At 40.0% G+C, this 72,089-nt stretch overlaps 1 long non-coding RNA gene and 1 other non-coding gene across 2 annotated transcripts; one reads left to right on the top strand and one right to left on the bottom strand.

Moving 5' to 3' along the window:
* Window positions 1-28,905: 28,905 nt before the first annotated feature.
* On the bottom strand, window positions 28,906-29,010 carry LOC114809335. The gene has a single exon (XR_003757122.1). It is a non-coding gene; the product is annotated as a U6 spliceosomal RNA (small nuclear RNA).
* A 5,923-nt stretch (window positions 29,011-34,933) lies between these two features.
* On the top strand, window positions 34,934-53,342 carry LOC114809250. The gene is made up of 2 exons (XR_003757026.2): window positions 34,934-35,191; window positions 53,061-53,342. It is a non-coding gene; the product is annotated as an uncharacterized LOC114809250 (long non-coding RNA).
* The last annotated feature ends 18,747 nt before the right edge of the window (window positions 53,343-72,089 follow it).

Genomic DNA, 72,089 nt, shown 5'->3' on the forward strand with positions numbered 1-72,089 from the left:
AAACCCTATAAGCCCTAAAAGCCCTATGTGCATGTCTTTGCACTCTACCAATTCCCCTGTGATTCATTTTTAGTCTGTCTCCCCCTGTAAACTTTAATCTCCTTGTGGGCAGTGAAAATATCTACTAACTCTATTTTACTGTGCTTTCCCTAGTTACCTAGAATAAGATTACTTAAAACAATGATCTGAACACAGTAAGCATTCAATATATCCCACTGATTGGTTAATTGAATAATGAAACATTTTTAAAGTTGTGAGAATGCTTGCAGATGTATAAGAACAAAATGGAGTTTTTTTTGGATCAAGAACAATTAGAAATAACTTGTGGTGAAAAAAGATGTTTATCTTTTTATGGTATTTATTCATTCTTCAATCATATTCATTGAGTGCTTACTGTGTGCAGAGCACTTACTAAGTGCCAGGCACTATTCTAAGCTCTGAGGTAGGCGTAAGTTAATCATGTTGGACACAGTTCAAAGCTGGACATTGAAAAAACAGGATAGGAAGAACATCAATTCTTTTGAAATGTGGTGTTGGAGAAGGCTTTTGCAAATACCACAGACTGCCTGAAAAATAAACAAATGGATTTTAGAGCAAATTAAGCTAAAATGGTCTTTGGAAGGCCAAATAGCTTGACTTAGATTAGCATATTTTGAACACAATCAGGAGGACTAAATCTCTGGAGAAGACACTAATGCTTGAAAAAGTCCAAGGAAAATGAGGAAGAGGAAGAGATGGAAGAACAGTTAGAAAGGTTGTGTATTATGGCGAGAACAGGATGTTCTGGAGAAAGTTTATCCAAGGAGTGGCTATGAATCAGAAACAACTTTATGGCATATAATAATAATAAAATATCATTCAAATGCATCAAGCTAAATGACAGGAGAAAGCTTGATTTATGTTAAGAAATGAATTGGCACCTTAAAGACTAAGCATGATCTCAACCTTTTATAGAAACTGTTGAGAGCATTCTCAAGGTTTCACTTGAGGTATTCATTATTGTCATCAGAGAGCACTATATGAAAATCAAGATATTATAAAGAGCAGCAGTGACATATTGCTACTGTTTGTGGATCACTGTAATAAGTAATAAAAATTTTAAAAATGGATACAAATGGGATGAATAAAAGTAGCAATCAATACATAAACAGATATATGCAAGAGGGCCAGGAGATAAATGGGATGACTTGACCAGATGCAGAATAATTAGAGAATGCTTCTTAGAGGAATGGGGATTTTAGGATGGCTTTGAAGTTGGTGAGGTACATTTTTTTGACAGGGAAAAAGGCATTAATAATGCATTTAATTATTAGAGTCACTAATGAGGTCCAGCTATAATGTTAGCTTGGAAGCAGTGTAGAGTGCAAACTGGGATGGAGTAAGTTAAGAGTAAGGATAGATAAGAAGAAGATCACTGGAGGTGAGCCTTTAAATCCAATGTTTACGAGTTTGTGTATGCTAAGGAAAGAACTGGATTCATTCATTCAACCACATTTATTGAGCACTTACTGTGTTCAGAGAACTGTATTACTAAGCACTTGGAAAGTACAATTTGGCAGCAGATAGAGACAATCCCTACCCAACAATGGGCTCGCAGTTTAGAAGGGGGAGACAGACAACAAAACAAGTCGACAGGCATCAATACCATCAAAATAGATAAATACAATTATAGATATATACACATCATTAATAAAATTCATAGAATAATGAATATGTACAAATATACACAAGTGCTGTGGGGCAGGGAAGTGGGTAGAGCAGAGGAAGGGAGTAGGAGCAATGGGAAGGGGAGAAGGAGCAATGGAAAAGGGGGGCTCAGTCTGGGAAGGCCTCCTGGAGGAGGTGAGCTCTCAGTAGGGCTTTGAAGCGGGGAAGAGAGCTAGTTTGGCAGATGTCAGGAGGGTTGGAATTCCAAGCCAGAGGTAGGACGTGGGCCAGGGGTCGACGGCGGGACAGGCGAGAATGAGGCACAGTGAGGAGGTTAGCAGCCGAGGAGTGGAGTGTGTGGGCTGGGTTGTAGAAGGAGAGAAGGGAGGTGAGGTAGGAGGGGGCAAGCTGATGGAGAGTTTGAAGCCGATAGTGAGAAGTTTTTGCTTCATGCGAAGGTTGATAGGCAACCATTGGAGACTTTTGAGCAGAGGGGTGACATGCCCAGAACGTTTATGTAGAAAGATAATCCAGGCAGCAGAGTGGAGTATAGACTGAAGTGGGGAGAGACAGGAGGTTGGGAGATCAGAAAGAATGCTGATGCAGTAATCCAGTTCCCATTGGAGATTTTAGAGGAGGGAAATGGGATATGATATATTTGAATAGCATGATCTGGGCAACTCCATGTAGGAGAGCTCTAAGAAGGCAGATCTAGTATACAACAATGGGTGCTGAGTATTTGAAATAGAGTAGTGGCCATAAGGGTAGAGAGAGAGACTTTTTTATGGTATTTGTTAAGTGCTTACATAAATGTGCCAGGCACCGTACTAAGCCCTGGGATGTATACAAGCTAATCAGGTTGGTCACAGTCCCTGTTCCAGGTGTTGCTTACAGACTTAATCCCCATTTTTCAGATGAGGCACATGAGAAGTTAAGTGACTTACCCAAGGTCATACAATGGGCAAGTGACAGATCTGGTGTTAGATTCCAGGTCTTTCTGAAACCAGGCCTGTGCTCTATCCATTAGGCCATGCTCCTTCTCTCCTATCTGTGGAGTATTGTAGAAGATATTTGTGTTTGTGTCTGTGTGTGTGTGAGATAGAGAGAGAGGGAGAGAGAAAGTGGAAACGTTAGTTTGGAGAAGTGAGTATGAGTGGATCCTAGATGAAAAAATTGGTATATGGGGAGGAATCCATTCTTTCATGCAGGGTCTTGAGCCTGAAGTCTCAATCTCCAAAGCCTGGCTACATTGACTCTTGAGAAATCACCACAGCTATCCATCTATATCCGAATGTTCCCCCAACATCTCAAACTAAATATGCCCAAAACAGAACTCCTAATCTTCCAAAGCAAACTCTGCCCCCCTTTTTCTTTCCCATATTTGTAGACAATACCAGTATTCTCCCTGTCTCACAAGCTCATAACTCTGGCATTATCCTCGAGTCATCTTTCTCATTCAACCCACATATTCAATCTGTCACCAAATCTTGTTGGTTCTATCTTCACTAGATCACTAAAATCAACCTTTCCTCTCCATCCAAACTGCTGATCCAAATACTTATTCTGTTCCATCTTGACTACTGAATCTGCCTCTTTGCTGACCACCCTACTTCCTGTCTCTCCTCATTTCAGTTCATACTTTATTTTGTTGACAGATCATTTTTTCAAAACTTGCACAGTCTTTCTCCCACATCCTTAAGAATTTGCAGTGGTTGCCCATCCATCTCCATATCACCTATCACTATTGGCTTTAAAGTCCTCAATCAACTCATCCCTTCCTATGTTAACTCACTGACCTACTAGAGCCCAGGCTGCACACTCTGCTCCTCTAGTGCCAGCTTATTCACTGTGCTCTGATGTCTGTATCTCCTCTCTAACCCTTTTCCCACATCCTCCCTCTAGCCTGGAACTTTCTCCTACTCTATGTATGTCAGACCATCACTCTTCCCACCTTCAAAGAGTCAGGGATGATCTACTTTGTTTCTTGTTCAAACTTCCAATAATGCCCCTCCAAGAATCCACTCACACACACTTACTTCTCCATACTAATGCTTCCCCCCACCCCCACAACCCCACCTCCACGCACCACAGTCAAGTCATCCTTTTAGAAGAGAGGAGAGCATCAGCGGCAGCAGCCGAAGTAGGCGATAAAATAAAATAATTCCTACAGAAAGCCCAGGGCAAGGTATTCAATTTTGACTTGCTCCTGCTGGTGTTTGTTGTTTGAGAACTCCTCTGAGTTCCTATTATCAGTTCCCATTATTTGCCATACAGACTGCTTCTCTTATAGAACTCTGAAGTGCCCCTCAGGGACTTGCATAGCCCCAGGTAAAGACCACTTTTATAGAGAACAGAGAATGTGTGACTGACATTTCCTTCCAAATTATTTTCAAGGAAAGATAGATGCTTACTGTGCTGAAGAGTTGGGCCTTTCTATGTCCTGTCTCTGTTAGTGAGTCTTTCTCTTTGATCAAAATGGGCACATCTTCCTCTGATTGTTACCCTCCAGGGTGATCTGTAAGCTGTGGTGATTTCCCAACAGTCAATATAGCCAGGCTTTGGACTGTGAGACTTCAGGCTCAAGACCCTGCATGAAAGAATAAATTACAGTGATAGTGGTTTGCATGTCATCACTTGAATTATCTGGTCCTAATCAGTTATATATCTTTAGCCTAAAATGCAATGAGTATGTAGGTGGGCATGGGTGAGACACTTTATGGAGTCCACACAATTTTTTGTTTTAATGCACAGAACCAATTTACAGTTCATCTATGGTCATTTAAACTCCTTGAGCTTTCATTTCCTCAACTGTGAAATGGTGATAGGACACTTGCGCTACTCCTATCTTAGCTTGTGAGCTTTCTGTGGGACAGACTACATAGAAGAGCTGACCAACACGCATCTAACCTGCAATTGGCACATACAAAGTGTTTAATAGATACCATAAATATTATGTAGCTTGCTGATACCATGGTTATGTGAGTAATTTGTTCATATTAATATGTTTTATTTGTATTGATATCTGTTTTTTTCATAGTAATGTCTGTCTCTCCCTCTAGGCTGTAAGCATCTTATGACCAGGGCCTGTGCCTGCTAATTCTATTGCATTATATTCCCAAGCTCTTAGTACAGTGCTCTGCACATAATAAGTTCAATAAATATGATTGAGTCTGAAGCCAGGTGCTGCTTCTGCTAAAAGTTCTTCCTGAATTTATAGGAAAGATCTAAATGGAACAATTCATTTGAAAATATATATTAAAAATATAAGGTTATCACTATACTGTTATATTTTTTGAGTGTGGAAACTTATGTATGTTTGTATTCAGAGCAGGTAGAAATGGAATGGAAGTCAAGAACTGCTTTCTATCCAGAATATATCTGTTCAGTGATAAATCTGAATACTTTTCTCCCATTCTATTTTATTTACTTGTAGTTTATTTTCCCTAACAAACATCAGCTTAATGTGAACAGATGGGTTGATGTTTTAGATCAATCATTTAGCCACTAGCTATTTTGCATTTGGATACGGTTTGGAACAATTTACCATATCCTTCTATTGTCTATGAAGGAAATTGCCCATTTAAATCATTGGGATTCTCTACACAAAAATCTATAATGGGGGCCATTCTGAAAAATGGGAAGGAACTTAATAAACTAAATTGCAATGTCCATATTATAATGATTTAGCCACCATAACTTTTTTAACTTAAATAATAACTGTGGTATTTGTTAATCACTATGTGCCAGGAACTGTACTAAGGACTGGGGTAGATACAAGATAGTCAGGTTGGACATATTCCCTGTCTCACATGGAGCTCACAGTCTTAATCCTCATTTTACAAATGAGGAATCTGAGGCACAGAAAAGTAAAGTGACTTGCCCAAGGTCATACAGCAGACAAGTGGCCGAGTAGGGATTAGAACTCAGGTTCTCTGACTCCCTGGCCCATGCCCTTTCCACTAAGCCATTCTGCATCTCAGAAGAGTTTCAACTTCTTGTTTCTTTATTCAACCTTCTCCAAATAGGCCCAATAAACTCCATTTCAAATGCCTTTCTGATGGAAGCTGTTGGCTGGCCTGATGTAGTCCAATCATCATCATCATCATCATCATCCACTGAGTATCTGCTATGTCAGACACCTGCAGGAAATAACTTTTGTGTAGAACCTGCAGCTGTAGCAAACATAGTAGCAGCACATTTAGCCATCACTAAGGGAAACTGTCCCCAAAAGCACTTTAGAATGACATTGAACACTATACTTAAATCAATTAATCAATGGGTATTTATGGAGCTATTACTATGCGCAGAGCACTGTACTAAGTGCTTGGGATAGTAGACATGTTCCCTGAGCACAATGAGCTTATTGCTTAAGGTATTTGTTAAACACATACTATGTGCCAGACACTATACTATGCACTGGGTTACATACAACATAATCATATTGGACACAGTCATGTCCCACATAAGGCCCATGGTATTAATCTCCATTTTACAGATGAAGTAACTGAGGCACAGAAAAGTTGAGTGACTTGTGCAAGGTCAAACAGACAAGTGGTGAAGCCAGAATTAAAACCCAGGTCCTTCTGACTCCCAATTCTATGCTCTATCTAGTGGATAGTGGACTAGGCCATGCAGCTTAAATATAGAGGAGGAGACAGACATCAATATATATAAACAAATTATGGATATAATACATAAGCACTGTAGGCCTAAAGAAGAAGTGAATAAATGGTGCAGGTATCAGTGCAAGAACGATGCAGAAGGGAGTGGAAGAAGAGAAAATAAGGACCTATTGAGGGAAGGCCTCTTGGAGGAGATGTGATTTTAATAAGGTTTAGAAAATAGGGAAAGTGATTCTTTGTACGATATGAAGAAGGAGGACATTCCATGTCAGAAGCAGGATGTGGGTGAGAATTGGTGCCGTGATGGATGAGATCGACATACAGTAAATAGAGAAGCTAAGTTTTTTATCTGGGTTGTAGTAGGAAAGCCACGAGGTAAGGAAGGAGGGGGCAAAGTGATTGAGTGCTTTAAAGCCAATGATAAGGAGTTTTTGTTTGATGAGGAAGTGGTGGGGAAGCCACTGGAGATTCTTGACAAATCGGGAAACATGGACTGAAAGGTTTGGAAAAAAAATGATCAGAGAAGCAGAGTGAAGTATGGACTGGTGTGGGGAGAGTCAGTCAATTATATTTCTTCAGTGCTTTCTGTATGCAGAGCACTGTACTGCTAGGGAGAGTACAATAAACAATATAAAAAACATATTTCCTGCCCACAGTGACCTTACAGTCTAGAGGGGGAGAGAGACATTAATATAAATGAATAAAATTATATGCACATAAGTGCTGTGGGTTTGGGAGAAGGGATGCATAAAAAGAACAGTTAAGGCAATGGGTGGGAGTAGAGGAAAAAATCATTTAGTCAGAAAAGATCCCATGGAGGAGATGTGCCTTCAGTAAGCTTTAAAGCTGGGGAGAGTAATTGTCTGATATAAAGAGGGAGATTGTTCCAGAACAGAGGCAGGATGTGGGTGAGAAGCTGGCTGTGTGAAAGACAGGTACAGTGAGAAGGTTGGCATCGGAGGAGTAAAGTGCACATGTGGGTTGTAGTAGGAGAGTAAAAAGGTCAGATAGGAGGGGACAAGGTGATTGAGTACTTTAAAGCTGATGGTAAGGAATTTCTGTTAGATGCAGAGGTGGTTGGGCAACTACTGGAGGTTCTTGAGGAGTGGGGAAACATGACCTGAACATTTTCAAAGAAAGATGATCTGTGTAGCAGAGTCAAGTATGGACTGGAGTCGGGAGAGACAGCAAGCAGGGAAGTCATTGGATTAACAAGGTAGCAGTTTGGATGGTGAGGAAAGAGATGAAGTGGTGGAGATACAGGAGGCAGTGAGGTTAGCAAGGAAGATGATGCAGTAATTAAAGTGGAGTAGTATAAATCCTTGGTTTAACATGGTAGTTTGGATATAAAGAAAGGGCAGTTTTTATTCGTTCATTCAATAGTATTTATTGAGCGCTTACTCTGTGCAGAGCACTATACTAAGTGTTTGGGAGAGTACAATACAACAATAAACAGTCACATTTCCTACCCCCAACAAGCTTTTAATGAAGTTGTGAAGGTTGAAATGACAGGATTTGTTAACAATGAATTTGTGGGTTGAATGAAAGAGATGAGTCAAGAATAAAACCATGGTTATGGGCTTGTGAGATAGGGAGGATGGTGGCACTTTCTACAGTGATGGGAAAGTTGGAAGGAGAAATGGAATTTGAGTGGGAAGATAAGGAGTTCTGTTTTGGACATGTTAAGGCCACTGAGAAGTGCAAGGGGGCTTTACCTTCTCCACAGAAATGAAGGGAATCTTGTTGAGATAGCACTGATAGTTCTACTATGATCTCTGGAAAACATTTTCTACCATCAAAGTTAGGTCCTGACAAAGTGTAGAAAATCATATCTTCTGAGAGTCATAGAGCTAGTCAAAGCTATGAAAAGTGATGAAGCGTATGCATCTAATAGCATTCCTACAGGAGTCTATTTGGATTAAATATAATCAGAAGAGCACCATTTATCACAATGCACTAAGGAACCCTAAACACAAATATTTTCATTGCTAATGAACAACTATCATATTCCCCTAACAGATAGTTCTGTAGCTATCTGAGTTCAAAGGTGATGCTACTGTGGAGATAGTTTATCAGGGTGGGTGGATGTGGGCCAAAGGGTAAATGTATGACATACATTTCCTTCCATGAGCTCATTGTGGGCAGGGATTGTCTCTCTTTGTTGCTGTATTGTACTTTCCCAAGCACTTAGTACAGTGCTCTGCTCACAGTAAGCACTCAATAAATATGATTGAATGAGGGACAGGGACTATGTAGAAGTTCCATCTGTGTATTTAGTAGAGTGCTCTGCAAACAAGCACTTAATAAATACTTTAATAAATAAGGATAATTATGGTATCTGTTAAGGGCTTACTATGTGTCAAGCACTGTTCTAATTGCTGGAGATTCAATGCTTAGATACAAGTTAATCAGGTGGAACACAGTTCTTCATTCATTCAATCTTATTTATTGAGAGCTTACTGTGTGCAAAGCACTATACTAAGCACTTGGAATGTACAATTCTTGTTCAACACAGGACTCCCAGTCTAAGTAGGAGTGAGGTCAGGTACTGGATCCCCATTTTACAGAAACTGAGACACAGGTTAGTTAAGCGACTTACACAAGATCATAGAACAGGCAATTGGTGAAGCCAGAATTAAAACCCAGGTTCCCTGTTCTTCAGGCCCATGCTCTTTCCTTTAGGCCCTGCTGTTCTCTTCTTATTACTACTTCTAAGATTGCTCCCCAGTTCACTGTTCCATTTGTCCCTCATTGGTGGTGGTCTTATTTCTCTTTCTTTCTATTGCACTTTTCCTAAACCCTCTACTCTAAGACAGGGGTTGTTGTTGTTGTCTTATGCTGTTAAGTCGTGTCCGACCCATAGCGACGCCACAGACACATCCCTTCCAGAATTCCCCATTTCCATCTGAGTCTCTTCCATATCAAAGACTCCTTACAATTGGCTTTAAAGCACTCCATCACCTTACCCTCCCCTACCTCACCTTGCTTCTCTCCTTCTACAACCTACCCTACATACTTCACTCCTCTAGGGCTAACCTCCTCCCTGTGCCTTGATCTCACCTATCTCACTGCCCACTCCTAGCCCATGTCCTGCCTGTGGCCTCGAATGCCCTCCTTCCTTTAATCTGACAGACAACCACTCTCCCTGCTTCAAAGCCTTATTGCAGGCACATCTCCATTCATTCATTCAATAGTATTTATTGAGCGCTTACTATGTGCAGAGCACTATACTAAGTGCTTTGAATGTACAATTCAGCAACAGATAGAGACAATCGCTGCCCAATAACGGGCTCACAGGCCTTCCCAGACTAAGCCCCACTTTTCCTCATTGCCCCTTCCTTCTGTGTCACTCTGACTTGCTTCCTTTGCTCTTACCCCCAAGAACCCCAAAGCACTTATGTATGTTTGTATATATCTATAATTCTATTTATTTATATTGATGCCTGTTTACTTGTATTGCTGTCTGTCTACCCCCACTACTGCTCCCCCCCGCCCCAGACTGTAAGCCTGTTGTGGGCAGGGATTGTCTCTCTTTATTGCTAGATCGTACTTTCCAAGCACTTAGTATAGTACCCTGCACACAGTAAGTGCTCAATAAATATGGTTGAATGAATGAATGAATGAATATATTATGTCAGAGCTGCCAAGCCTTCTGAACTGAAGAAGCAACAAACCAACAACATAATATGGCCAGGAGCCACAGACAGAAATAATATCTTTAGCCAGATCAAGTAGATGTTTTTGGTGTGTGGAGAGAGTGGTAAGTGGCAGAAAGTAGGGGACCTCAGAGAAAAGGGGGACAATTGAATGGATGGATACAAAAGGGTCAGCTGGGGAAAGCAGCGTGGCTCAGTGGAAAGAGCACGGGCTTTGGAGTCAGTGGTCATGAGTTCGAATACCAGCTCTGCCATTTGGCAGCTGTGTGACTGTGGGCAAGTCACTTCACTTCTCTGTGCCTCAGTTACCTCATCTGTAAAATGGGGATTAAGACTGTGAATCTTAATCACGTGGGACAACCTGATTCCCCTGTGTCTACCCCAGTGCTTAGAACAGTGCTCTGCACATAGTAAGCGCTTAACAAATACAAACATTAAGAAAAGGGCTGGTGAAGGTTGACTGGGCACTGCACCAAACACCCCAGCCCACCTCTCAGTGGGCAGGGGCTCTGCCACTGCTAATGAAAGGGATGGATGAACATTGCACGCTAATGCTCACCATCACCTATGTTATTGAGCTTACTGTTGAATAACCAAAGGAAGAAATGTCACATGTGGCTTTTCAGCCACAATTTGACCACGATCAATTTGAGATGATCTATGACAAAATAGCAGACATAGTACTGTAAGCTGCAAAACAGTGCACAAAGAAATAGAAGACATATACAAAGATGTCCATGTGTTCTTTTGGAGATTGACATAATTTGGCAACAGAATATCAAAGTACATACAACTTGAGGGTGGTGTCCAATTGTCTACAATCAAGTAATCAATCAATTGTATTTATTGAAAATTTATGTATGTAGATCATTAAACTATGCTTGGGAGAGTACAAGATAATAAATATAAGATAATAATAGATACCCTATTGGCCCCTCAAGAAGCTGATAGCCTACTAGGGGAGACAGACATTAAAATAAATTACAGATAGGGGAAAGGGCAGAGTATAAGGATATTTACAGCTGTGAGGCTGGGGTTGGATGAGTATCAAAATGAGAAACAGGTACAGACTCAAGTGCATAGGCAACACAGATGGAAGGATGGTGGGGATATAAAAGAAAGGTTGGGGATATAAAAGCCTAGTCATGAAAGCCTACTTGAAGATATGATTTTAGTAGAGAAACAGTGTGGTCTAGTGCATAGAGCACGGGACTTGGAGTCAGAAGAACCTGAGTTCTAATTCTCTCTCCCCAACTTGTCTGCTGTGTGACCTTGGGCAAGTCACTTAACTACTTTATGCCTCGGTTACTTCAACTGTAAAATGAAGATTAAGATGGTGAATCCCATGGAGGACATGGACTATGTCCAACTTGATTAGCTTGTATCTACACCAACATTTAGTACAGTGCCTGGCACATATTAAGCACTTGACAAATATCATAAAAAACCAATCTTTGGCATTTACTGAGTGCTTACCAGGTGCAGAGTACTGTACTAAGTGTTTCAGAACTGGCTGTGGCTCTTGTTTAGAGTAGCAAGCTGATCAGTCTATAGGTCACTCATTCAAAGAGCAATCCTCAGTTGTCCTTAGAGTCTCAGAGTTCCAAGCACTGAGTACTCTATTTTTTGTGGTATTTATGAAGCACTTTCTATATACAAGTCACTCTTCTAAGTGCTAAGGTAGATACTAGGTAATCAAGTTGAACACAGTCTCTGTCCCACACAGGGCTAACAGTCTTAATCCCATTTTGCAGATGAGGTAACTGAAGTACAGAGAACTGAAATGACTTTGTCCAAGTTAACACAGCAAACAAGTGGAAGAGCCAGGATTAGGGCCAAGGTCCTCTGACTCCCAGGCCCGTGTTCTTTCCACTCTGCAATGCTGCTTCACTATTAAGTCTGGTTCAGGGAGGGAGTGAAGATAATGGCCCCAAATGGAAAACCAACTACATTACTACATCCAACTGTGAGCTTGGTGGCTTGACTTCTCTACTGACCCTTTCAGCACTATAGCAGGTACATTCTCTGTCCAGGGTACAGATGTTGGATGCTTAAGCTCGCATACTTTAAACAGTGTGCCTAGTGGATAGAGCATGGGGCTCAGAGTCAGAAGGATCTGGGTTCTAAACCCAGCTCTACCACTTTGCTGTGTGACCTTGGGCAAGTGACTTCACTTCTCTCGGCTTCAGTTGCCTCATCTGTAAAAGGGGGATTAAAACTGTGAGCCCCATGTGGGACAGAGACTGTGTTCAATCTGATTAGTTTGTATCTACACCAGCACTTAGAATAGTGCTCAACACATAGTGAATGCTTAACCATTATCATCAGCAGCAGCACGCAGTGCCTGGCACATAGTTAGTGCTTAACAAATTCCATTAAAAAAAATTATAGCTTTGAAGGTAGCAACAGTGGTGGGCTGTCAGATAATAAGGGAGTTTTAGGCAGGAGGGAGGACACGAGGAAGGTGTTGACTGCAATAGAGACAAGATCGGGGTATACAGTAAGTATGTTGGTGTTAGAGAACAAAGTGTGCAGGCTGGATTGTAGTGGCAGAAGAATGGAGTAAGGGACGAGGTGGATAGCAGATTGAATATCTTAAAGTCATTGGTAAGGAGCTTCTCTATGATGCAGAATTGGATGAAAAGCCACTGGAAGTTTAGAGGACTCGGTGGAAAGAGCACGGGTTTTGGAGTCAGGGCTCATGAGTTCGAATCCCAGCTCTGCCACTTGTCGGCTGTGTGACTGTGGGCAAGTCACTTAACTTCTCTGTGCCTCAGTTCCCTCATCTGTAAAATGGGGATTAAGACTGTGAGCCCCACGTGGGACAACCTGATTCCCCTATGTCTACCCCAGTGCTTAGAACAGTGCTCGGCACATAGTAAGCGCTTAACAAATACCAACATTATTATTATTAGGAGAGGGGAAGTACCAAAATTATTTTTTAGAAAAATAATCGAGTAGCAGAGTGAAGTATGGACCGCACTGAGGATAGACTGGAAGTAGAGAGGTCACTAAGCATGCTGAGATGATAGTCGACATGGGATATGACAAACACTTGGGCCAATGTGGTATCAGTTTGGATGGAGACAAAGGGCAGAATCTAAAGGTGCTGTAAATGTGGTAAAAACACTAGAATTTGGTGACAGACTGAATACTGGTTGAATTAAACAAATGACTGGAAGACAATACCAAGATAACAGGCTTGTAATAGAGAGAGGATTGTAGTGTTGTCTATAGTGAGGGGAAAGTTGGGGAGGAGTAAAGGGTTTGGGTGGGAAGACAAGGAGTTCATTTTAGAACATGTTAAATGTTAGGTGTCAGAGAGATATCCAAGTACATTTGTCCTGAAGGCAGAAGGAGGAAATGTGAGACTACAAAGTAGAGAAGTCTGGGCTGGAGAGGTAGATTTGGAAGTCATCTAAGTAGAGATGGGAGTAAATTGTTTCTCCAAGAGAGTGATGGTTTATGGAGAATAGAGGGGAACCCGGAACTAAGTCTTGAAGGACTTCTACACTATGGGAGTAGGAGGCAGAGGAGGAGCCAGCAAAGGAGACTGAATAGTAGTAGCCAGAAAGAGGAAAACCAGGAGCATCATCCCAAGTGTTTAGTACAGAATTCTGCACATAGGAAGCACTCAATAAATATAACTTTTTGTTTCATTGACGATGTCAGTGAAGCCCTGGTTAGATAGTGTTTATAGGAGAAGAAGGCGGTCCACAGTGTTGAACAGATCTAGGAGGATTTAGGATGTAGTTAAGTCCTTTGGATTTGTAAAGAAGGAGGTAGTGGTGACCTTGGAAAGGGCAGTTTCTGTGGTGTGCAGGGGTTGTGATCCAAATTGCAGAAGGTAAAGGAGGAAAGAAAGTGTAAGTAGTGGGTGCAAATAACTCCCTAGAGGGTTTTGTAAAGGAATGTAGATGGGAGATGGGGTGATAACTGGAGGGTTTGAAAGCGGTGGGGAAGGTGTAATTGGAGAGTGAGTAGTTGAAGATGTCAGTTAGGGAAGGAAGAAAGGTCTCACACTTGGTCAAAATACAATTTCATCAAAGTACAGGTCATACTCAAACTCAAATACTAATCCTTTATCATCCAATCCTGTATCATCAAGAGTAAGGTTTTGAATGCAGTCAGATCATTAGCATTAGTCCATTGTACTAATGCCTACTTTACAAAATCATTTATAAATATCTACATTTTATATGTTCCTCAAGATCACAATCACCTACCTGCACAGAGCAGTTCCTAAACACTCAGACATTCATCTGTTCACAGTTTATTGAGATGAAGAGTTTGCCCGTGAACTAGAAGTACATTCTGAACCAATTTTCATGTTGTCTGTCACATTCTCTATCTTGGAAGCATATTATGTATGTGTGCAAGGTTCAACTTGCCATATAGCACTGTTAATGTTGATGGGCAAGAGCCAAAAAAGAACAACTTAAATTTTAACCTAACCGGCCCTACTAGTGTGGAATTTAATGAATTTCTCAGGATAGTCTAATTTGTTCCCTGGACATGCAGAATTAATTGGAAGATAGAAAGTTTTGCAAGCAGCTGCTGTTAGTGAACTGAAATGGGACTAAAGAAATACAGAACAAATGTTTAAAAAATAAGAAAATACACTCTAAATTATTGTGGCAAATAAGGCAGACTGTTGGGAGACAGTTACAGCAGAGAAATCAGCTGCAGGGCACAATGGTAGCTCCTTCAACAAAACATCTGGGAAAATCAGGAAACCAAAGGGCAGATTTATAAAGAGTGACAGTCATGGCAAGCAGTTAATGCATTCACTTAGCAAAGGACAACTTTTACATTCACAGTTATGGTGTGAAGCCACATCCACAAGCATTAATGGACCTTCATCATTAAAAACATCATCTAAAGAGGACAACCTATCTGAAGGATCATCCTTTTATTTCTCATATATGAAATAGCCAAATAAATAAATATACTAACATCATGCAGAAAGGCAGGTCTCTTCTGTATGTATTATAAAACACATTTGGCTGTCTGCATAACAAAACATTATGTAGGATTCTTCAGTGCTACATCAGCTCATTTAAATGTCATCAAAAATCAATCAATGGCATTTATTGAGCACTTATTTTAAATGCTCTGAAAGGGTAACCAGATCAATCATATAAAGCAGATCAATGTAGACAGCACTAATATGAATCCATAGGGATGTGAGACACCAAGAAGATATGAACTTTGCTGATGATATTGTGCTGCTGAAGTACTGTCCCTAAAGCTATAGGAAAAGAGAATCACTTTGATTAAAATTCCAGAATTATTACAAAATAGGAATGATAGTACTCAAAAGCCTCAATTTCTGATGATGAAATGGAGAAAGTTCTAACTAAAAATGGGTAGAGACTGAAATTTCCCATTCCAACAAATTAAATTTTCTTTCAACAGATGAAAACTTGGAGCCAACTCTGTCAGAATGGTGTTGCATCTGGGTATTATATGAAACTTAAGTGCTTCATTTTGTCACCCTTCTTTTTCTCATACCCACTGTTCACCCTCTACCCCAATTCCTCTCCATCCTTCTCTATGTCACTCTAGATTTCACTCTATTTTCTGAAGTTTGGGTATGCAGGTAATTAAACTTTGCTAGTAACAACTTTGCTAGTAACAATATCCTCCTCTCAGGAGTAACTCAAATATTAAACCAAATGAAATCTGTTTTTTGTTGTCCTTATTCTACTTCATAAGTTACTACTTGTCTTGGGTAAGAGGTCATTTACAAGACCTTTGTATTGCATTCCTAGGTCAACAGACCCATTTAATCCCAGGATAAAATGATAAAAATATTTTAAATTTATTCTGGTTTAAATGGGTTAGGTGGCACTGAGCTGGGGCTTGGTTGCTGTTTGAGCTTCTATGCCTGATTTATCCTGTGATTTTGGACAAGATGTAATTTTTCTATTTATCATATTCTTTAACTCTAAAATGGGGATACAGAAGATTTTAGAATTTATAAGTCTTGGGACCTCACACATTCTGGCCTGGTAGCTGGCCTCAGCTGAGCAGCCCAGTCACTAAACTTCCTATGGCAGCCAAAACCCAAGCTCTAGAAATTGTCTCAAGTCTCTGAGGCATAAACCAATGCAAATGCACTTAGAGATCTTTCAGGTCTTCCAGCTTCCATTTTAAGAACTTGTGCAAATCAGGTAACTCGAAACCGCACATACACAATTTCCTCTTTAGTACTCCACTGGGAGTCATAGTCATGCAGTCAACAATGCAGGAGACAGAAGAGTACTTCATCAATTTGCATAAAGCTTCAGCCTCAGTGTGTCCATCTGCCTCACTAAAAACACAATTTCCCCAGGTTAGCTCTCAAACTCGACAGGAATATACTTTGGGAAACAGGAGCCTTCCAGCTCTTTGGCATGGTAGTAGCCTCAGGCCTCCAAATCTATGATGCTATAAATTCTGGGGGTTCAAAATGTACAGAAACTTCATATTGCCTGGCAATATTCCTTCAAGTATTCTTTCAAGGCCTGAGGATATTAGCACCTGATCAATACCTTTCTCATTTTTAGTCTGTAACGTTTCTACCTTGCAATGTAGTGATGACTTTCATTCAGTTTCATCACAACCACATAAAACCAAAACTCATACTACTGGCTTTAAAGCACTCAGTCAAGCTACATAGCCTAGTGAAAAGAGCACAGGACTGGGAATCAGAAGAATGTGGATTCTAATCCCAGCTCTACTGCTTATCTGCCGTGTGACCTTGGGCAAGTCACTTCACTTATCTGTACCTCAATTCCCTCATCTGAAAAATGGGGATTAAGTCTGAGTCCTATGTGGCAGGGATTATGTCCAACCTGGTTATCTTGTATCTACCCCAGAGCTTAGGACAGTGTCTGATGTATAATAACTGCTTAACAAGCACCTAAATTATTATTATTGTTATTATCATTATTATCCCCTTCTATCACACCTCACTAATCTACTAAAGCCAGCCTCACTCTTTGCTACTCTAGTGCCAGCTTACTCAATGTGCCCCAATCTTGTTTATCTTGCTGCTGACCCATTTCCCAGCTCCTCCCATATTGCCATTGTTCTTGTCTGCCTGTCTCCCCCGATTAGACTGTAAGCCCATCAAACGACAGGGACTGTCTCTATCCATTGCCGACTTGTACATTCCAAGCGCTTAGTACAGTGCTCTGCACATAGTAAGCGCTCAATAAATACTATTGAATGAATGAATGCAACTCCCTCCCCCTCCATATATTCATTCAATTGTATTTATTGAACACTTTCTATGTGCAGAACATTATATAAAGCACTTGGGAGAGTACAGTACAACAATAAACAGACACATTCCATGCCCACAATGATATTATGGTCTAGAGGTGGGAAGACAGAGATTAAAATTAATAAAATTAATAAGTAACTAACAGATATGTACATAAATGCTGTGGGGCTGGGAAGGGGAAGAACAAAGGGAGCAAGTCAGGGTGATGCAGAAGGGTCTGGGAAGACCTCTTGGAGGAGATGTGCCTTCAATAGGCTTTGAAGAGGGGGAGAGCAATTGTCAGATCTGAGGAGGGATGGTGTTCCAACCAGAGGCTGGACATGGGTGAGGGGTCGGCGGTGAGATGGGGTGAGAGCAAGGCACAGTGAAAAGGTTAGCATTAGAGGAGCAAAGTGTGCAGGCTGGGTTGTAGAAGGAGAGTAGTGAGGTGAGGTAGGAGGGGACAAGGTTATGGAGTGCTTTAAAGCTAATGGTGAGGAATTTTTGTCTGATGCAAAGGTGAATGGGCAATTAGTGAAGTTTTTGAGGAGTGGAATGACATGTCTTGAATGTTTTTTGTAGAAAAATGTTCCAGGAGCAGAATGAAGTATGAACTGGAGTGGGGAGAAGCAGGGGACTGGGAGGTCAGCAAGGAGCTGATGCAGTAATCCAGGTAGGTTAGGATGAGTGATTGCATTAACATGGTAGCAGTATAGATGGAGAAGAAAGCAGATTTTAGTGATGTTGTGAAAGTGGGTCCCAGTGATGGATTTAATCATTCATTTAATCATTCATTCACTGTACTAAGTGCTTAATGTCAAACAGTGACATCTCCTGCCCACCACCAGTTCACAGTCTAGGTCTAGAGCTGGGGAGTCAGACATCAATACAAATAAATAAAATTATGGATATGTACATAGTGTTTTGGGGCTGGGAGGGGTAAAGAGAAAAAGAGAATTAAAATTACAGATATGTACTTAAAATTACAGATATGATAGAATATGTGGATTGAATGAGAGGGAGGAGTCAAGGTTAACACTAAGGTTACAGGCTTGTGATACAGTCTATACATATGCCAGACCACCACCACTCTCCCCACCTTCAAATCTTTATTAAGGTCCTCCAAGAAGCCTTCCCGATTAAGCCCTGTTTTCCCAGGATCACTCTTCCTCCTGGGTCATCTGTGTACCTGGGTCTGCTACCTTTGGACATTTGATATTCCCCACTCAACCCCACAAAACCTAGGCACATGTCTTTTAAATTACATATCATAAATTATTTATTTATATTAATCTGTGTTCCCCCTAGACTGTAAGTGCTAACTCTGTTGTATTGTACTCTCCCAAACCCTTTGTACGGTGCTCTTCACATATTAAGTGTTCAATAAATGCCACTGATTGACTGATTGATCCAGGTCTACCCTCTCTCTCTGAGTACATAACTTCCATGATGTTCTTCATTCTCTACAAAATCAAAGAAATTTTTACTGGGTATTTTAATAACATGACTTGCATTTATTCATTTCCTCTGAGTACTTTGCTGTTTGTGTCATCATTTTCACTGGATAGGAAGGAAAATTATTTCTATATGGCTGGATGTTGGTACAGATCAATAGCTTCTGAACAAAGGCAACACACAAAATACTTAAGACCAAAGGATACTTTTAAGAATGTGAAATTGAAGAAACAAACTTTGGATGATGTTAGGCCAGTAACATTTCTGCTGAAGTGAATGATAAACATTATTGACCAGAATGATATACACAGTACAGTGTTATGCACACAGTAAGTTTTCAATAAATACCACTCATAGATTGACTAAATCTCAGGGTTCCAAATCATAATGCTCACTGGGCAGCAAAACAAGCTCAGTGTCATGCTATTGGCACATTCTAATGACATGAAATATATCCAGGTATAAACAAACATTTTTGCAATGCTATTGGACTGATTATGTTCCAAGGCCTCCACTGTAAATCAAATATGAAACACAGGTGACCCCAAGGAAACTGATTGAAAAATAGATATTATAGCTTCTCTATGGACTTTTGCCAAATCTTGAGGTCAAACTGATAGTTCAGGCATTCTCCCAAATGACATATTATCCTTTACACTGGTACCTCAAACTTAACATGCCAGAAGTGCATTAATAATAACAGTGATGTTATTTGTAAAGTGTTTACTATGTATAACGCATTGATCTAAGCTCTAGGATAAAGATACAAGAAATCAGGTTGGACACAGTTCCTTTCCCACATGGAGTCTTATTCCCCATTTTACATATGAGGTAACAGGAACAGAGAAGTTAAGTGACTTTCCCAAGGTCACACAGCAGACAAATGGCAGAGCCAGAATTATAACTCAGGTCCTTCTGACCCCTAGACTGTGCTCTACCCATTAAGCCATGCTTCTTCCCATAGGCCATGCATTGCTCTGCCCAAATCCACTACTCGACCTTATTTTCTTATTAGTTGACAATACTTACTATCTCTCCCCATCTCCCAAGTGAATAATGTTGGTATTATCCATGTCTCCTCTATCTTTTTCAACTCACAATTTCAGTCTGTCAGCAAATCCAGTCTATTTTCCTTCTACAACATTATCAGAATCTACCTCTTCCTCTTCACCCAAACTGCCTCCAGCCTCCTGCTTCTTGCTCCTCCAGTCCATTTTTTTACTCTAGTCAGATCACATTTCTAAAACTTCTTTCTGCACGTGTACCTCTCCTCACTCTTAAAATACCTCCAGTGGATTCTTGGTCCTCTCCACATCAAGCAGAATCTCCTAATCACTGGCTTTAAGATACTCAATCACCTCTTTCCCTCTTTATTTACTCTCACATCTCTCCCACTTCACCCTGGATCGTATTCTTCATTCTTCCAATGTCAACCTACCAGCTGTATCTTGTCTCATAGCCAACCTCTTGTTTACACACTACCTTCACATTCTAATCCTCCCCTTTTTTCCCCGTCTTCAAGATCCCTGAAATCACATGACCTCCACAAGAATTTAACTGATTAATCACCCATCTTCCCACCCTTTTTCCTCCAAATGACATTTCAGGACTTTATCACAAACACTCAGGTTTTCATTCCCTTCCATTATACTTACATACAGATCTTTATACTATATTGCTTCTTCCTACCAGTAACTTATTTTAATATCTGACTTACCCACTAGTTGTAAGCTTCCTGAAGACAGAGATCATGTCGAACTAATTCCAAGAATTTAGTACAATGCTCAGTACAGAGTCAGCATGCAATAAATGCTACTGCTTGATTATATTATCTACCTCTATCTGCTTAGGAAGCAGCATGTGACAACATATGGGAAGCAGCATGGACTAGTGGAAAGAACACAAGCCTAGAAGTAAGAGGACCCAAGTTCTATTCCTGGCATTGTCGCTTGCTGTGTGACTTTGGACAAGATACCTAATTTCTCAGTGTCTCAGTTCCTCATCGGCAAAATGGAATGAAATATCAGTTCTCTCTACTCACCTTAAATTGTGAGCTTCATATGTAATAGGGACTGTGTCCTACCCGATTAAGTTGTATCTAGTCAACTTTTAGTATGATGCTTAGAGTGTAGTAAACTCTTACTATATTATTTTTACTATCTTAGGCAACTGAAAGTCAGTATGTGGATGTAGAATTGACTTGTATGGTAGAATTTTCCACATGCAAGCTGATATATAAGCCAAGTTTCTTAAAGCTAATTGGTAATGTCAATTTAGATATATCACAAATACCCCAATTACAAATTAGATCAATTTTTAATTCTGTAGGATAAAAATGCTATTAAATGGACAAAGGTCTCCTAAACAATATAGGTAATGATTGCATGAAATAGACTGAAATACATTAAATAGGATTTAAGCTGATGCTTATATCTGACTCAACAACAGGCAAAATATGATGAAATCTAGGTACATTATCACCCTACCTATGGAAATTAGCATGTGACTGTTTAAAGGAAATTTTAAAATGTTCTTCTCTTTAATCTATTGTTATATTTTCCTTGGAATGCATAGGTTGGTGTGAACTTTAATTTTATCTGGCACATCCTTCCTGTTTAGTTCTGTGGTTTGTCAGGGTCTGAGTGGGTTGTTAGCCATGGTCAGAGTCAGGATCTGAGTCTAACAGTTCCAACACCTCTGGGGAATGGTCCTAGAAGGAGACAGCTATCTCACTTTAACCAGGATATGCAGGGAACAAACAGCATGGATCTGTTTTGCCACTGGCTAACTTCAACCTTAGTTAGATTTTCATTGTAAAAGAATGTGTGCTTGGCCTCAGGCTAACTTTAATAATTGGACAATGAGGAAGGTGTGTAAGGTGGGGCATATGAGAGTTGAAGAAAATCTCTAGAGCGTGAAAGCTATCCTCCCAGTCCTGTTCAAAGCATAGATGTGTGGGTGAGAACAGTGAAATTTGGGACTCAGAATTATAGGTAAAGAAATTAATTGAGTTTACAAAGTGAATTTACCGCACATACACACCCCATTTTTTGTCCTGTTGTGCTTGTTGCTTAGCCACACTGCTGCTGGTTTTTTAATTTTTATTTTTTTTTAATCTTTACATCCTTTTAAGGCTTCTGCCCAAAAAGAACACACCTTTCTTGATTCCAATGCTCTATGCTGATAGGTCTTAAGTAGGGCTGCATAGGCAATTCTGCCTTTTTCCTGAGTATCCTGAACAATCTCATATATGTAAAGTCTGTCCTAGTAGAAGTTGTAATAGTAGTGCTAAAAATGGTAATAATAGTAGTATTTATTACATGCTTATTGTGTGCAGAGCACTGTACTAAGTTCTGGGAGAGAATATACAGTCAGGACTACACTCCATTAATCAATCAATCCATGGTATTTACAGAGTGCTTACTGTGCTCTTAATACAGTACAGAGTACATTCAAAACAGTACTAAGAGCCTGGGAGAATACAATACTAGAGTTAGCAGACATGTACCCTGCTCAATGTTCCCTGCTCACAGTGAGATTAGTCTAGAGGAGGAGACTGACATAAAGAAGTTTATTTGTAATATGTAATTTAAGAATGAATTCATTAGTAATTATTTTCTTTTTTTCTGCTATAAAAGACAACTTCATACATGTATACATATATATGGAAAAAATAATAGCAAATTTGGGGTTTCATCCTTTAATTATGAATGCAATAAGTGAAAGGTATGACTTTGGGAGCAAATACCCCTATGAGATTTGTATCTTCTCCTGCCTACTTCTCTCCCTCCAGGAATTCATTCTCGATATTGATTTGGAGCAGTATATAAAATTTTAGTTACATGTAGACATATGAACTTTTCATTTTTCAAAAAGAAAACATAAAATACAATTGGAAAGCAGAGAAATTGATTAAAAGGTGACATTTCAGCTTCTCCCTGGTGGTGATAAGGGAATATCTTTATTCTTTAGCAGCATAGGAATCTTTGAAGCTACATTTTAACAGGCATGGAACTCTCCATCACTGTAACAAGGTAAAATAGGTCAGGCCTGCATGGGTCCAAACTCAAAGAAACCAATTTTCTAAATAGTTTCCCTTCCTGGAGAACAGGCTAAGGAAAAACTAGCTTTCTGTAAAAGTTGAAATAGGCTGTAATAGAGCTAGGCAAAGAATGGAATGGGAAGGCATAGTTTGTAAAATGGGGAAGTATTTTTTTTTAACATGGGTCTCACTAGGTGCAGCAGTTTGGTTGGAAGCCAAAAAGTGTCTAACAACTGCCTTGGTATTGTGGAAATTATACATTTTTGACCAAGAGTCAGACTATAAGAGAAAACTGATCCAAGCTGCCATAACAGGGATCAATCTAGATCCACTTTCTTATCATCTGCATAGGTGGTCACAGATGCAGTGATTCAGTCACCTAATGTTGAATATTCTTGAGATTCTGCAAACAGAGCAAAAAACACCTATGGCTTTTCTGGTCTACATCTCTAATAGCATCAAAAAGTCATGCCAACAAACCTTATCACTGGCATTTGGAAGATAACAAATGGGAGACTCCATTAACAGCATTATCATTATCATCCTCATCAATGATATTTGTTGAGCACTTAAGTTCAGAGCACTATACTGAATGCTCAGGAGAGTACACTACAGAGTTGTAGACATGTTCCCTGCCCACTATGAGCTTACAGTCATCACCACCACTTTCTTCATATAGTGGTGAATGGGGTTTTGGATGGTTGTGGTGGCAGGATTGGGTGAGACTCCTCATCAGCCTTTGATAAGTACTACTGATCACTGATAAGGAGGAAAGTTTATATTCATAGATTTACACTCACTGCAATAGTAGTGTGTGGAACAGAGAAGAGGATAAGGAGGGTTTGAGATATTTGGCAAGTTTGATGCAGAGAAAACATTGTTTCATGCCTAAACACCCAGGCTCTTGGCTACAAGATGCTGGTTTTTGCCCCTCCAATTTGTTTCTTCCTCCAATTCGTTTCTTAGTGCACACAGTCAAAGCCCTGTTCCTGCTATTACAGAGAGGGACAGAGGGACATTTAGCCCTGGTTCCCACCATCTTTGAGGAGGTATGAATCAATGCCATCAGACTGCTAACTCCTTATGGGAGGAATGAACTCTACCAACTCTGTTGTATTGTAATTTCCCATGTATTCAGTACAGCTCTCTGCATATAGTAAATGCTTAAATAATACCACTGATGATGATAATTATAATGATAATTATAATGGGGCCTTCCATTTGCTCTTCCAAATGCCAGTGATAAGGTTTTTTGGCATTTTTTTTTATCTGGACCAGAAAGGCCACAGGTGTTTTTCTGCTCTGTTTGCAACACTGCTATTCTCTCCTTTGGTGTCCAATCTCCCAGCACCTGCAAACACCTTGTAAATTATAAAGAGTCCTTTCCCATAGGTGAACAAGGAGTTGAAAAGGCAGAATTTTTTGTTTTTGTGGGCATGGTCTCTCTTGCAGGCTCAAATATACTTTGGTTTCAGCCTCACTGTAGTGGCCTGGCTGGTTTCTTTCCCTTCAACTCCTACCACTGTCCACATCTTCAGCTCTGTGAAATTGCATTGCCAAAGAGAGGGGAGAATTAAGACAGAAGATAAGGAAATCAGCAATTGCTTGATGCCTAAATTTTGAAGGAAAGTAGAACAAACAAACCTGATGTCATAGAAGTTTCTATATCGGGGGCTGGATGAAAGGAAAAGGAAAAAAAGTGCTTGCTATGCCCACAGAATGTCAGAGGGAATAGGTCAGCAGGAACTCTGACTCTGTGCTGGTCAGATGCCATTGTTAATGTCCCAAACAGCCACACCTTGAGTGGGTCAGGAGGCATGAGGCTACTCCATTTTCCAGGTAACCCTAGTTAGTAGAGATAATAATCTTGATTAGTCCTTTAGAAAAGGGTGAATTTACATACTTGTAAAGGAACATTACAAGGTTCTTAGAGTTTTATCACAATCATATTTTGAGTGCTTTGCACTCAGTATATGCTCAATAAATACCACTGAATTGATTGAATGCAATTTTTAAGTGTGCTATTTATTTTTTTAAACCAAATCAATTTTGATTCACTTATGTTCTATTTAACTTAATTGTTAGATGGCACCTGACATTAAAGGAGTGTTTTTAAACTTTCTGAAAAAGGGAATTTAAGATAAAGACAAGAACAACTGCCTTGTGGGGATGGGTGGGGGCAGGGCTGATAAAAGTAGAGTGGGCATCCATCCATCAATGAACAAGACTAAGAGTAAGTAACTCAAATTTAATGCAATTGGAAATGTAATCCATCAGATTAACAGATTAGTACCATCCTTTTCCAGCATGTTTCTATGTTCTCAGTATAACACTGGTGTTGGGAAGATTAATGAAGTTTTCATGGATCAGCAAAGTGTTTAAATGGTATCCCATTGACCAATGTATCAGAATGCATGCTATCTCCTTCTTAGGAACTGGAAAAGAAATGCTAGTCATTAAAATCATGAATATTAAAATTTGCTTCCAAGTCTTTAAAATTCTACATTTGATACACTATAATCCTCTGATTTTATTATACTGTTCTGTATCACGGGCCTTGTCATTTAAAAGATTGTAACAGAGATCAAGCTGTGCTAAGTAGCACTTGAAAGATAATGAATGGAAAGTTCCACTTAAGTGTACTACATACCAGTGTTAAACTGATTTACGGGGAATGATTTAAGAATAGAATTATGTGGTGCATCCCAAGCACTAAGAGTGCTCTGCACACATTAGGCACTCAAATGATTGATCCTGGATAATCAAAAATTTATTTAGGTATTTGGAAAACATCCATTGAGTGCAATGCACTGTGATAACCATTAGGGAAAATAGAGCAGATGAACAAGATATGACATTCTCTCTGAAGTATATTTCTGAGAGAATAGTTATGGGGGGAGACTGACTTCTCTAGGTCTACCTAGAATAGGATATTTTAGAATACTTTCTAAATAGGCTGCAAAAGTATGTCACAATTTTTCTGTACTCAGTTTAATGTATTATTTTCCCTGAAGTCAAAGGTTTTGTGTCTTTACATATTCTTGGGGTTTTCTGACTCTGCTCTTCTGCTCTGGTCCCCATTACATGGAATTTGATACCCATTCTTTGCCACTGAAGAATATATGGAACTTGTTTTTTTATTAATGCCTGGCTATTCTTAATTCAATTGGAGAGGTAATTTTTAACCTATTTACTGTCATTTCCTGTAATTTGGTATAGATTGGTTAAAAACTCTAAATGATAAAATAAAAGCACTAATCAATCAGGTCTTCAGAGGAAACAAGGAAAAAACTGTAGAAGAAATGCCCTTGACTATCTAAAGTTGAGAAATGAAGCAAACTACTAAAATGTTGTGAAAATAAATGAGGTTTCTTCCATAAAGTTAGATATGATGAGGCTCTTGTCCTCTTATATTACTGCTTTTCGTAAGTGGGAAAATGTTTTAATTTCCCTGTTCATTGGATACCTGCCTCTGTTCATTCTCATTCAATTGTATTTATTGGCACTTACTATGTGCAGAGCACTAAGTGCTTGGAAAGTACAATTCGGCAACAGAGACAATCCCTGCCTAACAATGGGCTCACAGCTAAACAGGGGAGACAGACAACAAAACAAAACAAGTAGTCTGGCACAGACATCATCAAGATAAACAGAATCATAGATATATACACATCATTAACAAAATAGAGTGATAAATAATATATACAAATATGCACAGTGCTGAGGGGAGGGGAAGGGGGAAGAGCAGAGGGCGGGAGAATGGGGAATGGGGAGGGAGGAGGAGCAGAGGGAAAGGGAGGGCTCAGTCTGGAAAGGCCTCCTGGAGGAGGTGAGCTCTCAGTAGGGCTTTGAAGAGGGGGAGAGTGTTAGTTTGGCGGATGTGAGGAGGGAGGGCATTCCAGGACAGCGGTAGGATGTGGGCCAGCGGTCGACAGCAGGACAGGCAAGAACGAGGCACCGTGAGGAGGCTAGCGACAGAGAAGCAGAGTGTGTGGGCTGGACTGCAGAAGGAGAGAAGGGAGGTGAGATAGAAGGGGGCAAGATGATGGAGAGCTTTGAAGCCAATAGTGAGGAGTTTTTGCTTCATGTGAAGGTTGATAGGCAACCAGTGGAGGTTTTTGGAGAGGGGAGTGACATGCCCAGAGCATTTCTGTAGGAAGATGATCCGGGCAGCGGAATGAAGAATAGACTGAAGTGGGGAGAGACAGGAGAATGGGAGATCAGAGAGGAGGCTGACAATAATCCAGTCTGTGTCCTAGAAACATATTAGAATATATCAGTATATCTTTTTGTTCCTCCAGGAGCCTTATTTTGAAATTATTCTGATATTACTGAAAGAGAAAAGTCAGTTGAAGAAAGATGGCAGTGTGGGCTCTTAATTGTTCATGTCTTTCAGAGTAAAACAGAACAAAACAAAACAGCAAAACAAAATAGATGACTTTTTATCCTAATCCTTCATTCTTGTGCTTTTAGGTAATCCAAGAGGGTGACTTTTACAACTTCACCAGAATAACCACACAAGCAGACTTAAATAATGTCCTATGTGTCAAAGATTTGATTAGAGATATGACAGTCATTGTGTAAGGGTGTAGCTTTCTACTTCTTTCTTTAGGCTGTCTTTCCATCTAAATCCAAAACATCTGATAACATTTAAATAAGTAAAAGAAAAATTAATAGAAACTAATCATTTTATATCTCTTATGAAATTTTGTAGTTCTAGGCTGCAATCAGGTCTTTTACAAAACTTTCCAGATTCTTCCAAAATACAGCAGTGTTGTGTTTTTACCTCAAAGTGCATATTCTGCATTTACTTTAGTTTTTGTTTTCTGTTAAAAACTATAATTTAAAGCAATTTTAATATTTTTATTCACCCTTTAACAAAGACTGAAATTTGAAGGTAGCACAAGCACCTATTAAGTTTTCTTGAATCTCCATTTGGTAGCTGAGAATTAAAAAAAAAAATAATCAATTCCTACTCAACAGTTCCGCAGCTAAAACTCTGCTATATTTTCAGAAAGTCTACAGACCTCTGTCCTTTACTATCATTTAATTCAGTAAATCTATTTTGACATTTTCCAATGACAGTTAAGTAGCTAAACTGAAAATCTTTTGGAGGAGAAAGAATTTGTGAACAGTATGCACCATTATCTTTGAAAGCATAAAGAAGATGTTAAGCCTTTTAAAAATGAAATGATTTTAATGACAGAGTAGTCAAACATTCCTGAAAGAATAGGGTATGCAAATTTTTGTGTATATGTATGTTTTTAGAATGCCTTAAAATGACTTAGAATGCCATGCAGTGTTGTGGTGAAGAACATCAGGGTAATAGTTTGAACTACATTTGATAAGTTGGTTCTTTTTAATCATAGAACATAGCCTGTGAAGGAAAAATACTATGCAAGCAGAGGGGAAAAAAACCATCATCATCAAACTAGGAAGTAGTTTGTATGTTTTTCCCTCCATCAACTTTAATTTTTTGTCTCTCTCATCTCTCTCTCTCTTTCCCTTTGTCTGCGTGTCCTGTAAGCTGGGAAAGAGTTTTATTTGTATTTTTAGAGCTTACTCACCAGATGGTTTTCTTTGAACTCTTTCTTCTCTAACACTGCCCATCACCAAATTCAGTATTTTAGGATTGCAATTTATATTTATAGCAGGACAAAAGTAGAATGAGAAAATATGTGGGCTGTGGAGAGGAGAGGTGAAAGTCTATAAGGATATGGTCATATGAAATACAAGTCTATAATGTCCATCTATTATCACAAAAATCCTAGTAGTTGAGCCAGGATGACACTTCATCTTTTTTGCCAGTCTCACTGAAGGAAAAGCATCTGACAATATACCTTACTATTTTTCTTTTCCACAACTTGTCTTTCCAGCCTAGATTTTGGAAGGAAGCTCTACTTTAGTCTCATGACATCTGTTTTTTAAGCCTAGTTTGTCCATTAGTATCTCAAGATGCAACACTAGGATTCATAGTGATGTAAAAGCTAATATGAATGTATACCAAAGGGGCATGTGCTCCATTCAGGCAATTCAATATCAGATTCCTAGAAAAAAGACAAAACCATGAAACATTTTGACCATGCTTTAGCATTCAATCATATTTATTGAGTGCTTACTGTGTGCAGAGCACTGTACTAAGTGCTTGGGGAAGTATAATATAGCAATAATGAGAGACAATCCCTGCCCACAACAAGCTAGTGGTGGGGAGACACCAACACAAGTAAACAGAAAAATATGGAACACTTCACAGATTTGCATGTCATCCTAGCGCAGGGACTGTGATAATCTTCTCTGTATCATTCCAATTTTAGTATATGTCCTACCGAAGCAAGCATTTCTATCAGAGTAAACCACCTCACATGCCTCAGTTAATGTGATGAAAAATTGGAAATATCTATGAAGTCCTTGTTTACCAGACAACCTTTGAACTCTGGGTATTGCCAGAAGAAAACACCAGAACTGCTTTAATGAATGTTCAAAAATCAAAGACCCATTTGGAGAAAAACTTGAAATGCATCGCCAAAACCTAGTTTCTCACAGCTAAAGCAGAAAGGATTATTATCAGGTACATGATGGGAAATATAGAACCAACTAAGGAACAAGAAGTGGAATGCCAAAGCTGGGAGACTGCCAAGCTACAGAGACAGAAGTCAAAGAAAGAATTTATTTTCACCTCTAAAGAGTGTAAGTGGAACTCTACCAACTACTATAGCACAACTCAAGTACATAGATATCTGAAGTCACTTCAAAGATAACAGAAGAATCTTAAAAAGATGGTCACAACACTTCACTCTACTTATCAACCATTCTACTGTTGGGGATGATATTCTCTGAAGAAAGATTAACTTGCCAAATGCGAAGAGGTGACATTTGCTCCAACATTTTATGAAGTCACCAAAGCAGTTATAGACATGAAGATTGGCAAATCTCCCAGATTTTCAATCGTTCAATGTTATATTGCTGAGCTATACAAGTAGGGGAGAAAGATGAGCCTTGCAGTTTTGGACATGTTAATTTTGAGGTGCCAGCAGGACAGCCATGTGGACAAAGGAGAATTTAGTGAAACATAAATGAAGGCAGAAGGTATCTATGCCCTGTTCCAAGAGTTTGATTAGGATTGGGAGCAGAGATTTTACTATCTGCCAGATAGTAAACCCCTGGAAATCAGGGATCATGTCTACTAACTCTATTGTAAGCACTAAGTACATTGCTGTAAACAGAGGAAATGCTCAGTAGATAATATTGATTGTTTGGAGATGGAACAATAGCTAAAAGAGGCTGTGGGATATAAGTGCTTTTTTGGTTATGGTGATTTAGGAGTTTGAAAATAGAAAGGGAAGAGTCATCAGAGAGGAAAAGGTTGAGAAGCAACATGAACTACTGGAAAGAACACGGACCTGGGAGTCAGAGGCTCTGTGTTCTAATCCTAGCTCTGCCACTTACCTGCTGTGACCTTGGGCAAGTCACTTAATCTGAGCGTCAGTTCTGTCATCTGGAAAATGGGGATTCAATACCTGTTCTCTCTCCTACTTAGACTCTGAGCCCCATGTGGAATCTGATTATACTGTATCTTCCTCAGTATTTATTACGGTGCCTGGCATGTAGTAGGTATATAACAAATATCATTATTATCATCATTATCATTAGATTTTTATAGTATTTGCTAAGTACTTTTATGCCAGGCACCCTACTAAGCACTTGGGTAGATACAAGCTAATCACATTGGGCATAGTCCATTCCCACATGGGGCTCAAAACATTGATCCATATTTTTATGGATGAGGTAACTGAGGCCCAGAGAAGTTCATTGACTTACCCAAGGTCACACAAAAGACAAGTGGCAGAGCTGGGATTAGAACACAGGTCCTTCTGACTTTCAGCCTTGTGCTCTATCTACTAGGCATGCTACTTCTGCTCATCTTCCCACCCAAACCCTGCCCTTCCCATGATCTTCCCACTAGATCATGCTACTTCTCTGAAGTTAAAAAATTAAAGACATTGAAGTTAAAGAGGTCAAAGATAACAGTGAGGGAAGGGAGGACAGTAGGAGCAAGTATTATTAATTGATGAATGGGGAGAACAAGTGGAAAAGTGGATTTACTGAACAGGCAGGTGACTGCCTCTTAAGAAACATCCTGAGAAGGATGACAACAAAGGAGTGGCATGATGAAGACTGGCAAGAATCAGGACTTTGGGAAGTTCATTTCTGATTGTTTCAATTTCACCAACACAGTACTTGGTGAGGTCATATCATCAGAGGTTAGGGATGGAGGTGAAGGGAAACTGGAGCCTTCAGGGGGAACTTGAGAAGAAGCATAGCCTAGTGAAAAGTTCATGAGATGGGAAGTCAAATGACCTGGGTTCAAATTCTGCCTCCATCACCTATCTACTGTGTGAGCTTGAGCAAGTCACTTAACTTTTTTGAAAAAGTTACCTCAGTTACTTTATCTGAAAAATGGGGATTAAGACTGAGTCTCATGTGCGACATGAACTAGTCCTACCTGATTAGCATGTATCATTACCAGCACTTAGTATATTGCCTGGCATGTAATAAGCACTTAAATACCATAAAAAAAACAACCAGTTAAACATTCACAAAAGTTGGCTGGGTTGTTGGTTGAATGGGTTAGGGTAGCTAGTGATGGAGTTTGCCTAGTAGAAAAGAGACCCAAGTTAGAGTGAATTTGTAGTGGCAGAAATCAGACCAGTGCCTGTGATTCTGCCAGCAATGGATGTTCTGTATTTTAAATATTGTATTTAAGTACTTACACAAAAGTATAATATTTAATCTCCAATTATTAATACATTGCTATTTGATCCTATAACTAATTTATTACATTGAATTATTGCAATGAATTGCATTTTTATCACTTTATAAACATATTTAAATTTGGGAGGACATATTAATACATTTACATTATTTCCAATGGTAAAACTATACTTGTTTAACATTTTTTTTTCTTGCTCTATTTTTAAAGAATCCAATTACTGGAGCTAACCAGGGTATCCTGTTTGGGTTTTTTTCTCTCCTGAAACTTGTCTTCTTGTTTGCTGAGATGATTTAGTTTAATCATGAGTAAGGTAGTAATTTAGGTAGTTTTTTATTAAAGACTCATTTTACTCATAGAAGAATACTTTATACAAAAATTCCATACAAACTGTCATTATAGAAAGTCATGAGAAAAAGAGTGCAAATAACCCTGGACCATTTTGGGAATCAAGAACACAAATCTCCAAAGAAAGAATCATCCTTGAAAGTTGTTGAAAAGTTATAAAGTCTAGGTGGAGACAAATAAAACTTTCACACTCTGTATTCCTGAATCTCAGTGTGAAGAAAATATTAATTCCTTTCCTTGTGAGGTGACAGAGTATTGACCCAATTTCAATACTGACCACATTGCAGCCCATACTGGATACCGGGATTGCTAATGCCTCACCAGCTGTCAACAGTAGAACAGAGTTGAATCTCTATAAGCCCTGAGTCCTTATCCTCAATCTAAGCTCTTGACTATTTCACTCTTCACATGCAGGTTAATAAATGCCTATGCTTTGCCATTCTAACCAGGAGATTTCCAGTAAATGTGTGTCATGTTTTCCTTCAAATGTTGAGTATAAGCCACTGTAGGGCCATATCTCGTCATCAATCTCTTGGTGGAAGACCCACTGAAATCAATGTGAGCTTTGTGCAAAAAATCAATAGCCATTCCTATCCCATAAAAGACAACATTCAAAACCCTAATGTATCCAAGGGAACTAGATTATTATTGGAAAAATCTGGCATTTGTTAAAAGGAAAAAAAAATATATGTTTCCAAGCATGGTCCAGAAAATTAAATACAACTCAATATGCCCATACAGTTATTATTGGATTTTGCTTTTCCTCCCATTTCTAGTTTAAATATGGAACTTGGAGACAATCATATTTACAGTGTACTTACTGTGTGCAGAGCACTATAACTAAGTGCTTGGGAGGGTACAATATAACAGAGTTGACACGTTCTCTGCCCACAAGAAGATTATAATCTAAAGGGAGAAAGAGACATTCATATAAAAAATAAATTATGTGTACATAAGTGCTGTCAAACTGAGGGTGCAAAGGCAACTCAGAAGGGAGTGGAAGAAAAAGAAATGAGGGCTTAGTCAAGGAAGGACTCTTGGAGAAGAAATGCTTTGAATAAGGCTTTTAAGGTGGGGAGATTCATCTTATGTCTGAAGGGAGAGGGAGTTCTAGGCCAGAAGAGGATGTGGATGAGAAGTTGAAGGTGAGATAGATGAGATTGAGGAAAAGTGAGTAGGTTGGCTATAGAGAAGTGATGTGTAATGAGTTTCCGCTTTATGTGGAGCTGGATGGGCAGCCAGTGGAGGTTCTTGTGAAGAGTAGAATCATAGACTGAATGATTTTGTAGAACAATGATCCAGACAGCAGAGTAAAGCATGAATTGGTATGGGGAGAGACAAGAGACAGAGGAGTCAGCCAGGAGAGAGATGCAGTACTTGAGGCAGGTTAAGATAAATACTTGGATCAACATGGTAGCAATTTGAATGCAGGGGAAGAAAAGGTTTTTGCAATGTTGTGAAGATTGAACTGACAAGATATGAAGATATATTGACTATGAGGGTTGAATGAGAGAGATAAGTCAAGGATAATGCCAAGATAATGGGATTGTGAGATAGGGAGGATGGTGGTACTATCTATAGTGATGGGAAAGTCATGGGGAGAGCAGGGTTTGGGTGGGAAGATTAGGGAGAAGCATCTTGGCCTAGTGGATACAGCACTCTCCTATTACAACCTAGTCTACACACTTCACTCCTCTAATGCCAACATTCTAACTGTACCCTGATATCACCTATCTTGCCACAGACATTTCACCCACATCCTGCCTCTAGCCTGGAGTGCTCTCCCTCTTCATATCTGACAATTACTCTCTCCCCTTTCAAAGTCTTATAGAGGGCACATCTTCTCCAAGAGGCCTTCCCTAACTGAGCTCTCCTTTCCTCTTCTCCCAATCCCTTTGGCATCACCTTAACTTACTCCCTTTATTCATCCCCCATCCCAGACCCACAGCACTTTGTACATATTTGTAATTTTTTTAATATATTAATTTCTGTTTCCTCCTCTAGACTGTTAGCTTGTTGTGAGCTAGGAATGTCTGTATATTGTAATATCATACTCTTCCAACTGCTTAGTATAGTGCTCTGCACATAGTAAGTGCTCAACAAATGACTGACTGACTGAGCACTGAGAGTAAGCAGGACCTGGGTTCTTATTTCAGCTCCTCCACTTGATTATGTGACTTTGCAAGTCACTACACTCCTCTGTGCCTCAGTTACCTCACTGGAAAAATGGTGATTAAGACTGAGGCCCATGTGAGACCGGGACTGTGTGGGATACAGACTGTGTCCAATCTGATTAACTTGAATCTACCCTAGAGCTTAGAACAGTGCCTAGTACATAGTAAGTACACACAAAAAAAGAGAGAAAGAGAGAAAGTGTTTATAATATTCCTGCTGTTAGTACAGATGAAGCTGGTAAGGAAGTGGTAGGGATCTCTTCTATCCCACCTTGATTGTGTTCTGCTTTCATCCATCCCCATCCTTCAGTAACCACTTACCAACTGTGTTTGTGTTATGACTTCTCTCCTGTCCCTGCACAGGAACAAAGAAGGAGGAAGAAGCAATGTCACAAGTCCCCACAATACCAACCAGGACCTTCTGGGACTGGGGGAGCCTCAGTGACATATTGTAGAGTTTAAGCCACACCTCTGATCACCAAGGTTACTGTGGAAAGGTTTTTACTTAGTTTTACTAGCATGAAAGGGAGTGACACATACATACATACATACACTCACACTCACTCCACCAAGGGCCCAATACCAGTCTGGGGTCAAAGGAACCCACACTGCCAATGCTTTTTCTTTCTGCTTCCAAGTGCTACTACCTTCTGCTGCTTTTGAGTGCTGCTTCTGCTGCTCTCAACATGCTTCCTTTTTGCTTCTATGCATGTTACTTACCTCTGTATGTGCTTCTGTCTACATACCCCCTCACAATTCACTGCTACTGCCTTTTATCTGGCTTAGGCATCACAGCTGTGACTCTACATGCAGTAACTGATTGGTCTAGGCCTGTTACTGGGTAGAACAGGGAGAGAAAGCCCTGCCTCCCTCCATGATCCACCCCCACAGGCCTGCAGTCACCTGCCTTGAGTAAAGTCCATCAGTGGCTTTGCCAGTCTCTTCCATGTTGTTGTATCACAACAGTCATTAATAAGGCAGCTTATTTTGGACTGACCACAATAACAACATTCTTTAAGTTCTTAAACAGTTGGAAATTACTGTACTAGAGCATAGCCTGATCTTTTGGCAGGCAGGCAGGCAGGCAGGCAGGCAGGCAGGCAAGCAGGCAGCTTTTTTGTAACTGGGAGCCAAATGGAGAGAGAGAACAGCAAAAGGGAATGCAGTGGGACTAACTGAACTTGCTCCCTGGCATTTGGGACCCGAAGAAAGGACCAAGTCTCAGGTATTGTACCACTGGGATGCAAACTGAGATTCCCATAACATTTAGAAAAATACTGTGGACATCTTGGCTTGAGTTGGGAGATATGTGAGTACCTGGCTTACATAAAAATACTGTGTACTTAGGGTGGAAAGTATTTAGGGAGAGGGTGGAGAAGGCAATTTTGAGATATATGGGGGACAAGAAAATCCCTGGGAGTAGTAGAGTGGTAAGAGGGTGTGATCTATAGTCTACATTTTAATTACCTATAAGGCATAGTCATCTCTTTGGGGCTGGTTCTGGAACCAGAATTTAAAAAAAAAAACAATTTTTCAGCCTATTTAAAAGCATGCCTAAATAGGATGAGTCACAATTCACTCATATGCCAGGTACATCTGCATAAATCTATAATGTCTAATGAAGGATTGGCTAGATTGCCTCATCAAGGTTCAAGAGTGAGCTAGTTCAGTTCTGGCTCAGGGTATAAAGGAGTATAGATACAGGGAAATTATCTCTACATTCAAATTTATTTGGAAACCTCATGATCTCCTCTTCCATGACTTTTGAATGATAAAGATTATTGCCCTTGACGTATACTAACTAAATCATTATTTTAAAAGGCAGCATTAATTAACTAATGGTTCAAGTAGACAAAGTAGTCAGTATTTGGTTACTTTTGGAAAATGGCTATAATTCTAAGTGGTTTTTTCAGAAAATGTGTTTTGGCTTTGCTACCTTCAATAGATGGGCATTCAACATTCAGTACAATTCATTCTAAAATCATAGATGCGTTTGGGCATGACATTCTACATTTTAAGGGAACAGATTTGAGTTTTAAGCTTTGAAGGAATTATTTCAAGCAATAGTGGGCAAGAAAATCATTTTTTTAAATGGTGAAAAATACCTTTTAAGCAATAAGATACAGCAGGGGGTGGTGAGACTGTCTAATAGCAGTTAATCTGAATAAATAATATGTTTTTAATCATAAAGTGGCATTTAATTAACCTGCAATAACTGGCTTATTAAATCTAAATTAAATCATTATTTGAGACACTTAATTTAAAATGTGAATAAGTATTATACTTTCCTTTTACCTGGATTGCTGAATTGAAAACTGAGAACAGTTTTTCATTTGCACTTGCTCTTACTCCTCTCAGTTGGAAATCACAAGCCCTCATTTCCAAAGCTTCATGATGCCGTTAAATATAGCCCAGCCATTTAGAAATAAAAACTATTCTAAACTCACAAAGAATTCAGAACATGTGTAACTCATCATCCTTTTGATAGTGTGCCTAAATTGTTTAGCATAGATGACAAAATTGATAGAATAAGAATTTCCAAATGTGCAAACAAATCCTAGAAAAAGTAGTAAATGTCAAAAATTTTCATTGTCTATGATAGCCTTAATCAGTAAGGAATGTGAAATCCTTACATTAAGCAAAAGTACATGTACATGCATGTGTGTGGGTATGCATATCATTCATTCATTCAATAGTATTTACTGAGCGCTTACTATGGGCAGAGCACTGTACTAAGCGCTTGGAATGTACAAATTGGTAACAGAGACAGTGCCTGCCCTTTGACGGGCTTACAGTCTAATCGGGGGCGACAGACAGACAAGAACAATGGCAATAAATAGAATCCAGGGTGTCTGCTAGCCTGGCAATACAGAGAACAATGGCCCTGTCTTGAAAGGAATACACAGAGATACAAATGAGTGATATCATGAAAAAACACACAATAGACACACTACTATTATCTAAGGAGTTCTGTGAATTTTTCAAAAATTTTCAGACTCTTGACCTGGTTAATACTATCAAATACCTTTACAGTCAGAAAGCAACAATATATTGGACTTTCTCTTTCTGATGGTGCATGGTAGATTTCTGTTCTTCATAGTCTAATAATTAGGATTCTGCTTAGACTCTTGTTGCCTGCAAAGAATAACAAGGTGATTCTTTGGGTGATTCCAGTCAGTTTTCTTCCTGAAGATTGTGATTGTGGTAGCATTTTTGAAATCTTGTGGCATTTCTTCAGAGTCTCAGAAGCTGAATGTTTGTATAAAATTCCCTAAGGATTACATATCCTTCATGCTTGTAGATGTCTGCAAGAAGGCCATCAGGAATGGATGATTCTTAATTTTTCATTTCTCTGACTGAAGAAGTTAGTATCGCACAAATCATAGCTGAGGCTTTATGCCTTGATAGTCCTCTCTGTTATCATCTAAGTCATGTTGATTAGTTCATTATATCACTCTTTCCCTACCTGTAATTTATTGTAATGTCTATCTCCTCTGAAGATTGTAAACTCCTTAAGAGCAATGATTATCTCCAATTTATTGTTCTCTCCCAGTAGACAGTACAATAAATTCTACCAATTGATATGTAGGTGTACATCTTTGTCTATGATGGGTTGTTCCATCTGTACTCCTCAACAGTACCCAAGTTTTGTCTATGGGGCCAGAGATCTTGTTTAACATGACAGTCACCATTACTCTGGATGTTTTTAACTTTGTTTTCCCATGATGGGCCACATGGGTTTCTGTGCTTGAGCTGTCTCTGTTCCATTGCAGATTTTTGTAGGCCTCTTCCTGTTTGATCACGAGGACCTGCAAGATGCCTTTGATGCATTCAATGCTGCAATAAATGCTTTTTGAAATGTTGAGCCATTTTCACCCATCAGGTCTTGATGACCATCTGATAAACACTAGATATCCATTCATATCATTGCTTTTTTGTTGGGAGACTCCTTGTTCCATCCAATACAGCTGCAATCATAGTGCCCCAGACTACCTTGAAAGCCTTCTTTACTTTCCAGGGGTTTGACATTTAAGCTTCTTGATGATTTAGATACTCCTCTGAGGTTCAGTGGTTATAAAAAAGTATGTAGCATCTGAGCTGCTGGCCAAACTCCACCCTCTCATGGCTGTAAAACACTAAAATGGATATTCAAATGATAATGTTCTAAAAATGTTATTACTTTCTTGGGCTTTAAAAGAAAAGCAAATTTCATTCATTTCCTCCATTCATACTACTTCAGTTGTGTACCTCAAATTGATATTTAAATTTAAACTTCAAAGCCAAAAATTGGAAATGAGTCTATGATATGTATTGATGTCCAATATTCTTTGTTAAGCAAAGATTTACTGAGCAGGAGGACAACTAGAGTGCTCAGGTGTTCTGATAGAATCCTGTGGCCTTATGATAGGAAGTGACATGCTTCTAAATGACCTGGATTGGGCATTTGATTAATTATATGCCAGTTGGAGCTAGCATCCCTCCTGTGGGCACCAAATCTCAGCTGTTCCTCCAATGACTCAGTTGGAACAAAAGAAAAGGCTAAAATATAGCAGTTTCAGCATGGTCATTAAGTACTAACCAGTTGCCCAATTAGAATGGACTACTGAGAACTATTTATTCATGATTTTTATTAATTATATTTATTAACTGCTTACTTATGTGCCAGACACTATATTTAAGTGGTTGATTTTCTTCAGTGTATCATAATGTTGCCCATTCCCAATAAAAGCTATACTTAAAAATAATTAAATGGCCAAAGCCAGTCTTCCTAGATTGACCCCATCAAGCTCCAGTTACTTCAATTTTCCAGCTGCCTTGGGGTACTTATGCCTTTTCTGTTGAATGTTTGTAATTTTAACTATTTTTATTCATACATGTCCTATGTCCATGTTAGCTGTGCTATATGTCTATTTGAAGTGGGTTATTTGTGTCAGTCTTGTTTCTTTCACTGGACTGATGACTGGGGCTACATCTTCTTCTTCTTCTGTACTTCCCACAGTACTGAGCACAATATTCTATGCAGTGTTTACACAGACCTGACGTGTACGTCAAGCTAAGAAACATGTGTGACCATCCGTGGGAGGCCAAGAACGAAGCAATCCAGGAATTTCCTGGCTAAGAAACAAAAATGTTTACTTGCCAATGAAGAATTTATTTGGTGTTTTGAATTAGATATAATAGGCTAGTTTATGAAAACTTGACCTGGCCTATGGCTTTGAGGAAGTTTTGGAAAACAGCTACCTGGATCTGAAATCAGTCTGGCAAAATTTTAGAAACACAAAGGGAAACGAGTATGCAGGGACTTTATCTCAATCATGAAACACCAAAAAAAATCACAGAATTTCAATGGTGTCACCATAATCACTAACCTACTTGTGTACTTCACTGCTATCCATTGTCAGCAAAGTTTTAGCTACTAAAATAATCCCTTAACAATCACTACATGAATTACAAAATATTTTCTTACCAAAACAGTTCCCTCCAGTTATTGCCACATCTTCCACCTACCATTTCTCTCCTCCTTGAGCGAGTTGTCTTCAACCGCTATCTCAAATTACTCTCCTCCAATTCTCTACTTAATACCCTCCAATCTGGCTTCTGTTCCCTTCACTCCACAGAAACAATCTTCTCAAAGGTCACCAATGACATCCTTCTTGTCAAATCCAATGATCTCTACTCCATCCTAATCCTCCTCTACCACTTAATGCCTTCAACACTGTATACCACACCCTGCTCCTGGAAACACTAACCAACTTTGACTTCACTGACTCTGTCCTCTCCTTGTTCTCCTCTTATCTCTCTGGGCTGTTTATTCTCAGTCTCCTTCATGGGCTCCTCCTCTACCTCTAACCCCCTAATTGTGGGGATCCCTCAAGATTCAGTTCTGGGTCCCCTTCTATTCTCCATATACACCCAATTCCTTGGAGAAATCATTCACTTCCATGGCTTCAACTACCATCTCTATGTGGATGATACCCAAAGATAAAACTCCTACCTGATCTTTCTCCCTCTCTCCAGGCTTGCATCTCCCCCTGCCTTCAAGACATCTCTACTCGGATGAACTCCCATCACCTCAAACTTAACATGTTCAAAACAGAGCTCCTTCTCTTCCTATGCAGCCCTGATCTCCCCTGACTTTCCCAGCACCATCCTTCCTGCCTCACAAACCCATAGCCTTGGCATTATACTTGACTCTTCTCTGTCATTAAACTCACATATTTCAATCCATCACTAAATCCTGTCAGTACCAACTTCACAACATAGCTAAAATCTGCCCTTTCCTTTCCATCCAAACTGCTACCAAGTTAATACAATAACTCATCCTATCCCGACTGGACTATTGCATCAGCCTCCTTACTGACCTCCCAGCCACCTGGTTGTCCCCACTCCAGTCCATAATTCACTCTGCTTGCTGCTTGGATCATTCTTCTACAGAAACATTCAGGACATGTCACCCCATCCTCAAAAGACTCCAGCGGTTGCCAATCAACAGCCACATCAAACAAAAACTCTTCACCATTGGTTTTAAAGCACTCCATCACCTTGCCTTCTTCTCCTACCTCACCTCACTATTCTCCTTCTACATCCCAGCCCACAAACTCCTCTAGTGCTAACCTTCTCACTATGCTTCGATTTCACCTATCTTGACGCTGACCTCTTGCCCTCGTTCGGCCTCTGGCCTGGAATACCCTCCTTCCTCAAATCCAACAGATAATTACCCTTCTACCTTCAAAGCCTTATTGAAGGCACATCTCCTCCAAGAGGCCTCCACAGATTAAGTCCCACCTTTACTCATTTCCCACTCCCTTCTGCTTCACCCTGATTTTCTCCCTTTGTTCTTTCCCCCATCACAGCCCCACAGCACTTATGTACATGTCTGTAATTTTATTTATTTATATTGATATCTATCTCCTCCCTAGAATGTAAGCTTGTTGTGGCCAGGGAATGTGTCAGTTTATTGTTGCATTGTACTCTCTCAAACACTTAGTATAGTGCTCTGCATACAGTAAATGCTCAATTAATGGATGAATGAATGAATGAATAATCAACACAGAGGGTGGGGCAAATAAGGAAAATGAGGGTCATTGTCACTTCCCAAAGAAGCAGCGTACTGGTGCACAGAGGAGGCCACAGGGAGGGGCCTTGGGGACAGGGAGAGAAGGCAGTTCCTTGGCTGTGGTGTGGGGTTGGGGACAAGAGTGCTCCAGGAGAAGCGCTGTGGCCTAGAAAGAGCACAGGCCTGGAAGATGAAGATTTGGGTTCTTATCATGGTTCTGTCACTTTTCTCCTGTGTGACCTTGGGCAAGTCACTTAATTTCTTTGTGCTTCAGTTGCCTCATCTGTAAAATAGGGATTAAAGCTGTAAGCCCTGTTTGGACCCTGGACTGTGTCCAACCTGATTATCTTGAGGCTACTACAGCACTTAGTACAGTGCCTGGCAAATAGTAAGTGCTTAACAAAGTGTCATTTAAGAAAAAAAAAAGTAGATGAGGCTTCGGATTACAAATGATTCATTTGACTATTATGCTGAATAGTGCAGCTGGCTGCAACTTGAAGGTGGGAGGGGAGGTGCATATTACCATTATGATATTTGTTAAGAGCTTACTCTTTACCGAGCACTGGGGTATATACAAGTAAATCAAGTAGGACATAGTTCCTGACCCACATGAGGCTCATAATCTAAGAGGGGGATAGAATCCCCATTTTACAGATGAGGAAAGTGAGGCTCAGAGAATTAAGTAACAAGAGCAAGGTAATACAACGGACAAATGTGGAGCGAGATTAGAACTCAGGTGTACTGTATTCTTTCTAGTAGGCCACACTGCTTCCCTCATCCACATCACTGAGCCACTTCATAAAGACCAGAAGAGTCTACCTGAAATAGTAGGCAGTCGTAGGGAAGCAGATCCAGAGTATATGTTCCCATATTATGTGTACAAAAATCCTATCATTAGTAAATGGTGGGGTATGAAGCTATAAGCAGCATGGCTCATTGGAAAGAGCATGGGCTTTGGAGTCAGAGGTCATGGGTTTGAATCCTGGCTCCGCCACTTGTCAGCTGTGTGACTGTGGGCAAGTCACTTCACTTCTCTGTGCCTCAGTTACCTCATCTGTAAAATGGGGATTAAGACTGTGAGCCCCACGTGGGACAACCTGATTCCCTTGTGTCTCCCCCAGCGCTTAGAACAGTACTCTGCACATAGTAAGCGCCTAACAAATACCAACATTATTATTATATTAACATAAGTGAAGTGAGGGTGGTTCATTCATTCATTCATATTTGAGTGCTTACTGTGTGCAGACCACTGTACTAAGTGCTTGGAAAGGACAAATGAGCAACAAATAGAGACAATCCCTGCCTACCCCAGGTTTACAGTCTAGAACAATGGAGGCAGACATCAAAACAAGTAAACAGGCATCAATATAAATAGAATTATAGATAGATACATATATACATAATTGCTGTGGGGCAAGGAGAGGGAGGAAGAGCAAAGGGAGCAAGTTGAGGTGACATGGAAGGGCGGGACTGAGGAAAAGGGAGGCTTAGTCTGGGAAGGCTTTGAAAGGGGGAATAGTGATTGTTTGGCATATTTGAAGAGGGAGGGTGTTCCACGACAGAGGCCGAACATGGGCAAGAGGTCAGTGGCAAGATAGGCAAGATTGAGGCACAATGAGAAGTTTAACACCAGAAGATGGGTGTGTGTGGGCTGGGATGTAGGAGAGAAGGGAAATGAGATAAGAAGGGTCAAGGTGATGGAGAGATTTGAAGCCAGTAATGAGGAGTTGTTGTTGGATATGGCAGTTGGTAGGCAACCACTGGAGATTTTTGAGGAGGGAGATGATGTGTCCCGAATGTTTCTGTAGAAAGATAATCTTTCTTGATGTGGTGGTTTGGGGTGAATATTAAAGTGCTTAAGTGGTACAAATCCAAATGCACAGGGGATGAATAAGGGAGGTCAAGAACTTCCAGTGGTTTTCCATCCACCTCTGCATCAAACCAAAACTCCTTGCCATAGACAAGAAAGCATCCAGCCACTTGCCCCCTCCTACCTTACCTCCCTGGTTTCCTACTACTACCCAGTCCACGCACATCACTCCTGTAATGCCAGTTTATTCACTCTACCTTAATCTAGTCTATCTGGCCTCCAACCCCTCACCAACCTGGAAGGCTTTCCCTCTTCACATCCTACAGACCATCACTCTCCACACCTTCAAAGCCTTAATAAAAGCACATCTCCTTCCCCTCCTAAACCATCATTTCCTCTTTTCCCAAACCCCCAGCTCCCCAGCAACTTTTTTTGTACTTGTTAAGTGTTTACTATATCTCAGGTATTATGCTAAGGACTGTAGTAGATATAAGGTAGTCTGTTTAGACATAGTCCATGTCGCATATAGGGCTCACAATCTTAATCCCTATTTTACAGTGACTGAGGTAATTGAGGCACAGAGAAGTTAAGTGACTTGCCTAAGATCAGGTGGCAGACAAGTGGTGGGGCAGAGATTTACTTCAGGTTCTCTGACTCCCAGGCTTTTGCTCGTCCAGGAGGCTATGCTGCATCTTATCATCATTACACTTGGATTTACACTCCTTATTTAGCCTTCTTCAGCAATTTATTTACTTATTAATGTCTTTCTGTCTTCCTTCTAGACTGTAAGTTCATTAAGGGCAGGGAACATGTCTACCAACTCTATTATAATATAGTCTCCCAAGTGTTTCATTTCAGTGCTCAATAAACATAATTGATGGATTGACTGAGGAAATTAGGAGTTAGTCAAGAATGGTCTCTTGGAGGAGATATGATTTTTGTAGGGCTTTCAAGATGGCAGAGAAGTGGTATGTCATATATGAAGAGGAAGGGTGTTCCAGGATAGAAACAAGGATATGGGCAAGAGTTGGTGGTGGAATAGAAGGTAAGGCAAAGCGAACAGACTGGGATGTTATATTTGAAAGGAAATCAGGCAGAAAGGTACCTCTGTTTCAGAGGCAGAAAGAAAGGTATTGTTGCTGAGTAGCCCTGAGTAAATAGGGCTCAACATATATTTTGGAACAAAAAAGAGAAGTCTTTGATTTAGAAGTGTGTGAAGTACACGCTTTATTGCCTTTCTTTTTTTAACATGGCATACTGAGAACTAACAAATAAATACTACATTATTAAAAAGAGATTCCCGAAAGTTTCTAATGCTCACTATAAGAACTTCATCTGTAGAAAATCAGCTGTTCTTCAACTATTGAGAAGGAGTGTAACTTAATGGGAAGGAACTGGGCCTAGAAGTCAGAGGACCGGGTTCTAATTCTGGCCAATCTGCCACAAGCTGCTGCACTACTTGGGCAAGATACTTAACTTTTCTTTGCCTCAGTACCTCACCTGTAAAATGAAGGTAAAAGAAAGAACCCTTCCCTTCCATCTTTTTTTAAAAAATCTGTATATAGTATTTATTAAGCTCTTCCTATATTCTGGGCATTGTATTAAACACTGGGGCTCTCAATATTAATTCCCATTTCACAGAAATGGCACACATAATTGCCCAAGGTCACACAGCACACAAGTAGGAAAGTCAGGATCAGAATTTAGATACCACGATTCCCAGTCCTGTGCTCTATCCAATAGGCCACACTGCTTCCCATCTTGGATAGTGAGCCCTTTGTGAGATATGAACTACGTCTGATGGGACCAAATTGTATCTACCCCATGCTTCCTTATTCTGTGGTTGGCACATAATAAACATACCACAGTAATCTCTTAGGATGTGACAGAAACCATGCAAGTGAACTATTAAGTGTGTAATGATAAAGAAAATTAGCAAGACTAAGACACATGTAATACTCTCCACCTTCTTTATCATTTAATTTTTATTAAATTTTTATGTCTTAGATTTTGACAAGTGAGTGGATGAGTATGAGCACTTGGACCAGGGTGATTATTTGATGGAAGGTGGGGATTGGATCCAGGAAAGTGTTGTGGAAGGAAAGTCAACAGGAATTAGGGAACATGTCTACTAGCACTATTATACTGTACTCTGCCAAGTGGTTAGTACAGTGTTCTGCAGACAGTAAGCATTCAATAAATATGATTGATTAATATGATTAAATGTGAGAGTTTAAAAAGAATGACTCAAAGAGTAAAGTGATGATAGTGGGTTATCAAGCGTAATGGGAAGATTAAATGAAAAGTAAATTTTACACATTTGTAAAGAGCTGACAGGACATATTGTTATCCATATCTGGGAGCCAACCATAAATGCAAGACTGCTGTGGCAATGAGATCTTGAAGTAAGTAAGTTAGATTTTCAGGTTAATCTTGCATATTCATTCAATAGTATTTATTGAGCGCTTACTATGTGCAGAGCACTATACTAAGCGCTTGGAATGAACAAGTCGGCAACAGATAGAGACAGTCCCTGCCGTTTGACGGGCTTACAGTCTAATCAGGGGAGACAGACAGACAAGAAGAATGGCAATAAATAGAGTCAAGGGGAAGAACATCTCGTAAAAACAGTGGCAACTAAATAGAATCAAGGCAATGTACATTTCATTAACAAAATAAATAGGGTAATGAAAATATATACAGTTGAGCAGACGAGTACAGTGCTGAGGGGATGGGAAGGGAAATGGGGAGGAGCAGAGGGAAATGGGGGGAAAAGAGGGTTAAGCTGCGGAGAGGTGAAGGGGGGTGGTAGAGGGAGTAGAGGGAGAAGAGGAGCTCAGTCTGGGAAGGCCTCTTGGAGGAGGTAAGTTTTAAGTAGGGTTTTGAAGAGGGGAAGAGAATCAGTTTGGCGGAGGTGAGGAGGGAGGGCGTTCCAGGACCGCAGGAGGACGTGGCCCAGGGGTCAATGGCAGGATAGGCGAGACCGAGGGACAGTGAGGAGGTGGGCGGCAGAGGAGTGGAGCATGCGGGGTGGGCGGTAGAAAGAGAGAAGGGAGGAGAGGTAGGAAGGGGCAAGGTGATGGAGAGCCTTGAAGCCTAGAGTGAGGAGTTTCTGTTTGGAGCGGAGGTTGATAGGCAACCACTGGAGTTGTTTAAGAAGGGGAGTGACATGCCCAGATCGTTTCTGCAGGAAGATGAGCCAGGCAGCGGAGTGAAGAATAGACTGGAGTGGGGCGAGAGAGGAAGAAGGGAGATCAGAGAGAAGGCTGACACAGTAGTCTAGCCGGGATATAACGAGAGCCCGTAGCAGTAAGGTAGCCGTTTGGGTGGAGAGGAAAGGGCGGATCTTGGCGATATTGTAAAGGTGAAACTGGCAGGTCTTGGTAACGGATAGGATGTGTGGGGTGAACAAGAGAGACGAGTCAAGGATATAAATGGCAACTGAAGTCAGAAGTGAAGGAGGTCCTTGAGAGACCAAGGACGAGTGAATGGAAAGGTAGGAGGAGAACCAGGAGAAAGTTGGGTTATTAAAACCTATGTTGGACAATGTCTTTGGGATAAGGAAAAGTCAACAATATCAAGGATTGTGGATGAAGGAGGATAAGATAAAGAAGAACCCATTAGATTTGTCAAGGAGCAGGTCTAACCAAGGAAGTTGCTGAAAACCATCACCTCTAATCTTGCCAGATCTAACTTCTCCGGGTTAGAACTCTTGAGACCAAGGAGAAGGGAGAGTGGAAGCACCATAATTTATGGACTTCTCCTGTGCAACTACCTTTTGGCTCAGGGTTTTAGTTGACACTGCAAACCTAACCCATACCTTCAGCCTCAATCTTACCTTCAGCCTCAATCTCCGGTTCTGGAGATAATGATGGTATTTGTTGAGGGCTTACTATGTGCCAGACACATAGTGACCTTGGGGTCACACAGCAAACAAGTGGTGGAGCTAGGATTAGAACCCATGGCCTTCTATCTCACAGGCCCATGCTCTATCCACTACGCCATGCTGCTTCTCAGATATCTTAGAAGATCTGTTCTAAGAGATGTTGTAACTACCACATAGGTACCAGCATTCTGGGGTTTTTCATTCAATCAATGGTGTTTCCTGAGCACTTACTGTGGACAGAGTACTGTTCTTAGAGTTTATGCCAGCAAGACCCAGAAGAGAGGCCAGGTGAGCCCTGGAAGGCTTCTGGCACCTGGCATCAAGAAGTGTAAAGATTTTTGTGAATGACATACTTGTACTTTTCAAATTCCATTTTCTCCTCAATTGCTTGGAGAAGAGGTTTCCAAAACATGGGACTCTGCCCAGTGGCCCCATTGTCCTTCCTGTCATGCTACAAATGCAATGTAGAGAAAACTACGACAGCTGGATTAAAGTCTGGCTGCTGAACAGAATAAATGAAAATGTTCAAGTGAAGATCTTTTTCAACTGGGAGTGTCTTCATATTCGATTAAAATGGCTGGGTTGATTATACAATTCAGCTAACATTTGGGCACCAACAGAAGCAATAGCAGACTGTGGGCTGCCTCATAGGTTCCAGCTGCTAGATGTTGGAAAATGCTGCAAGTGTAACACATTCAGCAGCTCCCAGCATCTAGCATATCCATCATATTATTTCCTCTCCTCATATCCCTTCAGACACTTGGGTTTAGCTGCTGAGGAAGAAGCCCTTAGGAAGTGCAGGACTGGAAGCACTATGGCCCAGCTGAAAAAGCATGAGCCTGAGAGTTAGGAAATCTGTATTCTAATTCCAGCTCTTCTTGTCTGCGGTGGGACCCTACCTGCCCTGTGCTTCAGATTCCTCATCGGTACAAAGGGGATTAGATACCTATTCTTTCTTCCCCTTAGACTGGGAAACCTATGTGAGGCAGGTATTCATTCATTCATTCAACCATATCTATTGAGCGTTTAATGTGTTCGGAGCACCGTACTAAGTGCTTGAAAAGTACAATACAGCAATAAAGAGAGACAATCTGCCCACAATGGGCTTACTGTCTAGAAGCAGGGAGAAAGACATCAAAACAAGTAAACAGGCATAAATTTAAATAAATAGAATTATGGATACATGCATATATACAGAAGGGTTGTGGGCGAGGAAGCGGGGAAGAGCAAAGGGATTGAGTTGAGGTGATGTAGAAGGGAGGGGGAAATGAGGAAAAGGGGGCTTAGTCTAGGAAGGCCTCTTGGAGGATGTGCGCGTTCAGTAGGGCTTTGAAGCAGGAAACAGTGATTGGCAGATTTGAAGATGGAGGCTCAGGCCAGAGGTAGGATGTGGTTCAGGGGTTGGTGGTGAGAAAAGCGAGATCGAGGTACAGTAAATTCATTAACTCCCATTCTCTCCTGGACCCCCTCCAATCTGGCTTCCATCCCCTCCACTCTACCAAAACTGCTCTCTCTAAGGTGACCCATGACTTCCTTCTTGCCAAATCCAATGGCTCCTACTCCATTCTATTCCTCCTTGACCTCTCAGCTGCCTTTGACACTGTCGACCATCCCCTCCTCCTCCACACCTTATCTCACCTTGGCTTCACGAACTCCGTCCTCTCCTGGTTCTCCTCTTATCTCTCTGGCCAGTCATTCTCGGTCTCCTTCGCAGGCGCCTCCTCCCCCTCCCATCCTTTAACTGTTGGAGTTCCTCAGGGGTCAGTTTTTGGCCCTCTTCTGTTCTCCATTTACACTCACTCCCTTGGTGAACTCATTCGCTCTCATAGCTTTGAGTACCATCTCTACGCAGATGACACGCAGATCTTCATCTCTGTCCCTGTCCTCTCCCCCTCTCTTCAGGCTCGCATCTCCTCCTGCCTCCAGGACGTCTCCACCTGGATGTCTTCCCCCCACCTAAAACTCAACATGAGCAAGACTGAGCTCCTCATCTTCCCTCCCAAGCCCGGTCCTCTCCCAGACTTCCCTATCACCGTGTATGGTACGACCATCCTTCCCGTCTCTCAGGCCCGCAACCTCGGTGTCATTTTTGACTCGTCTCTCTCGTTCACCCCACACAGCCGATCCGTTACCAAGACCTGCTGGTTTCACCTTTACAATATCGCCAAGATCCGCCCTTTCCTCTCCTCCCAAACGGCTACCTTACTGCTACCGGCTCTTATTATATCCCGGCTAGACTACTGTGTCAGCCTTCTCTCTGATCTCCCTTCCTCCACTCTCGCCCCGCTCCAGTCTGTTCTTCACTCTGCTGCCCGGCTCATCTTCCTGCAGAAACGATCTGGACATGTCACTCCCCTTCTTAAACACCTCCAGTGGTTGCCTATCAACCTCCGTTCAAAACAAAAACTCCTCACTCTAGGCTTCAAGGCTCTTCATCACCTTGCCCCTTCCTACCTCTCCTCCCTTCTCTCTTTCTACTGCCCACCCCACACGCTCCGCTCCTCTGCCGCCCACCTCCTCACCGTCCCTCGGTCTCGCCTATCCCGCCGTTGACCCCTGGGCCACATCCTCCTGCGGTCCTGGAATGCCCTCCCTCCTCACCTCTGACAATCTAATTCTCTTCCCCTCTTCAAAACCCTACTTAAAGCTCACCTCCTCCAAGAGGCTTTCCCAGACTGAGCTCCCCCCAATTTTTCTCTTTGCTCCCTCTACCCCCCCCTTCACCTCTCTGCTGCTAAGCCCTCTTCCCCTCCCTTCTCTCTCCTCCTCCCCCTCTCCCGTCCTACCCCCTCAGCACTGTACTCGTCTGCTCAACTGTATATATCCATCACCCTATTTATTTTGTTTATTTTGTTTAATGGAATATACATCACCCTGATTCTATTTATTTGCCATTGTTTTATGAGATGTTCTTCCCCTTGACTCTATTTATTGCCATTGTTCATGTCTGCCTGTCTCCCCCAATTAGACTGTAAGCCCGTCAAAGGGCAGGGACTGTCTCTCTCTGTTGCCGACTTGTACATTCCAAGCACTTAGTACAGTTCTCTGCACATAGTAAGCGCTCAATAAATACTATTGAATGAATGAATGAAAAGGTTAGCATCAGAGGAGTGGATGTAGAAGGAGAGAAGGGAGGTGAGGTAAGAAGGGGCAAGATAATGGAGAGCTTTAAAACCAATCAACCAATAAAGTTGATGTTTTTGTTTGATATGGAGGTTGGTAGGCAACCACTGGAGATCTGGTTGTAGGTATCCACATAAGTGCTTAACATTAAGTAAAAATTTAACAAATAGTACAATTAATTAACTTACAATTAATTTTACTGGGATTATAAAGGAAGTAGAAGGAAAACTAACTCCTCCTTTCTCTCTACTCAAGATACCTGCGGTTGTATCCTCTACCTGTATGGATAAGGAAACAGATCAACCAGGAATAACTAACACAAACATATGTTTGCATACATACACACACAGACATATGCATATGTATGAATATTATCTAATCTGAAGAACAAGCAAACAGTAAGACAACAGTACTGAAAGTCCAGACAAACATAGGCCAAAACAAAGTTCTTTAAGTAGCAAATAATCATATATATGATATAAATAAAATATCAAATTTTCTACAGTTAAGGTGTGCAATATTGGCAATAGCCATGGGCATGTATACAGGTGCATAAATCTTTTGGGTATGAATAGAATGTCTGACTGGCAATCCTGCCTGCACAATTAATATGTACAGATAACTCCTAGTTCCATTACTAAACGTTCAACTAAGCAGTTGGATTTTGCCTCTGAGTTGTTCTTTTTTTAATGGTATTTAAGTACTTAGGATGTTCCAGGCACTGTACTGAGTGCTAGGGTAGATACAAGCTAATTAGGTTGGACACAGACCATGTCCCACATGGGACTCACAGTGTTTTTTCCATTTTACAGATGAGGTAACCGAGACACAAAGAAGTTAAGTGACTTGCCCAAGGTCACACAGCATAAAAGTGATAGAGTTAGGATCCTCTCCCCCTTCAAAGCCTTACTGAAAGCATAGCTCTCCAAGAAGCTTCCCAGACTAAGCCCCACTTTTCCTCATCTCCTATTCCCTTCTGCATCACCCCTTGCTCTTCCTCCCTCTCCCCACCCCACAGCACTTATGTATAAATCTGTAATTGTATTTATTTATATTGATGTCTGTTACTTGTACTGATGTCTGTCCCCCTCCTCTAGACTGTTAGTTGGTTATGGGCAGGGACAGTCTCTCTTTACAGCAAAAAAGATCGCCTCTGTTGCTGTATTGTATTACCCCAGGTGCTTAGTATGGTGATCTGCACAGAGTAATAACTCAATAAATATGATTGAATGAATTGAATAAATGAATGAAGAGGAGGAATTCAGTTTTGGATACAGAGTTTAAAATGGAGGTACAGTATCCATTTAGAAATGTCCTGAAGCCAAGAAGAAACCTAAGAATGCAAATGTGTAACAGTGTGAGAGTTTAAAAAGATAATTTCAAATCTGTGAACTCCGTAAACAGGAAGGATAATAGTATTGTAAACTATCTCCATTTAAACAGTAGAGCTAATTATTCTTTCTGTATGCATTTACATATCCCCACAAAGACTAGAGGTATATTTGAGTGCTACATAGAAGAATTAGGAATCAGCTCATTAAGTGATAATGACATGCAGGCATCATTCCTAGAAAAGTGGACTTGGACTTTCAACTACATAGTTGGCCATAAAATTATGAATTTATATGTGGAAAGAAAAGTGGAAGAGTTAAAATGTTCATAACTAAAGGGAATGGCTAAAGTATGTTGGATGTTACAGTAATTATGGTTAATATAATTATTAAAAATAAAAATACCAACTGAAACAGAACATCTCTTGCAACTTCCCCATTTTAAAGGACTGCAGTGGTCTAATTAGTAACTTTTAAATTTAGAATACACACAAAATGCACAAAGAATACTGTTTATCATAATCTATTTGGACTTTAAAAAGATTTAATTGTGAAAAAGGACTTCAAGGAAAGCATAATGAAGTCAACACTAAGATAATTAAAGCTATAATGAAAATTTATTTTTTTCCTCCTTTTGTGACCTTACTGCTACCTAGGAATTGCTAGGCTAATGATTCATTTAAAAATAGGCCCTAATTAGTAACTATTCTTTGAATGATTTTATTTTACACCTTAATAAAATATTAATGTGGCAGGAATATGAACTAATGAATATGCAGGTATTTCTGGGGCCTGCTGGGGTTCCCCCAGCTCCTCTCTCAGCCAGAAAATTCTAAAGTTCACTGGAAGGAGTTCTTGGGGAAACCATATATTTCACCCAGAATCTGAGATCCTTCTGGATATTTTTCTTCCCAGGAAAGGGGTAGTCTTTAGAAATCCAGCACCCAAACCCCAAAACTCATCTAAGCAGTATCTCTTAGTGGATAGAGCACAGGCCTAGGAGTCAGAATAACCTAGGTTCTAATCCTAACTCTGCTACCTGCCTGCTGAGTGACCTTGGACAAGTCACTTGTCTTCTCTGGCCCTCAGTTACCTTATCTGTAAAACAGGGATTAAGACTGTGAGCACCATGTGGGATAGGGACTGTGTCCAATCTGATCTACTTGAATCTACCCCAGCATTTAGAACAGTTCTGGGCACAAAGTAAAGCTTGATAAGTACCATTATCGTTATTATTATTATCACCATTATCATTATTATTATCTCTAGATTCCTGTCTCTCTCTTAGGATCACACCTGCAAAGTTTCCAGTAATCTATCAGTCTTGGATATGGGAGGGAGAGTCAAGCAGAGGCATACCCCTTTCATTTCTTAGCAAATAGTAAGTGCTTAACAAATACCATCATCATCATCATCATCATCGTCATTTCTGGCTTGGGCAATGGCTACCAAGTGGTAGGCAATCTGCTACAAGTTAAAATTTCCCTGTGCTGGGCAGCAGTGGCACGGGAGAGAGTCGAGGGCGGAGACTCAAGTTTACTGCACAGAAGAAGGCAATGGGAAACTACTTCCGTATTTTTACCAAGAAAATTTTATGGATATACTACCAGAACAATTACAGATGGAGAGTAGGGCATTCTGGTAGAGATGTGTCCAAGGAGTTGCTATGGGTCAGAGACAATTTTATAGCATAAGACAAGACATGACAAAACTTAGATGAGCCTGCAGCAAGTCATTGTATAAGTGATTGTTTTTGATCCCATGAACAACCACTGAGAAGAAGAAATCTGTGAAAGAACTAGGCTGCTCTATCCCAGGATGTGTCATTGAGGACCTGTGGGGTGGGGCACAGAGCGAAGCATGACCTTTTTTTCCTGCTTTACCTAGTAACAGGCCTGGACCAATCAACAACTGCCATGGAGAGCCACTGGAACACCTAAAGCAGTTAAAAGGAGGATGCTTTGATTTGCGAGCAGGGAAGCAGTTTGCAGAGCCTTGCGCCAGTGGTCGCACAACAGAGCCAAGTCACCAGGAACTTCTCCAAGCCTACCGTGGGATTGGCAGGACAGGCTACCTCAACTACCAGACTGGTAGAAAAATCTTGTTGGAGTGGGTGCAAGTGAGATCCCCTGTGTGTCGGTAAAAATTTAAGTAAAACTTTTCATGGTATCCTGACTCTTCACTTGTCATTGAGTGCCTGGTCTAGGAAATTACTGGTCCATACAAACTGGGAGCTTGTGACAGAGATTCCTGTCACCAACATCACTTGACTCTCCACATTAGCTTCTCCCTCCAGACAAGTGTAACGTAACATGACACCACATATGTATAACATAACATGTCTCTTCCACAAACCTGAGGCCTTACTACACAAAAGATTCTGGTCAGACTTTAAATGGTTTAAGATTTGCATAAAAAATTTCACATAAGTGTAAATGATTCTTGATAATGGTAACTACATAAAATGAAAAACCTATTACAAATTCATAGCCCCAGTCTTTTGGTCCCACAGTGCCCAGATCCAACAAAGATTCAGATTAGTTATTTGAAAAACCTCAATATTCGATAAAACATTTTCCTTTTTTCCTCTCCCCTGACTAGCTTCCACCCTGTTTCCCTCATTAGGATTCTCTCTTATTGTCTAGGAGGATATATTTGATATCTAATGAAAATTATATTAGCTCATAATTGTGTCTACCATGCAAATAAGCTTTCCCAGGAGAAACACTCGAGGTAAACAAGATCTTCCTGAATCCACTGTGTTGCTTAGTGTGGAAGTAAACATATTCCCTTTAACTGCTGAAGACTTTTCTGTTCCCACAGAACCTTGTATAGTGTGGGATCCTATATTGATAGTAGTAGAATATGAATAGTAGTAGTATGGTACTGTCCCAAGCACTTAGTACAATGTTCTGCACATAGTAAGTGCTCAGTACATTATATTAATTGATTGATAGTAGTAGTAGAAGCAGTAGTAGTGGAAATGGTAACAGCAGTAGGTAGAGTAATGTTTACTGAGCTCCCACTTGTTGCAATGCACAATACTAAGCACTTGAAAAGTATGAAATAAATGACACATTTTCAGCCTGTCTGCACTCAAACAGCAATGTACTTCTACTAATGGTTTTCTCCCCTAGTTTGGATTTGGGTAGCAAGCTTCACATGTCAGTTTAGCTAACTTCTATCAATACATGGTTTCTTTTTTCCCAGATAATGTGTAAATCTTGTTTTCCCAGTTTTTTTCTCTGTATTTCTCCAATCTATACAGGGAATCAAATTTAGGGTGACATCAAACTTGGGTTGACCCACCACATTTATTATGGCAGAGAATTTAGGGAAATCTTCGATAGCTGGTGATTAACCATGTAAGATATGGTAAAAATGAAAGCTAAGGGGGACCCATGACTCTTTTTGGGTTAATTTTTTCGATGGTCTGGGCACAAATTTCAGATGTTCTACTACTATTCCTGATTACTTCTCACACATCATCAAAGCATATTTACTAAATTATGCCTCAACATACTTAATGAAAACCCAGTAATCTACAGAATATTTTCAGTTCCTAAAGTGGTTTTGTTAATTTGAGAGTAGCTTATCATAATCATTATCTTACTTCTCCTCCTCCTCATCATCACTACTATCACCATCATCATCATTATCATCAGTATTCATTTAGAACCTACAATGTGCAGAACATTGTCCTAGGTGACTTGGAGCATACAGTAAAACAATCCCTGCTCTTGAAAATCTTACAGATCATTAAATGAAATTCACAGTATGTTTTTGTACACATCTTTGGGCATTTTGCAGTTCCAGTTCTTAATAGTAAAAACTAGTGTAGGCCTAAGCACAGTCCTCCTATAAATGTAGATAGTAAGTAAATCCACATAAATATGTGTAGTTGAGAAAAGAGGTATTCAGGCTTATTGAGATTTTTTCTGTGACTATCAAAGCAAGTGAGGGGCAAATTAAGAAAAATAGAACCTAATGGTCAGTTTGGTTTCTCTGAAGAATACCAGTTTCAGAAAAGCTATTGGAAAAATTGACTATAATTCTGTTGTGACTTTCCTCAGTTCTTGGTCATAATCATTTCATCTCAAATTGATTAATATGACTTGCAAAAATTAGTCATTCTGTTACATTGTTTTTCCTGTTTATTGTTCTAAATATATTGTGATTATTAATGAAATGTATCTAGTTTTTGCAAGGAAGTAACTTTTTATAATTATAATAATAATTATGGTATTTGTTAAGCACTTACTGTACATCAGACATTGTACTAAGCTCTTGGGTAGATACAAGATAATCGATTTGGATACAGTCCCTGTCCCACAAAAGGTTCTTGGTCTTAATCCCCATTTTACAGATGAGGTAACTGAAGCATAGAGAAGGAAGTGACTTGCCCGAGATCATTCATTCAATCAATCGTATTTACTGAGCACTTACTGTTTGCAAAGCACTGTACTAAGCACTAGGGAAGTACAATTTGAGAACAGATAGAGACAATCCCTACCAACAACGGGCTCACAGTCTAGAAAATCACACAGCACACAAGTGGCAGACCTGGGATTAGAACCCAGTTTTTTCTGACTCCCAGGCCCAAGCTCTATCCATTAGGTCATGCTGGCAACATTAATTGATAATTGATTTTCAACAATAAATTTCCCTAAAAAATATATATATTCAGAGATTTTATTAATTTTAGACCTCTCCTGGGTCATTCTTGAGTGGTAACATATATGTTGTGTCAAAAAATTAACATTTAGAATTTTAAAGTCAGAAACTATGTTGCTTTGTATGTAAAGAGGATTTCAAAAAGTTCATATTTTATTGTGTTATAAAAATTTATATTCATTTTATTTGTGTCAAAACTGGTTATCCCTAGATGGTTCAATTAAGGTGTCATTAAAAATAGGAGTCCCTCTATCCACATGATATACATCCTTATACTACAGGCAAATGCACTAGAATATACTTACACTTTGCACTGCCTTCACTAGTTAATTGGCATATCTTATTCAAGGGTCAGTTCTTGGTCCCCTTCTGTTCTCTATCTATACTCACTCCTTTAGTGAACTCATTCGCTCCCATGACTTCAACTATCATCTCTATGGAGATGACACCCAAATTTCTAGTTCCTCCCCTGTTCTCTCTCCCTCCCTCCAGGCTCGTATCACCTCCTGCCTTCAGGACATCTCCACCTGGATGTTCTAAAGCCACCTAAAACTCAATATGTCCAAGACTGAGCTTCTTATCTTCCCTTCCAAACGCTGTCCTCTCCTCAAACTCAACATATTCAAGACTGAGCTCCTTATCTTCCCTTCCAAGCCCTGTCCTCTCCCTGACTTTCCTGTCACTGTGGAAGGCACTACTTCCCATCTCACAAGCCCACAAGCTTGGTGTCAACCTTGACTCTGCTCTCTCATTGACCCCACACATCCAATCCATCACCAAAAGCTGCTGGTCTCACATTCACAACATTGCCGAGATCTGCCCTTTCCTCTCCATCCAAACTGCTACTTTGCTGGTACAATTTCTCATAATATCCTGTCTGGATTATTGCATCTCCTTCCTCTCTGATATCCCATCCTCCTGTCTCTCCCTGCTTCAGTCTATACTTTCCTCCGCTGCCCGGATTATCTTTCTAGAGAAACGCTCTGGTCATGTCACTCCCCTCCTCAAAAACCTCCAGTGGTTGCCTATCTACCTTCGCATGAAGCAAAAACATCTCCTTATTGGCTTCAAAGCTCTCCATCACCTTGCCCCCTCCTACCTCACCTCCCTTCTCTCCTTATATAGCCCACCCTGTACAGTCTGCTCACCTGCTGCTCACCTCCTCACTGTCCCCCTTCACACCTATCTCACCGTCGACTTCTGGCCCACATCCTACCACTGTCCAGGAATGACCTCCCTCATCACCTCCACCAAACTAACTCTCTTCCCCTTTTCAAAGCCCTACTGAGAGCTCACCTCCTCCAGGAGGTCTTCCCAGACTGAGTCTTCCCTTTCCCTCTGCCCTCTTCCCCTCCCCATTGTTCCTACTCCCTCCTTCTGCTCTACCCCCTTCCCCTCCCCACAGCACTTGTGTATATTTGTATATATTATTTATTACTCTATTTCATTAATAATGTATATATATCTATGATTCTATTTATCTATTTTGATGATATTGATGGCTGTCTACTTGTTTTGGTGCCTGTCTCCCCTGTGAGCCCATTACTGGGTAGGGGTTGTCTCTGTTGCTGAATTGTACATTGCAAGCACTTAATACAGTGCTCTGCACACAGTAAGCACTCAATAAATATGATTGAATGAATGAATGAATTCAAGGCAAATGAGGAAGAGCTGATCAATGGCATACAATCAGTCAGCCTCAAAACTTGAGTTCTTATCAGAGGTCATTCCGTTTTAGAATGCCATAAACCACTTAGTCCTATTCTTAGACTCTAAAGATAATCATGATGGTAAAACATCCAGACTAGATTAATTTGGCATATTCCACCTTATCCATTGTCAGCTTTCCCCAGCACAAGGACCTCAGCCTTTAATAATGATCACGATGATGATGATGATAATAATAATGCTTTTAAATCATAAACTATGTGTCAAGCATCATAGTGACCATGGAGTAGAAATAAGATGATCAGATCAGACACAGGTCAATTTCTATGAGGTCATTCACTCTCCACCCATTTTCCATTACTGTATTCCTTGATTTTTACCATCTCTTATCACCCCAGAATTTAAATCTGTGCCTCTGTGTCCATCTGCATCTTGATTTGTGTTTCATCTGTGTAAGAATGTTCTGCTGCTATTGACTATATCCTCTCATCCATTTCTACTTACACTCTGGCCCATTTTGAATATATGCTGGACAGTTCTGAAGAGGAATAATCTAGGCTTGAATTAATGTATTTTATGTCCTTTAACTTGATTTCTATTCTCGTATATTTTATGACAAGGTAATTTAATTTATTGAATGAGGACATTAACTCATCACCTCTAAATATGTAGAAGGAATTTTTTCCAATACTTAAAATTCACAGTAAGGTAAGAGGAACTGTGACCTTTATGAGGATAATTGAAAGAGTCATTCCTTTGAAACTTCAGTATAAACTACTGCAAGAGTCAGGATACCGAATTAGTATTCTTAACCACTATGGCAAAGTCTGCGTTCCTTTGGAAGATAAAGATAGTTAAAATACTGTACTTTTTTTAGTGTCTGTCTACCCCCACTCTACTCCACTCTAGTACTCTATACTCACTCTACTATATTCTCCTAACCATTAATACAGTGTGCTGCTTAGAGTAAGCATTCAATTGAGATAGTTTGACTGATTTAAACTATTTAAATTCCCACTAAAATATATTTCTACCAGGTTCTCTAAGGGGTTTTTATGGAAAAAAAGTTTAAATTTTTATGTTGGTCATGCTGTTGAGAAGCTGTGTGGCCTAATGGAGAGACTATAGGTCTAGGAGTCAGAGACCTGGGTTCTAATCCCCACAACACCACTGTGTGTGACCTTGGGCAAATCACTTAACTTTCCTGTGCCTCAGTTACATCATCGGTCCACACTTACGTTACCTTGCTTCTCTCCTTCTACAACCCAGCCCACATACTTAACTCTTCTGGGGCTAACCTTCTCACTATGCCTCAATCTCACCTGTCTCGCTGCCGACCCCTGGCCCACGTCCTACCTCTGGCCTGGAACACCCTCTCTCCTCAAATCCACCAAACAATTACTCTTCCCACCTTCAAAGCCTTACTGAAGGTTCATCTCCTTCAGAGGCCTTCCCAGACTAAGCCCCACTTTTCTTCATCTCTCACTCCCTTCTGCATCTTCCTGACTTGGTTCCTTTGCTCTTCACTGCCTCCCAACCCCACAGCCCTTATGCATTTATCTGTAATAGTATTTATTTGTATTGATATCTATTTATTTGTACTGATGTCTGTCTCCTCCCCCCACATCCCTGCTTTGACCGTGAGCCTGTTGTGGGCTGGAATTGTCACTCTTTATTGTTTTCCAAGCCCTTAGTACAATGCTCTGCACACAGTAAGTGCTTAGTAAATATGACTGAATGAATCAATGAGTGAATGAATGAGGGACATGGACGGTGTCCAACCTGATTATCTTGTATTTACCAAAGTGCTTAGTATAGAGCTTGGCACATAGTAAGTACTTAACTAATACCATAAACCCACCCCACAAAACTAGTGTACCTTTTCTTTTGCCCTAAATAAGAGTGAATTAAGTAAGGTAAGGGTCTTCCTAAAATAAACTAATTGAATGGTTTCATCATAGTTTAATTTTAGTTTTAAATATAATTTTACTAATGCTTAATTATTTTACCTCTAGAGTCCAGACTGATATCCACAAACCTTGAACAGTCCTATTAATAAACAATAAAATAGCACATAGTAATTATACCTTTGGGAAATATTTTAACCACTTATTAGATCACCAGTGTTAATTTTTGTGTGAATGCCTATTAATATGGAAGATGGTAGTTAAGACATTTCCAGTGGGGGAAAACCTAGGAAGGTACAATCACAGAGTTGAATTTTTAAGGCCTTGCCAAATTGTCTTGTTACACTTAACCGTGAGCTTGACTATCCCCTTTCTCAGGTAGGTGGTTGTAAAGTCAAGGAGAAAGTCCTGATGCCCTTCCTTATAGTTTTATACAGAGAAGAAGAATATTCTGACCCATCGATTCAAGTTCTGTGATAATGTATAGTTGTATTCCACTCAAACCTGGGTGCCTGATTATCTCCCCCCAAAATGATAACTATGACAGTCATATACCATGGGCAAAACCATTGACTAAATATGAACAATAATTTTGTTATTCAACTTGTTATTCTATTACTGGATATGAACTTTACAATAACTATTATAATTATGGAAGTTGTTAAGTTCTTACTGTGTGCCAAGCACTCAGTGTGTGGGATAGTTACAAGTTAATCAGGTTGGACACCATCCCTGTCCCACATGGGACTCATACTCTTACTCCCCATTTTACACATGAGGTAACTGAGGCCCAGAGAAGTTAAGTGACTTACCCAAGGTCACACAGCAGACATGTGGCAGAGCCGGGATTAGAACCCAGGTCCTTCTAAGTCCCTCTGACTCCCAGCCCGTGCTCTATCCATTAAGCCACGCTATTTTTCTTTAGCAACTGCTTAGTCTGAAAGTCCTTCCTATGGCAGACATCAACTTGTTATAGCTGCTACAGGTATTATAGCATTCACTAAGTATTTTCATTGTGTTAAGCACTGCAATAAATGCTATAATGGTAGATTAAGGATGATAATAATAATTGTTACTATTATTGTTAGATTTGTTAAACACTATGTGCCAAGCATTGTACATAGTGCTGTGGTAGATAAAAGACAATCGGGACACACATGGGGCTCACATTTGAAGTAGGAGGGAGAACAGATATTAAATCCCAATTTTGCATTTGAGGGAACTGAGGCATATGGAAGTTAAACTCTGTCCTCCATCGGACGTTGTTATCACTGTGAATAGTACCACTATTATCCCTGTCTCACAAGCTCATAATCTTGGCATTATCCTCGACTCAGCAATAAATCAATCAATGGAATTTCTTTGACTGCTTACTGTGTGCAGAACACTGTATTAAGCACCTGGGAGAGTACAATACAACAAAGTTCCTAGAAGTGTACCAACTCTCATCTCTCTCACTCATCCTGCACATTCAACCTGTCACAAAGTCCTGTCAGTTGTACCTTCCCACTCTTCAAAACACTCCAATAGTTGCCTATCCACTTCTGCATCAAACTGAAACTTCACACCATCTGCTTTAAGGTATTCAATCATCTCTCTCCCTTCTAACCTATCTGATCTCTTACTACAACCTAATCCACACCCTCCACTCCTCTAAAACCAGCCTACTCTCTGTACCCCAATCTCGTCTATACTGTCACTGACCCCTTGCCCACATTTGCCCTTGGGCCTGAAATTCCCTCTTCCTTCATATCTAACAGACCACCTCTCTCACCATCTTCAAAACCCTTCTAAAATCACATCTCCCCTAAGAGGCCTTCCTAAACTAAGCCCTGTACTTCCCTAACTACCTTCCCCTCTGCATCAACTATGAACTAGGCTATATATTCCTTAAGCACTTTGCTACTCATATCAACCCCAACACAACTGTGTACATTTTCTTATACTTTAGTATTCCCATATCCTTAATCTATTCTAATGTCTGTCCCCTCCATAGACTGTAAACTCCTTGTAGGCAAGGACTGTGTCTACCAACTCTATAGTATTGTACTCTCCCTAGAATTTAGTATAGTGCTCTGCACACAGTAAACACTCAATAAGTACCACTAATTGACTGATTGTCCACAGTCTCACACAGCCGTTCTGTGGCAGGTTTCCTGATTTCCAGTCTTTCTTTCCACAAAATCACACTGTCTTTTGATTTAGCTAAATGGTTGTCTAGCGGGTGGTATGGCAGGTGAGTGAAACATCTGACATTATTTTTTAAAGGGTTTCCAAAATCTTCAGTTGAATTATATATTTTGTTACATTACTGATAGAGATTGAGATTTAATTTCTCAGAATCTCTAACACTGACAGTGCATGAATCACTAGAGGAATGGGTTAATAAGAATTCTTTTTCTAGTCTATAAATTGAATACTCTCCCATATTCAATATTCAGTGTAAATTATTGTAGGAATATACAGACACATATAGGAACATTAGAAATTTAAATTTTATACTTTGACATTTTTTCATTATAAAGTTATTAAATATAGTGTCATTAAACAAATCTGAGTTTTTGTGCATGTAGGATATGATTTATGCCAAGAAATATTAACTATTGTCATTTCATGGACCGAGTAAGGCAGATTTGACAGGTTACACATCCATTGCTTTCATTGAACCTCACATAAACAAAGCAATTACAAATGAGAGATTCAAGATGACACATTAACCAAGCAAGTAAAGATCTGACTGAGACAAAGCAAAATGATCTTGAATTTTCACCAACATAACAGAATGGCAACTAGGGAAGAAATGACCAGGCAAAAGTAATGAAAAAGAAATCTGACAACAGAGCAGGGACAGAATAGGCACATGAGAGTGACATGGCAAGAGCCTGAAGAAAAGATGAGGATTAACCAAGTTAAATTCAAAGCAAATTCTCAGGATACAGTTGACCAGTGTGGATTGAATTTACAGGATTTTATAGCTCTGACTTGTCCCTAGATGGTTTAACAAGACATCATTAGAAATGACAGTCCCTCTACACAGATGTTAATAAACATCTTTGTTCTACAAATACAGTAGAATATACACAGACATTATGGTGCCCTAAAAGGTTAACAGGCACGTAAACTAGACTGTAAGTTTATGGTGGGCAGTGGATGTCACTGTTTATTGTTTTATTGTATTTTCCCAAGCACTTAGTACAGTGCTCTGCACAAAGTAAATGCTCAATAAATATGATTGAATGAATGATTGAATGAACATAGTCTCGTTGGAAGCAAATGAGGAAGAAACACATAGAAAGAGCTGATCAACAGCACAGAAGTCATTAATCAGTCTCAAAGTCTGAGTTCTAACCAGCATAAATTCCATTTTAGATTTCCTTAAACCCCTTGATCATGATTCTTAGAGTCTAAAAACAATCAAGGTGCAAAATATGTTGTGCCTTATTAGAACTAAATTCATTTGATTTTCTTCACCCCAATTAAATTTGTCAGTCTTCCCACCACTTTAGATGTTCAGTGCACCAGAATCTCAGCCTCTGTAAAGTCATTCACTACCATTACTCTATCCAACTTGAGCCTTTACCCCTCTAGTAAAGTTTCTCCCCTCCAGTCTGTAAGATCCACCTGATCAGGGTTTGTGCCTATCAACTATTGAACTGTATTCTCTGACATGATCTGCATACAATAAGCATTCAATACCATTAATTGATTGACATATTGATTAATTTTGTACATGTCGCAGCACCCCAACATCTCAGCGTTTAGGCCTTTGTGTCTTTGTCCATCTGTACTTTTGTGTCTCTCCTCTGTATGATTTTTTAAAAAAATGGATATAAAACTGTGTATTCAGCTATATGTCTACCACAGCAGGCACCCACCCATATGTGGGTGTCCCATATATGTGGAAATACTATGGCCTATACTTAAGTTGTTAGTTACGCTGTTTTTTTCTTCCCTTAATATTTCAGAATGAACTGTATTGAAAGGAGTAGGGAATGTCTGAATAGAGATTGCCTGAATAGGGAGATGATATTTCAGCTTCACAACATCTTGTGTAAAATGATTGATCTTTTTCAATGAATGATGCAATGATGTAGGGAGTCATTTTATATTTTTAAATAAAAGATTTCCCAGAGGAATCCAGAAGGGAGTAAGAAGGAAGTATAGTTTTCTCTCTTCACAGTAGGGTCATCAATACAATTCTAGGAGAATAGTTCAGGGGACTATCCTCTCCCACAAAAAATGGTAATGAGAAGTAAAAGGTTTTGTTTTTGTATTGTGCAGAGAAATGAAGGAAAAAAAAAAAGAACAGCATGAACTCCATTTCTCTTCCCACATGTTTCTCTACCTAGAAAGGACTTCAATTATATATTGGATACAGTGCAATAGGAATTTGAAATTTAATTAGTAGATACTAAAGGACATTGATATTTAGGAAAGAGAAATATTATTTTCCTTGTGTTAAAGGGAAAAAAAAATCCTGAAACTACATATTCTAACTGAAGAAAAAGTTCTCAGGTAAATATTAATGTCCATAAAGATATAGATATAGGTTTATTGATATGGCTATATATAGCTTTATGCATGAATATATATAGATATGACATGAAAGCAGAAAACAAGTAAAAATAAATTTCAATATTCTTTTATATTCATCTCAGATTAAAAATTTGTTCGTTCTGGATGTATAAGCAGGCTGATATTTCCATCTATGAATTTTATTAGTAGTTCTGTTATTGAGAAGAAGCCAGTTCCTGGAAAAGATCATTTAATATACTTTGTGACTTTGCTTTCTATTGGGGAAATTGGGATTTAAAAGTCAATTTACTTTACATGTACAGAGTGATATGAAAGGTAACTGGTTTAAAAGTGCCTGAATTTTAACGTGAGTCACTTTACAGATATTAGATACTAGTATTACATTCATCTTCTCTTTCACATAATTAAAGGTTGTTTCACAAACAATACCCATCCTGCAGATTGAGAAATTGTCACACTCCACTTGAGATTCCAGATCCTTTAATATTTCCTAAATGTATAGTCATCTTTTTTAGATAGTGAGTTTAATAAGTAGGGAGTTATGAATAAATTTATTTTCATATTGGTTGCTTTATAGTGTTTGTATTTAAGCAGTAAAAATTATAAATTTGGGGATAATAATCTGGGGTGGTGAAAATTATTTCTGTTGTGGAGGTCTTAAAACACAAATATAAACATGAGCATGGAAAGAGATCTTTTCTGTTTGAAAAATATATACATGACTGAATTATAGCATAAGGCAGGATGTTCTGGAGAAAATATATTCATAGAGTCATTATGAATTGTAAATGACTCAACAACACTTGATAATAATAATAAATGAATGCTAAAAATAAAAACTCTTGTTGGCTTACCGAACATTGTTAAGGCAAATTTGCTCAATCTATGGACTTGGACTCTAGAGTTAACTAAATCATAATATTATCCCTTTTTCAAAGGAAATTTCAAAATGTCACAAGACAGCTAGGAGGTAGAACAAGATTGGAAGTCAAGAGACCTGGGTTCTAGTCTCTGCTCTACTATTTGCTTTAGGGCAGTGTCAGTTAACTCAAGGGTAGATAATGTTGGCTAAGAAGAGAGTGGTCGACTGTGTTGAAGGCAGCCTAGAGGTCAAGGAGGATTAGTGTAGAGATTAGGCCATTGAATTTGGCAAGGAGGAGATCACTGGTGACCTTTGAGAGGGAAGTTTTGGCAGAATGAAGGGGGTTAAAGCCAGAGTTAATGGAGATAAGTGGAGATAAATTACCCATTCTCACACTCTCTTACACTGTATGCCCCCTGTGTAATTTAAATTTTACTTTACCTTTGGGACAATTTCCTCATCTTTAAAATGGGCACTGAATATGTGTTTTCCTCTCCCCTAAGACTATTCGACTGACAAAGACTGTCTGCTCTGATTGTATCTGTGGTGAGCACGAGTGCCTCCATTTTGTAACACAGAAACCATTTTACTAGTGGCCATCATTTGACCCCATAAACAACAACATAGAAGGAGGAATTTGGGGAAGAACCGATAACATAGAACCGATAACAGAGAACTGATAACACTGAAGAGGCACTGAACCATCTTGTCATCGAGTAAAAGGAGGACTGCCGGAGGTTCATGAGATAAGCTGCCTTGCAAAAACACCCCACGGGGTGCCCAAGGAGATGGGTAGGCATTCCCCCCTGACTTCAGCTGGTCACAGACTTGAGATAGCAAGCAAGTTAAAGCAGTGAATCAGGACCTGCTGTGACCCTTCTGAAACAACCAACATAAGTGGATAAAAAGTTGGGGGAGAGGAGGGCCCGACCAACTAAAAAGAAGAGAGCAAGTGCTGAACAAGGGGACTGAACAACTGAAGCAGTTGGTTACCATTAGCTAAAGAATCCGACCCCGAGTGGTGGGAAAGACCACCTGAGCTGAGATGCCTATGGCATGACCACCAAGAACCACCTAAAGATTTGCAACAGGATAACGTACTGCGTGCAAACAGCCAGTCTCCTTGAACTCCTCCAACATGAGAACATCTGCATGAACTTGGAGAAAACATTCAGACAGGGTAGCTGTGTGTGTGTTGTTGGGGGGGCGGGAGTGTATGTACATATGCATTTACTCCTTCAATTAAACTGAGAATTGAATAAAGTTTTCCACTACATACCATGGTGGTTTGGTTTCACTGTGGTTTGACTTGTCAAGGAGTGCCTGATGGGGAGAGAAAATACCATGGAGGGATTTATAGAATAAGTGCCTGATGATGTGAGACAGTACCAGGGATGGACCTATAGGATAGGTGTTTGATGGGTTGAGACAATACCAGGATGGACTTGTAGAATAAGTGGGGCAAGACAAGAACAGGGATGGACTTTAAGAGTAATTGCCTGACAGTGTAAGATGGGCTCAATGCAGTATCTACCTAGCACTTAATATAATTTTTAACACATCATAAGCACAATTACTATTTCTATAGCTCAGATAAAAGACACAGAAAAGGAGAGTAACCTAATGGAAAAAGCATAAATCTGGGAGTCAGAGGACATCTGTAAAATGGGGATTAAGACTGTGAGCCCCATGTGGGACAACCTGATTCCCCTGTGTCTACCCCAGCGCTTAGAACAGTGCTCGGCACATAGTAAGCGCTTAACAAATACCAACATTATTATTATTAATCCCTGTGATCTAACTTGTCTTTTGTGTGACTTTAGGCAATAGTAATGATAATAATAATTATATTTATTAAGCACTTACTATATACTGTACTAAGTGCTGGGTTTGATATAAGCATAGCAAATCGGGTTGGACACAGTCCCTGTCCCACATGGGGCTCACATTCTCAATCTTCTTTTTATAAATGAGGTAACTGAGGCATAGAGAAGTAAAGTGACTTGCCCAAGGTCACGAAGCAGCATGGCCTAGTGGATGGAACACAAGCCAAGGAGACAGAAGGACAAGGAGACAGAAGGACCTGAGTTCTAATCCTGACTCTGCCATTTGTAAAATGGGGATTAAGACTTTAATAATAATAATAATGGTATTTATTAAGCGCTTACTATGTGCCAGGCACTGTTCTTTAAGACTGGCTGAATGGAAAGAGCATGGGCCTGGAGGTCATAGGACCTGAGCTCTAATTCTAGCTCTACCACATGTCTGCTGTGTGATTTGGGAAAGTCATCCATCTTCTAAGCCTCAGTTTCCTCATCTATAAAATAGGGATTCAATACCTGTTCTCTCTCCTATGCAGATTGTGAGCTCTTGTGGGATAGTGAATGTGACTGACATTATCTTGTACCTCCCCAGTGCTTAGAATAGTGTTTAACTCATAATAAGTGCTCAACAGAAACCATTATTATTATTATTATTATTACTATGTACATGGACTATGTACCCACACATCTTGAATCTACACCAGTGCTTAATAAAGTTCCTGGCTCATAGAAAGCATTTCCAAAGTCTGGTGGATTTTTCTTACCTTATAATTCCCCAAAGCATTTTACATCAAAGATTGTCATCATTATCTTCATCAGTGGAATTTATTGAGCACTTGCTGTGTGCAAAGCACTCTACTGAGAAACAGCATGGCCTAATGGATAGAGCACTGGCCTGGGAGTCAGAAAGTCATGGGTTCTAATCCCGGCTCTGGCATTTGTCTGCTGTGTGATCTTGGGTGAATCACTTCACTTCTCTGTGCATCAGTTACTTCATCTGCAAAATGGGGGTTGAGTCTGTGAGCCCCACGTGGGACAGAAACAGTGCCCAATCCTAATTGCTCATATCTACTCCGGGGTTTAGTACAGTGCCCAACACAGAGTAAGCATTTAACACATACCATAATTATTATTATTACTAAGAGCTTGGGGGAGAGAAGGGATACAATAGTCATCTTTCACAGAAGAGGAAACTGAGACCCAGAGAGTTTGAGCGACTTGCCCAATGGACTTTTCCAACTTCCAACCCCCGTTTCCTTTCTATTTGGCCATAGTTATTCCCCTTTTCTAGTTATTCTCACAGATAAATCACCTGCTGGGATTTTCATGTAAAGTTTTGCTTATTGAAGAATAGACAACAAATTGTAAAATGAAAAATCTTGTGCAACATACACCCTATGAAGATTAGAGAAATAAATGAAAACTGTATGATGGTTGATGCTTGGGAAGTCTTAATTTCATCAATCATATGTCTCATTTTCCTCATTTGTAAAATGGGGATTCAATATCTGTTCTCCCTCCTAGAGAGACTATGATCCCCAGTAGGGACAAGAACTCTGTCCAACTTGATTATCTTGAATCTATCCCAGCACTTATTATATTACCTGGCTCATAGTAAATCTTAAATACCAAATTTACTATTATTAAATTACAAGACTCTGAAAAAATGCATAAACTAATTTTAATGACCACTGTACAGGAAAGATTCCAAAGATGAACCTGAGAATTTAAGGCCTAAAAGTCTTATTTGGCTGGGGGATTATTCATTCATTCATTCAATTGTATTTATTGAGTGCTTACTGTGTGCAGAGCTCTATACTAAGCACTTGGGAGAATATAATATAATAATAAACAGACAGATACATTCCCTTCCCAGAATGAGCTTATTACAGTCTAGAGAGGGAGACAGACATTAATATAAATAAATTACAGATGTGTATATAAGTGCAGTGGAGCTGGGAAGCAGGGATGACTAAAGGAAGCAAGTCAGAGCAATGCAGAGAGAGTGGGAAAAAGGAAAGGAGGGCTTAGTCAGGGAAAGTCTCTTGGAGGAGTTGTGCCTTCTATACCTTTGAAGTGGGAGAAAGTACTTGTCTGCCAGATTTGAGGAGGGAGGGCATTTCAGACAAGAAGGAGGACGTGGCCCGGAGGTCAGTGGCAAGATAGATGACATCAAATTACAGTGAGAGGTTAGCATTAAAGGAGCATAGTGTGCAGGCTGGGTTGTAGAGGGAGAGTAGCAAAGTGAGATAGGAGGGGGCAAGGTGATGGAGTGTTTTAAAGCCAATGGTGAGGAGTTTTTGTTTGATGTGGAGGTGGATGGGCAACCACTGGAGTTTTCTGAGTAGGGAAACTCACTCCTGAACATTTTTGTAGAAAAATGATCCAGGCAGGAGAGTGAAGTTAGGACTGGAGTGGGGAGATACAGGAGGCTAGGAGGTCAGCAAGGAGGCTGATAGATTAATCAAAGCGGGATAGGATAGTGATTGCGTTAACTCGGTTGCAGTTTGGATAGAGAGAAAAGGGCAGATTAGCAAAGTTGTGAAGGTGGAATTGACAGATTTCGGTGATAGACTGAATATGCGGGTTGAATGAGAGAGAGGATTCAAGGATATCACCAAGGTTATGGGCTTGTGAGACAAGAAAGGATGGTGGTATTATATACAGTGATGGGAAAGTCAATGGGAGGACAGAGTTTGGGTGGGAAGATAAGGAGTTCTGCTTTGGATGGAGCTTGAAGTGATGAAGTCGCCTCTGTAGAAATGTGAGATTTCATAGAGGGAGAGAGATCAGGGCTGGAGATGTAGACTTGGATATCATCTGCATAGAAGTGGTAGAGAAGCAGCGTGGCTCATTGGAAAGAGCACGGGCTTTGGAGTCAGGGCTCATGAGTTCGAATCCCAGCTCTGCCACTTGTCAGCTGTGTGACTGTGGGCAAGTCACTTAACTTCTCTGTGCCTCAGTTCCCTCATCTGTAAAATGGGGATTAAGACTGTGAGCCCCACGTGGGACAACCTGATTCCCCTGTGTCTACCCCGGCGCTTAGCACAGTGCTCGGCACATAGTAAGCGCTTAACAAATACCAACATTATTATTATTATTAACTGAAGCCATGGGAGCGAATGAGTTCTCCACGAGAGTGGGTATGGAAAGAGAATAAAAGGGGACTGAGAAGTGAACCTTGAGGGAACCCCACAGTTAGGGGAGGGAGGCAGAGGAGGAGCCCACAAAAGATACTGAGAATAAGTGGCGAGAGATTAGGAGGAAAATCAGGAGAGGACAGTGTTAGTGAAGCCAAAGTGGTTGACAGTGTTGAATGCAGCCAAGTGGTCGAGGACAATTAGGATGGAGTAGAGGACAGTGGATTTGGTGGGAAGGAGATCATTTGTGACCTTTGAGAGGGTAGTTTCTTGGGAGTGAAATGGATGTAAATCAGATTGGAGATGGTCAAGGAGAGAATAGGAGAAGAGGAACTTGAGACAGTAGGTGTAAACCACTCACTCAAAAGAGGAATGGGAAGAGCAAAATGGGATGATAACTGGAAGGAGTCCTGGGGTAAAGGGAGGGTGATTTTAGGATAGAGGAGACTTGGGCAAGTTTGAAAGCAGTGGAGAAAAAGCCTTTGGAGAGAGAATAGTTGAAGATGGCAGCTAGGGAGGGAAGAAAAGAGCCAAGGGTTTTGATAAGGTGCCAAAGAATGAATTTGGATGTGCAGATTGAAGGGGTGGGATTTTGAGAGAAGGCAGATCTTGTCTAGAGATAGATACTGCAGGGAAACATGGTAAAGTTGAAGAAGGGGCAGGAAGGTGGAGGGACTTGTCATGGACCAGGGGAGATTTTAGAGGGACTATGTTTGGTAGTGTCAGTTTTTGTGATAAAGTAGGTGGCCAGGTCATTAGGCAAGGCACTAGGGGGTTGAGGATACAGGGGGTTTGAGGAGGGAGTTAGAATTCTGGAACAACTGGCAAGAGCAGTGGGCATAGATGTCAAAAAAGATGGTGAAATAATATTGCCAATCAGAAGAAAAGACATAAAGCATGCAAGGATAAACTTGAGGTGTGCAAAGTCAGCCTGGTACCTAGTTTTCTGCCAGCTGCACTCTGTAGCTCATGCACAAGGGCAAAGGTGGAGAACTGTGCCTCCAGGACTGAGGGTTAGTGGTACGAGTTTGACAAAGGGACAGGAGTGAGTTTGTTGAGTTCAGCAGAAAGGATGGTGTTAAAAGTGCCAATCATTAGTCATCAAGGAAAGGTAGTTTGAGTATGGAGGCTGAATAGGGCATAATGAATGAGAAAACTAGATGGAGTCAAAAGATCAGAAGTCTCTGTGTGGAAACATCACAGATTTAAGGGAAGGAGGTGTGGAGGTTGTGGTCAGATAGAGGGATTTTAGAGATGGTGAAGGTAGAGATTGTTCAGTGACTATATATGATCATATCGAGTGTGTGTGCAAATTCGTGAGTGGATGAGATGGGGTGGAGGGGGAAGTCAGAAGAAAAGTGATAGAAGGCAGGTGGCAGAAGGGTCATCCAGAACCTCTGGGTGGACACTGAATCCCCAAGAATCAGTGAAGACAGGAGAAAGAGAGAAGGACTATGAGAAAGGGATCTATGTCTACCCGTTTGTCTGCATATCCGATGTGGGATGGGGACTGTGTCTGATCTGACTGTACTGTATTTACTCAAGTGCTTAGCATAGTGCTTGGCACATAGTAAATAGTGGTCTGCAGGCCAAAGTAACTTACCAACCTCATTTTAGTAGGATCTGGATTTAAAATGTTTGTTTAGATCACATAAAATCATCTGATTCATGCTATTTTGATATTAAAACCTTACTTTATTCTCTTTTTCCTCTGAGACAATATTTTAATTTTTTGCTTTATTCCTTTATTCCTTTTATAGATGCTAAATTTTATTTTGATGCAGACTTTTTGAGAAAAATTATTATTTAATGAATTATTCATGGGACAATTGTTTTGGGGTATAATTGCTTGCAATACACAAAAATACATTATAATGAATAATTATATTTTTCTAACATAATTACTAAGTATAATGACAGTGTATAATCCTGTATGTTAATACATTAAAAAATGCTTCTCACACTGTAACTAAACTGCTATTTCAGTGAATTTTTACAGTTCTGTCGTTAAAATGTCAAAGTGAAAATGAACTTCTAATTTTATTACAGAAATTGTTCAGTTTTAAAGAGCAAATCAATGTTTTTAAAAATGGTATTTATCATTTCTATTGAACTAATCTCCTTATAGTATTTATTTTGTAGTTCAGTGTTCCTAAGTTCCCATTTCTTTGTAAAACTATGGACTTCAAAAATACTTTTAATTTACAGTGATGGTTATTACCTAGTAATCATTCAAAACTTGGTTTTCAAAGCATTTTTGATATTATATAGTCATCAAAATTCCATTCCATTCTTTTGTTTTAAAT

Source organism: Ornithorhynchus anatinus, chromosome 2 (genome assembly GCF_004115215.2).
Source record: "Ornithorhynchus anatinus isolate Pmale09 chromosome 2, mOrnAna1.pri.v4, whole genome shotgun sequence".
NCBI lineage: Eukaryota > Metazoa > Chordata > Mammalia > Monotremata > Ornithorhynchidae > Ornithorhynchus > Ornithorhynchus anatinus.